This window comes from Amblyomma maculatum, chromosome 1, assembly GCF_055883805.1.
Source record: "Amblyomma maculatum isolate TAMU_Amacu chromosome 1, ASM5588380v1, whole genome shotgun sequence".
Lineage (NCBI taxonomy): Eukaryota > Metazoa > Arthropoda > Arachnida > Ixodida > Ixodidae > Amblyomma > Amblyomma maculatum.
Window position 1 is genome coordinate 489989640 of NC_139344.1, and position 72089 is coordinate 490061728.

At 46.1% G+C, this 72089-nt stretch overlaps 1 protein-coding gene and 3 long non-coding RNA genes across 6 annotated transcripts; 2 read left to right on the forward strand and 2 right to left on the reverse strand.

The window, feature by feature from the left end:
* Nucleotides 1-8243: 8243 nt before the first annotated feature.
* LOC146210169 (uncharacterized) lies at nt 8244-10711 on the forward strand. The gene is made up of 3 exons (XR_014708400.1): nt 8244-8352; nt 9741-9871; nt 10380-10711. It is a non-coding gene; the product is annotated as an uncharacterized LOC146210169 (long non-coding RNA).
* Nucleotides 10712-18220: 7509 nt separating this feature from the next.
* On the forward strand, nt 18221-58923 carry LOC146210170 (uncharacterized). Of its 3 annotated transcripts, none has more exons than XR_014708403.1 (5): nt 18221-18514; nt 31173-31303; nt 33485-33624; nt 52899-52963; nt 53875-54062. It is a non-coding gene; the product is annotated as an uncharacterized LOC146210170 (long non-coding RNA). The 3 variants fall into 3 exon arrangements; XR_014708404.1 differs by lacking the exon at nt 53875-54062 and adding an exon at nt 57663-58923 and having other exon boundaries at nt 18240-18514; XR_014708402.1 differs by lacking the exons at nt 18221-18514; nt 31173-31303; nt 33485-33624 and having other exon boundaries at nt 52465-52963.
* LOC146210171 (uncharacterized) lies at nt 20102-33458 on the reverse strand. Its single transcript, XM_084581940.1, has 3 exons — nt 33426-33458; nt 31781-32554; nt 20102-20185 (listed from the first exon to the last, which is right to left on the reverse strand). Exons 1-3 carry the CDS (start codon nt 33441-33443, stop codon nt 20102-20104), a joined length of 876 nt encoding a protein of 291 aa, XP_084438066.1. The 5' UTR covers nt 33444-33458.
* On the reverse strand, nt 50843-51564 carry LOC146210172 (uncharacterized). The gene is made up of 2 exons (XR_014703515.1): nt 51433-51564; nt 50843-50985 (listed from the first exon to the last, which is right to left on the reverse strand). It is a non-coding gene; the product is annotated as an uncharacterized LOC146210172 (long non-coding RNA).
* Nucleotides 58924-72089: the final 13166 nt, after the last annotated feature.

The following is a 72089-nucleotide window of genomic DNA, read 5'->3' on the forward strand; positions in this document are numbered from 1 at the left end:
AACGCAGACGGCGCGGTTCAAATGTTGCCATTGTGAAAAACTGCGCCGAAATAAACACACCACAAGACAGAGGACGGGACAAAGGCGCTTCCCGTCCTGTGTCTTGTGGTGCCTTTGTCCCGTCCTCTGTCTTGTGGTGTGTTTATTTCGGCGCAGTTTTTCACAATAGAAATATGAACCAACTAGCCCAAGAAACGGTATTAATTCAAATGTTTCCATCGGCGCTCGATTGCTTCCGGGGGGTCTAGCGTAAACCAGCACGAACGCTTGCTTCCTTTTTTTTTTTTTTTCTTCTTTTTTTTTTCTCCCCTCTAGCTGTGAGGTATGGGCTGCTGTGGCCGGAGCGGAAGCGTGAAGGGATGATAAAAATTCGTCTGCTTCTGTACGCGGCGCTTTAGAAACGCGCGCGTACAGTGCGACGTGCGTGATTTCAAGGTGATCACTTCATGTCTGATATACTCAGAATAAACTTCTCGAACACAGGTCGTCACTTCGCGAGAACCGAACAGCGAATACATGGGTTCAACTAGCCGAATGATTCCCATCTTGCACCGTCACATCGTTGCGGACAAAACGGTCGATCGCAGTGCAAAATTCTTGAATAACCTTTCGTCATAACCTTGAAATCGCGGTAGACTATACTGGGCTCAAATGGGCCTCGTTTATACATGTATATGTATGAAAACCTTATTGATCCACCGATTTGCACCTTAATTAAGTTGCCATCAGCGCGCGCGACAATTAAGTTATACGTGTTCACGTGTGTGCGCGTGCGCATGCACGTTACTGCAGTAACGTGTTGCAAAATTAAGTCGAGATATATATAATATCGTGTTCTTGACGGCCTGCAGCCACAGACACGCACCTCGATCGGATACCGCGCGCGCGATCACTTTTGCTGGGCGGGCGCGCGACTTTTAAATTCTATTTTGAGTAGTACGATATACACAACAGACTGCAACTATAATTGCAAGAGTATACGTGTATATATATATATATATATATATATATATATATATATATATATATATATATATATATATATATATATATATATATATATATATATATATATATATATGCTGCTGCTTCTCGGCTTTACTCCAAAGGCGATGCGTCGACAGGCTTCTGGTGTTCCCAGAAGCGAACACCGAAAGCAGCTGGGGCACTTTCGCTGGGCAGGATAGACCGCGCGCGCGCTTCGGTGCCCTTAGGCAACGCGCATGTGCGAGACAAATGTTCATACTGCATGAGAGCCATCGAGTCCTCCAGCTAGGTCCAGCTTGCCCTGTTCCTGGTTTTTTTTTTTTCTCTCTCTCTCTCTCTCTCTTGATTTTCTTTGCGCGCCTTTACGTACTAAACGAGAGTCGTGCTTGCGAGTTCACAGTCACTTCGCGAGTTTCAGCGCGCGAAGATGGCGACATCAGAAACTGAAGAGGAAGCAGTACTAAAAAAGTACGCAAAGAATCTGAGCAAAGCTGGAGAATTGTGGACAGGTTGCATAGAGAGTCAGGAAGTACTCGTGTCCATGGAGCGCGATCTCTTGACTTTGGGCGTATCGTTCAAGACTACGACTTCTAATCACTATGGACAAGAAAATCCGAAGCAAGAAGGTAAGAAATTTCCATATATCCTTTATTCCAGCGATCAAAATTAATATATAATCTTTACCGCCATATGCATATGACACATCCAATAGATATTTAGAGTACGTGTAATGAGTATCGATCGCGAGAGCTGCGCGGCCATATGTGCACTAAAATATTAATTATGTAAGGGTGCGTTGAAGCTCAGGTCGGTGTTCAGGTCGACCGTTTACCTAGCGCGTCAGTCTCTTGCGTCTTCGTCTTTTGTCTGCCGTCTTCTTTCTTTTGCACGCGCCTTTCGACGTACGCTCGTCGTCTTTGTCATCGTCGACAATCACCGAGCGTTGGTGTGACACTACATTATCCCCGGGAGAAAAAAGAGGCATCCTGCCGACTCATGGTGTGGACACAACAGGCGGGTCGTAACAGGGCTTGAGGCGGTCAACGTGCACTGTTTCACGCCCGCGGCGACGCATATCCGGTGTCGGTACAAGCGGTTCTATAACGTAGTTCACCGGAGAGGTCTGGCAAATAATCCGATATGGGCCATGATATTTGGAAGCAAGTTTGGTAGAGAGGCCGGAAGGGGTGGCAGGAACCCAAAGCCACACGAGGGAGTCTGCGGTGTATGAAGGAGCTGGACAAGACGGTGCGCGAAGGAACTGCTGGTGACCTTGGTTCTGGGTTGTAAATGAGCGGGCCAACTGGCGACATTCTTCTGCATATGCTGCTGCTTGAGAGACGGTGGTCGCTTCGGAGGTGTCAGGGCGATAAGGAAGTATCGTGTCCATAGTTGAGGTGGGTTCACGGCCGTATAGAAGAAAAAAGGGGGAGAAGCCGGTCGTGCTTTGTATGGCAGTATTATAAGCGTACGTGACGAATGGGAGAAGCCGGTCCCAGTTTGAGTGGTCGGACGCGACATACATGGCCAGCATGTCACTTAAGGTGCGGTTAAAACGTTCTGTCATGCCATTTGTCTGCGGATGGTAGGCCGAGGTAGAACGGTGGACAATGCGGCACTGCTGAAGAAGGGCTTCAATGGTCTCAGAAAGAAAAACACGGCCACGGTCACTGAGCAATTCTTTAGGTGAACCATGGCGCAGAACGAGATGATGCAGGACGAAAGACGCAACGTCTGGCGCCGACGCAGAAGGTAAGGAAGATGTTTCTGCGTAGCGGGTAAGGTGGTCAACAGCCACGATGACCCAACGGTTACCAGCTGGAGTGACTGGTAGTGGCCCGTAAAGATCAATACCAACACGATCGAATGGTCGGCTGGGGCAGGGCAAGGGCTGCATCGGAACGGTGGAGTGGTGTGGAGGGTTTTTGCGGCGTTGGCATTCCTGGCATGCGCGAACGTAATGACGCACGAAGCGGTACATACCCTGCCAGTAATAGCGGAGGCGAAGACGAGTGTAAGTTTTCAACACTCCGGCGTGGGCACACTGAGGATCGGCGTGAAAAGCGGCGCATATTTCCGAACGGAGATGCCGAGGAATGACAAGGAGCCACTTGCGTCCGTCGGAAAGGTAGTTTCGGCGGTAAAGCATGCCGTCGCGGATGGAAAAGTGACGAGCTTGGCGGTGAAGCGTTCGTGAAGCTGGGCGCAGAGAAGGTGTAGATAAAAGCGTGAGAAGAGAAGCGATCCAAGGGTCTTGCCTTTGTTCATTGGGCATGTCGGCAATTTCTAGCGAAAATGAGTCACTTATGGTGATAGCTGTCGAGTCAGAGCTACATTGAAGAGGTGACCTAGACAGGGCGTCGGCATCAGAATGCTTACGGCCTGACCGGTAGGTAACCTGAATGTCGTACTCTTGTAAGCGGAGGGCCCAACGAGCAAGACGGCCGGATGGGTCTTTAAGGGTGGACAACCAGCAGAGTGCGTGATGGTCCGTAACAACAGAAAAGGGACGACCGTAGAGATATGGGCGGAACTTCCCAATGGCCCAAATGATGGCCAAGCACTCCTTTTCGGTTACAGAATAATTCTTTTCGGCCTTTGTTAAGGTACGGCTGGCATAAGCAACAACGTACTCTGGGTTGCCGGGCTTTCGTTGTGCAAGGACAGCGCCGAGACCTACACCGCTGGCATCAGTGTGAATTTCGGTAGGCGCCGTAGGGTCAAAATGGCGGAGAATCGGAGGCGACACTAGAAGGCGCCGAAGTGTCGAAAAGGCCTCATCACAGTCGGATGTCCAAGACGAAAGAATGGCGTCACCGGCAAGGAGATCAGTCAGCGGCGAGATGATCGAAGCGAAATTGTGTACGAAGCGACGAAAATACGAGCACAGCCCGATAAAACTACGCAGCTCCTTTAGGGAAGTTGGGCGTGGAAACTCAGCTACTGCACGGAGTTTCGCAGGATCTGGTCGAACACCGTCTTTCGAAACAACGTGTCCCAATATAGGAAGCTGGCGAGCCCCGAAGCAGCACTTTTTCAAATTTAGTTGCAGGCCGGCATCAGTCAAACACTTTAGCACACGCTCGAGACGGTCCAAATGTGACGTAAAATCTTTTGAAAACACGACAACATCGTCTAGGTAACAAAGACAGTCATGCCACTTGAGTCCGCACAGGATTGTGTCCATCATGCGCTCGAAGGTGGCCGGCGCGTTGCACAATCCAAACGGCATGACGTTAAATTCATAGAGACCATCAGGTGTCACAAAGGCGGTTTTTGGTCGATCGTCAGCTGCCATGGGTACTTGCCAGTAGCCCGAGCGAAGATCCAGAGATGAAAAGAATTCGGCACCTTGAAGGCAATCCAGAGCGTCATCAATACGTGGAAGGGGGTATACGTCTTTTCGCGTTATCTTGTTCAAACGCCTGTAATCAACACAGAACCGTATAGAGCCATCCTTTTTCCTCACGAGAACAACTGGAGAAGCCCAAGGGCTGTGCGAAGGCTGGATGACGCCACGCTGAAGCATGTCATTAACGTGCTCGGTGATGACTTGACGTTCAGCAGCCGATACCCGATAAGGGCGCTGGCGTACCGGGGCGTGCGTACCGGTGTCGATGCAGTGAGTGACTACGGATGTGCGCCCCAAAGATGTCCGAGGAAGGTCGAATGAGGAACGGAAGCGCTGCAGCAAGCTGACGAGCTGGTCGCGTTGATCTGCTGAAAGGCTGGCATCCAGACAGCCAGAAAAAGCTGCAGTGGAGTCGTCGTTCGGTACATAAGCGGGCAAGTCAATAGTATCGAGTTGCAGTGGGGTTGGGTCTTCTGAGACGGCAGATGTCATAGCGTCATCAAAGGACTCGACATGACCAAGACGTTCTCCCCGAAGAAGCGTTGACGGACAAGGCGACGGGTTAGAGACGTATATGGCGCTGTAGCCACCACAGAAAGTCAGAAGGGCGAAAGGCAGGACTAAGCAATGGCGACGATTAGCTGCGTGAGTCGGAGTGAACAGAACTGTCGAATCAGAAAAGCCGGCGCAGGAAACGGGCACGAGGACGGTAGAGCAGGCGGGGATGTCAGTATCTTCGGCCACAGTTATCTTATCGATGTAGAGCGGTGTATCAGACGAGGCGGCCGGTGAAAGCGGAGACAATTCGATGCTGGCTCGGGCACAATCAATAATGGCATGATGACTAGTGAGAAAGTCGCAACCCAGAATCAGTTCGTGAGAGCAGTGAGGCAGCACAAAAAATTCGGCGACGTACAAAACACCCTGAATGACAATTCGAGCTGTGCACGCCGCAAGCGGTTGAATGCGATGTGAGCTGGCAGTTCGGAGAAAAAATTTCGAAACAGTCGTCGTAACTTTACGAAGTCGGCGGCAAAGGTTGGCACTTATAACAGACACAGCGGCGCCAGTGTCCACAAGAGCGAGAACTGCGACGCCATCAACAAACACTTCGATAACGTTGGTCGGGGAAGACGGAGGACTTTCACAAGTTGAGGAAAACGCAGTTCTTGCCTCCGGAACTGCGGCTGTTAGTTTTCCTCCGGGCCAGCAGGAGAGCGACGGCGCAGCGGCGAGAGGGAACGACGGCGGGGAGACGGCGATCGACGGGAGGAGTGGGAGGAGCGGTCAGGATAAGATGAGTCCGTAGAAGTGCCGGCAGGGACAGGGGGAGGGGAAGGTTCAAAGTTTGAACTGTAGTTGTAACTGTACAGGCGGGGGCCATTGCGGTATGACTGCGTGCGCTGGCGACAAAGCCGGGCGACGTGGCCAGGAACGCCACATGAATAACAGATTGGGCGGTTGTCGGAGGTCCGCCATGGATTGTTGACCGGACGTCGAGGAGGCAGATAAGGGCGGGGCGGAGGTGGTGGCGGTGGTAACGGCGCAGCATACGCGACAGGGCAGGGTGGTGGTCTGGCGGCGACAGCGGCGTACGTTAACGGGGCTGTCACAGGCGCAATTTGAGAACTTGGCGGTAAAACTTCTGCAACTTGCTCCTGGATGGTGCGTCGAAGTGCAGAATCTATCGATGGGGTGGTTGCGGCAGAAGCAGGGAGGAGCGATAGTTGACGAGCCACTTCCTCCCGTATAAAGGCCTTGATCTCAGGAAGGAGGGAAGGTGGTTCAGAAGTGAGACTGCATGCTGTCGGAGGTACGAATAACCGATCGTTCACGAGAGAACGCCGGGTAGAAGCTCGTTGCCTTTTGAGGACGTCGTAACTCTGACAGAGCTGAACTACCTCGACGACGGTTTGGGGGTTTCTGGCCGTCAACATGTGAAATGCATCGTCGGAGATTCCCTTCACGATTTTGGTGATCTTGTCAGCTTCGGACATGCAAGGATCAACACGTCTACAAAGATCCACAATGTCCTCTATGTAGCTGGTGAACGATTCATCGGGATTCTGGGCGCGGGCTTCGAGGCGTTGTTCGGCGCGCAGTTTGCGCACAGCGGGGCGGCCGAACACCTCGGAAAAGCTCGTTTTGAAGGCCGACCAGGTGGGTAGGTCGGGTTCGTGGTTGCGGAACCATAAATTTGCTACATCGGTCAGGTAAAAGAGGACGTTGGCTAACTTCGTGGTGTCGTCCCACTTGTTGTAGGCGCTTACGCGTTCGTAGGAGGATAGCCAGTCGTCTACATCTTGGTCGTCGGCGCCACTGAAAAAGCTGGGGTCACGCTGGCGAAGCCCACCGGAGCACAGGATGGTAGGGGAACCGGTGGGATCAGTCGAGTGTGGAGTGGCGGTCTGGCTTGTTGCCTCAGGCATAGCGGATGGCCGAGCTAGTGTGCGGCTGCGAAGCTCCAGCTTGAGAGGAGGGAACGAAGAGCAGCCTCCACCAAATGTAAGGGTGCGTTGAAGCTCAGGTCGGTGTTCAGGTCGACCGTTTACCTAGCGCGTCAGTCTCTTGCGTCTTCGTCTTTTGTCTGCCGTCTTCTTTCTTTTGCACGCGCCTTTCGACGTACGCTCGTCGTCTTTGTCATCGTCGACAATCACCGAGCGTTGGTGTGACACTACAATTATAATGAAAAGATTTGTGCCCAAAGACGTCCAACGATGCAATCATTTGTGTGCGTGAATCGAAAGCGATAGCTCCTTTTGCTGGTATTTGTTTTTGGCACTGACAAGTTAACACACACACACACCGTGGGTCTGACAAAGTAAAAAATGAGAATTAATTTTCTTCGCTGTCATATTAAGCATCAAGCAATTCTGCGGCATGCCCGACAAGCAGTCATGGCTTCAATTAACTTCTTGCACAAGTCGGCGTCAGCCTTGCATATGTCGGATGTAAATGAGGTGATGAGTCATTGGAAAGGCAGAGCGAGTTCATCGTTGAGGTCTTCAGGGCGAGCATAGAACTTTCAAACTCGTACTATTTCGCTTTAGGGCTATTTCGATTTTTTTTTTTTTAGGGCTTCGCCGCACTACTTTGTTGTACTGTGGACAAGCCATCTTTGCGCGCAGCTGCCATGATTCGGCTTTATCAATCTTTATTGCACCCTCCCTTGATCAGTATGCAAGTCTTTCGATGAGAATGTGATGAACTTAATCAGTTAATTGCCAACAGTTATCTGGGAATTATTTTACTTATGGTTATTAATTCCTCGATCCGTTTTAGAGCGTATATATAACTAAGCATGGGTTCACCACATTTAATTGTTCTTTGATCATAGGTTAAAGAAATAATTGCGCATTGTTGGTATTGTATGTAAAAGTTTCCCCGAATAGTGCAATAAGAATTTTATTTTACGTTTTTTATAGACTCACTTGCAGGGATCCCATATTATACATGTAAATATATTATGATTTTTGGTGCACCAATCACAAAGTAATAAAAGTGATATGCTTGAGCAAATGTAAATGACAGCCGTAATTCTGTGAATGAGGTGTGTGTGTGTGTGTGTGTGTGTGTGTGTGTGTGTGTGTATGTGTGTGTGTGTGTGTGTGTGTGTGTGTGTGTGTGTGTGTGTGTGTGTGTGTGTGTGTGTGTGTGTGTGTGTGTAGTATACATATATATATATATATATATATATATATATATATATATATATATTATAGGTATATAATATGTTTTAGCAGATGGTTATGTTATATATGTGGTAATTTAATTATTGTTTATAGAGAGTTGAGATTTGAGTATTGCACTTGCATGTTATCATTTGTGTATAAAGTGCATTATAGAAAACATTCATAAAACTTCATGTATTACAGCTCAACTGTTTCTCTTTGGAGCGTGGAATTCTGCCTCTGCGTCTTGACATGCCATTCGGACTGATCTCAAAGGTCCACAAAGGATGCCTTTTTGGAAAAGATCAACACAAGACACAAGAAAAAAGAGCAGCTGCAATGGTGACTAATTTATGTATTTTGAATGAAAATGTTTCCACTAGTTCATAAAGCCTTATTCGGAGTGTGCACGCCTATATGAATGCATGGCAACAGGCAACTGTCAAACCCATACAAGTTTTAGCACATTGGAGGAAGTGGCTGTGTGTGAAAGTCACCAACTGTTTAAATACTTCAATGGCAGAAGTCCCAGAAAAGCAGATATAAAGCTGTGGCTGCTGTTCAGAGTTCTTTGTGATGCTATATTTTTTTTTTTATATAAATCTACTGTAAATATTGCAAGATTCATGACATATAGTTACTTGCAGCTTGGTGACTCAAGTCACCACTTTGGGGATTGAGTAGCTTTAGATATGTAGCTGCCCAAAATCATGATTTTGGGAATATATTTTGGTTAAGCTGCACTTATTCGAACTTTTGGTGATATTATTTTATTATTGAATATAAGCAACAAAATTTACTAAATAATATAGATAAATAAGACTGCAAAATATATGAACAGTATTGTGTATGTATCATACATGTCTAGCAGCTAGCATAAAATTCCAAACTGGTTATCTAAATCATTGAAGTAATGTAGGTGAGAATAAGTGGTAGCGCACATTAATTTACCTTTTTGACAGAAGTCTTGCTCACTGAAACACATGTGTGAAACCTTTGTACACTTCACCTGGTGTCAATAAGCAAGACTACACATTATTTGTTCAGCACATATGCCACCTACAGCATTTGTGTAGGCCACTTCATGCAGCAACCAAATATTAATCAATAAAATCTCATTTCATTTAGAGAAAGCTGTATTTTATAATGCTGCATTTTATAATTTTGCCAAAACTGTATTCGTTTCCAATATTGCGAAGCAAAAGACATAACAAGAGTGGTGTCCTTTAATTATTGAATGCTTGGGGATAAGTAATGCATATTAGGCACCACAGTTAACAAGGATGCTAGCGCATATGGAGATGCAATTCTGGATTACTTTGTTTAGGACAGCTGAGAGATTGAAGTGAAACTTCCTTGAAACTGGTGAAAACAACACTGCATTATCTTCATCAATCCTTCTGCAGTGTATGGGCTTAACTGATCCTGGAGGTTATGTGGGTTTAATTCATTTTTGCTTTGTACAGAAGTAATGATTATATGATGCAAAATTATTTTACTAGTAGGAATAACACATTTCAACCTACCCTTTGAAACAATTAAATGAATATAAGTGATCGATGATGTGTGTGGGCAGTTTTCATGACTGGAGCCCTTGTCGTACATATTTTAACTAAGGATTCGAAATAAGAACACAACAGCTAGGTTATGATTGACTTCCTGCTAGTGCTATACTCTCACATATATTAGAAGAAAAAAAAAAAGACTAGGTTCTCTTGTCATTTCTGCAGAGCGAGGATTGCAAGCCGGAGTGGAGTGACAAAACCTTCAAGAAAACAAAGACCAAGTTGCAGGGCACAAAAAAAAGGGCTGTGTGGCGGTCATGCTTGTTAAGGTCATTGACACATTTCCAGAATACAAGGTAAGATGTCTGTGCTATTTCCACACTAGCAGAACAAAGTGATCATATTTTTGTGGTGTATTACTTGGCTGCAATTTTCTACAACACTGCAAGATTTAATTTGTGCAGTTATTATGTGCTAGTACTATAGAAAGATGGAGCATTAATTTTGTAGCTTAGGTGATGCATAGTAGCTGAACAAATTTAAGTAAGTTGAGCAAAGGGTGTGTGTATGTATATATATATATATATATATATATATATAATTCTCAAATCTTATGATTATGGGCATATTTCAGAGTTCTGCCATGTGTAGTTATATTGCGAGAAAGGTACACGATCAGTATATGCTCAGTATAGTAACTTTAATAATCAAAATATGTCCACGTTATGTTTCAGCTGAAAAACATTATCAGCTAAATGTTAATTTTGACAAAGTCTACAGCCTACCATAAGTACCCACTCACACTTACACATTGGCAGAATTATGCAGTGTTCTGGAATCTTAAAAAGTGTGTATATCTTACAGCTCAAAGCAAGAGAAGGAATTTCGGAACACAAGGTTCGACGCCTGAGGACAGCTCAGCTGTCGAAGCTGGCTGATGCCCTTTCTTCAGGCCAAGACGTTATAACACAAAGAATGATTTTCTTTGCAATGTCCCCAAGATCATGCCACACAGAGCATAACTTTTCAGAAATTATTAACTTTGGCCAAACAGTGGATAGTAGTATCTGTCAGCGCATTAAGGATCTGGTGTGTGAAGGCATTACTTCAGTTTCAGAGGTGAAGAAATGTGTACGGTACTATGTTAAAGATGTGCTGTTTGCGGGCAAGCAACCTACATCCCACTAACCAGGATACTGCTAACCACATTCAGGCAGCACTGCGACAAGAAAGGTGCAGTGACCTGGATCAAGAGAATGCAGTTCAACTTGTTCACGAGTTGAAAAAGCAAGACCCTGATTCTAATTTCTTTATGCGTACTTACAAAGAAAGTGAAGGTGCTTCAGTCGATGACAATGAAGATGTTGAAGAGTGGATAAAAAGACAATGTGGCAGCACATTTATTTTTTGTTATCAGTCAAAATTTATGGCTAGTCTTGCTGAAAAGTACGGAAGTTTAATTTGTCTTGATGCCACTAATAAGACCAGCGACTCTTCTTCCTCGTCGTCAAAACACCATTGTGTTACATGGTTGTGGGCACATTTGTAGTGCAGTTTGAAACAGCAGCATGCATAAAAGAAGCCCTAGATATATTTAGATTATGGAGCCCTGGGCTCAGCCCTGAATATTTTATGATTGATTGTTGCCAAGCAGAAATAAAGGCTATTAATGCCGCATTCCCAGAAAGTAAAGTAATGCTCTGCGATTTTCATCGTGAGCAAGCGTGAGAAAGGTGGGTACGAAAAAAAGAAAATGGAGTAGAAAGTAGAGAAGATGCCCTCTCACTTCTTAGGCGTATGGCATATGCTTCCTCACCTCATGAGTATGATGCAGCATATAAGTCACTGACTGAGTCAGTGCACTGGACAAATCCCCGTTTGAGGGAATACATGCATACATCGTGGCTTCCCATCTCCCACATGTGGGTAAAACACTATCGACAAGACTTTTCCATTATTGTGACTACAAATAATGGAACTGAGTCACAAAATAAACTATTAAAGGAGTTTTACCTAAAAGGGGGCCATGGCAGGAAGAGCCTGACAGCACTCATTTCTGTCCTTGTTAAGCAGTTTTTTCCTGATTGGCTGCAACACTTTCACCAAGCGAATATTCGACGGTCATCATGTTACAGAATGTACCATGAAACTGTGCCAGAGTATCTGCAGAACAGGCCACCAGCTGCTGTGAAACATATAATGAGCAGAATGGAAACTGCACAGTGTTACACAGAGGCAGATATAACTGATGGGGATGAAGTTGAGACTTTTTTTGTGAAGTCGAGTGTGCCTGAAAAACACCACATCATTAATTTTGGCATACCATCCTGCTCTTACCAAGACTTTGCACAGACAAAGTTACTTTGTAAACATTTTTGTGCAGTGCTTCTACACAAAAAAACTGTTTCCTTTAATTCTTTGCCAGAAACTTACAGATCAGGGCCACTCTTGGCTTTCGACACATGCAAATTTGACATGCCAGAACCACCCTCAAATGTGGATTCATTCAGACCGCAGGAAGATACAATACCAGCCATCCTTCCAAGAAGAAAAACAAACAGTTTTGCTAAACTTCGTGCAGAAATGAGGGAAGGTGCTGACAAGCTAAAGGCAATGGTAACATATTGCTCTGAAAGGGATAACTTAGAGCAGGCCCACTTTCACCTCCTTGAAGCCCAAAAGCATTTGGCACAGGGTACACCAACCTCAAGTGGAATTACTGTTCGTGGCTCTCCAGTGAAAGGATGTTCTGGACAGAAGAAGAGAGTAGGGCCATTTGTGTCCTTTCGCGCTGCAGCTTTAAAGAAAGCAAAGCGCATTTCTCAGGAGCACTGGAAGTCGAGGGGCAGATTTGGACAAAAGGCTGAATCCATCCGGAAAGGATACACAGCTCCTTCAATATAAGTACCTTAGACCTCCAGGCAATATTAGCACAGGTCAACTTTTTAAAGTATGATATTGTTGAATTAACATATGAATCATCTTTTTGCTGGAATACTCATCTTGTATAATTGTATCTGGATGTATTTGTCTTTACTGTGTGTTTAACATAAGCGTTTTGGTTGCCTTTTTGAGCAAACATTGTTTTGATCATAACTGCAATTTCATTTTTTTTTTATGGCTGTTATCAGACTGCCTGAAGCAAGGTTTTTATGACCTGGTGAATGCTCTCCATGAAGTGCTGCTATGCTTGCAAAACAGCAATGGCAGATGTAATCCTCACGCATAGCTGTTTTTAAATAGACTATATGTCATGCAATCCTTTTATGATATATTTTATTGAATATATTGGTCTGTACACTATATTGTATATGCATCTTGTTATATACGGATGTGCACCTCTTCACCTGCACAGATGTACAAAATGTGTCTTCTTTTTGTAACATATATGTAACCTACAAGATATATTACCATGCACAATCGTTTAGACTTAATTTTGAACATCTTGTGTTGGCAAACTGTGACAATTATTATATATGTTTACCTTATAATGCTTTTTTCATGTATTATAATTTAATTATGCCCACATATATAACCCTGCATTGTACTTAATAAACTTCTGTAGGGTATTTTGTAACTGTCTTTACTTACCCGGCCATTCCTTTACCAGAAATTATTTGCAGCCTGTGAATAAACAAGTCTATCTAATGTATGTGGCATGATTTTTATGTGTTGTCTGATCATTACTGGAGAACATTTTTTTCCCTGCATAGTTTTTCTGGTGAACATATTTACGCATATTAGACCCATGTACTACGTTTCAAATTTTATTGCTATATTTTAGCTATCCAAAAACAAATGCTGTTGAGAAGTTGGCTTTTCCTTGCAGCTCACGAGACAGTGAGTGATGTGAGTTACATTTATGCAAGTGGTTTAATTTGAGCTGCCAGATGATTTAGAAAAATAACTGATTGTACAAGCGCGATATCTAATTATGGGAGCATATGTAGAGCATATGGAGTAAACTTGCACGGCATGCACATGGATAAATATTCTAGAACATAGCTCTAATCTCTAAGAAAACGAATTAACACAAAAACACACACACACACGCACTCATGCACGCGCACCATGCATGCAGGCGCCTGAAAATCACAGTACGCGCGCGCAGTTCTAGGCGCGTGCACCAATTCGCACTGTATATTTAGACTACGATATACTCTCTTTTCCTGAAAATAACTCAGACCGTCTATAGTCACTGCATGAGATAACAATAATTTGCAGCGCCGCATATGTCGTTATATATAGTACGCTTGCATATGACACAGCAGACGCACAATCTCTGCGCGCGCTTCATGCGAAGAAGACTATATACGCTCTCCCGCTGCCGCTTTAATTTTTCATTCCAGCCACACGTCAAACCGAAGGAAGAGAATGAATCGAAGAAACAAAATGCGGGTGCATATAAACGGCGCTCTTCTTACGACGCATCGAGCCTTTTTTTGACCGAGCAGACCGCCTCTCTCAAGAAAAAAACAAACATGCATACATGCTTTGTCTTGAGTTATTCCTTTTCCCTCACTGCAGATATATTCAACATAGTAATAGTCAGTGCTCTTGAAAAGCAAACGCGATACCTGCTCACACCGGACGCCAAACCAGCGAAAGTGTGCCTTTCTCAAAAGAAAAAAAAAAAGAAAAAGAAAGAAACTTCACGAGATACGTGTTTGTGCTTCCATGGAAAAGAGGGAAACAAAAACAAAAAAAAATGACATTGTACGTAGCAGTGACGTTATCTCTACGTCACTGCTACGTTCAGAGGGAAAAAAAAAAAAAAACGTGGACAGGACACGCAGAAGTGACGTAGTAGTCCTACGTCACTTTTGTGTCACGTGACTGCGCGTTCACGGTGTGCACAAATACCCTCCCTTACAGGGGTGCCCCTTAACCTTAAGATATATGGAGAAAAATGGGCATGATAGCTACTGCTACCACCCCGTTTCAAAGGGGACGCTCCTATATTCCATCCATCCATCCGTGCCACGTTCGCCGCTCGGCGCGTAGCGGCCGCGGGATAGCGGGGGTACAGAGGAGGGGTGCGGTTCTCTTTGGAGCGATTTGCAGACGCTACGCAATTAGTGTGATAATTAATAAAGGGGCTACTTATTCCAGGTGCTTAAACTGATCCCTGCCATTCTTTTACGTCTATCTGGAGACATCGTTCACGCTTGGGTAGTCCTTCGGAGCAGCGCGCGATGTTTGAATCGCTATCTGAAACTCTCAACATTTCTTCCTGCGGACAGTTACAAATCGTCCAGATGAGCAATTTGTACTTTATGTTTGCAACGAAGCGTGGTGTTTTGCATTCGTTTTTCCCGTAAGGGAATAAAGGCTACTGCCCAGGAGCGCTATTAACACGCGGAGAAAAACAGTGTACATGCGAATCAAAGCTTGTGCTTCGTAAGGCCTCTTTAGGAACACTCATTTTTTAAAAACCCTATTTACGAACACCTGCTTACATTTCGCAGCTTGCGCTTATTAATACATAACAACGTTTATCTTAAATCGTAAGTAATCTGTAATATATCTCTTTAATCGGTGTTCTTTATGTGCCCTAATCACCGCTTATATAAATTACAAATACAATGTGAGAGCAAAACACATTTATTCCCTACCGTACTAATTTGAAGCACTGTGGTATTTACCGGCAAAAAAAAAAAAAAAAGAATAAGCAAGACGTATACGCGACTCAAGCATTTATTCTTTGTTCGTGATTAACATATACATATATCACGGACATTTGTTTGCGTGCCACTAGCCAAAGGGTGAACCAGCTGTTTAGATGAAAAAAAAAAAAAAATCAAGTACAGCTACGGCATTACTTCAAATAAAATGTGAAAAATGAAACCTGTCACATGCGTAATACGTTCATAGTGGGCACTTGAGTGCGGACGCTTTACTGGCATCAAATGGTACAGAGCAAACAAACAAAAATAAAAGCACTGATAATTGCGCGTCGAATTGGCAGGTATGATGCAGGTCATGGCGCGCACCGAGAGAAAGCGGAAAAATGCGAAAAAGATGACGAGCACCTAATACGCAAGCAAATAATATAATGCCGAAATCAAATGCGGACATAATACGTGTTTATTCTTTGAGTGTGTGGTATTAAATATGAGTAATCGACTGGATATACTTTCAACTACTGCTTACCAGACTATATATCATCTGGCTACTTGCCGCGGGTGCTCTTTGAAGTTCTAACCAGACTATAATTGTTAACAAGGTTGATATTACACGTCAAATACTTCCAAGGGAATTTAATTATTTTCCCTTTGGGAACTCTTGTCGTGATTCGCTTACTTCGCAAAGAGCGAAGCCGCAAAAACACATTAAATTTCATTGCTTCAAGTGGGAGCTTTTCTGGTGCTCCAAGTAGATAAACTTTTTGAACCTTCACATTTTACAGGAAGTTTGCAAAATCTGAAGTGCAAAGCAGTCGAAAAGGACAGTGCATCCGAGCCAAATTTTTTAGTAAATTGCGACCTAGCTTCGAACCTATAGCGCTATTTTTGTTCGTGGTGAGAAACCGTGCCGGCCTCACAACCTCTCTTTCGCAGAAGTATGATCTAGCGGAAGCGAATTAAGCGTACCCTATAGCATTTGAACTCATCTTTTCTAGCGCTTCTTTAACACACAAGGGACATTAGATGAAGGAGGAACACATAAGAACAGGACGGACGCTAGGGAACACATAAGAAAGAAGCGCTAGAAAAGATGAGTTCAAATGCTTTCCAACTCGCCCAAGTTTCCGCCTTATTAAGTATCATTTCTAGTACAATGGGCCCTGTCTTGTATCCTGTAAAGAAGCGCTAGAAAAGATGAGTTCAAATGCTTTCCAACTCGCCCAAGTTTCCGCCTTATTAAGTATCATTTCTAGTACAATGGGCCCTGTCTTGTATCCTGTAAAGAAGCGCTAGAAAAGATGAGTTCAAATGCTTTGCAACTCGCCCAAGTTTCCACCTTATTAAGTATCATTTCTAGTACAATGGGCCCTGTCTTGTATCCTGCAAAGAAGCGCTAGAAAAGATAAGTTCAAATGCTTTCCAACTCGCCCAAGTTTCCACCTTATTAAGTATCAATTCTAGTACAATGGGCCCTGTCTTGTATCCTGCAAAGAAGCGCTAGAAAAGATGAGTTCAAATGCTTTCCAACTCGCCCAAGTTTCCACCTTATTAAGTATCATTTCTAGTACAATGGGCCCTGTCTTGTATCCTGTAAAGAAGCGCTAGAAAAGATGAGTTCAAATGCTTTCCAACTCGCCCAAGTTTCCACCTTATTAAGTATCATTTCTAGTACAATGGGCCCTGTCTTGTATCCTGCAAAGAAGCGCTAGAAAAGATGAGTTCAAATGCTTTCCAACTCGCCCAAGTTTCCACCTTATTAAGTATCATTTCTAGTACAATGGGCCCTGTCTTGTATCCTGCAAAGAAGCGCTAGAAAAGATGAGTTCAAATGCTTTCCAACTCGCCCAAGTTTCCACCTTATTAAGTATCATTTCTAGTACAATGGGCCCTGTCTTGTATCCTGCAAAGAAGCGCTAGAAAAGATGAGTTCAAATGCTTTCCAACTCGCCCAAGTTTCCACCTTATTAAGTATCATTTCTAGTACAATGGGCCCTGTCTTGTATCCTGCAAAGAAGCGCTAGAAAAGATGAGTTCAAATGCTTTCCAACTCGCCCAAGTTTCCACCTTATTAAGTATCATTTCTAGTACAATGGGCCCTGTCTTGTATCCTGCAAAGAAGCGCTAGAAAAGATGAGTTCAAATGCTTTCCAACTCGCCCAAGTTTCCGCCTTATTAAGTACCCTATAGCCTCTGCGTGCTCTATTTTCCGTCGTTATTTCTTTTTCAAAGCTATTCTTTTTTTTTTTTTTGTATGTACATAAAACAGGACTAGAGCGATCTTCTGGAGGCAATGACTTGCATATTACCGGTTGCTTGCGCACCCTAGAATGGAAACATTTTCTTGAACAATTAGGTCACTATAACGCATTGAGATTAAATGTCATAAGTATAGCGCACATCTCTGGGTATTTATAAAGCGACCCGTTACAACAATGTTTCAGCTTATGGAGAGAAAAGAAAACGGTGTGTTCTTAGATTAGTGTACAGTTTCACAAATTGTTGTCTCTTAAATTTCGATGCTTATATCTTTATACGCGTTCGATTGCAGCCTGTTTGTGCACTGCTTTCCTCTTCCTGGGCCTTCATTTGGTTCTTATGCTCGGTTGGTTCCTCTTTTTTTATTGTTTTTAATATATCTCCATTTTTCTTCGTCTTTAGCTGCCTGCTTTTTCACGGCGCTGCGTGCCTTCCGCCAACCCCTTTCTCCCTCCCTGGTAGGCGACACGTTTCTTTTTATTTTTCTGTGCAACCTTTACCTCCAACTTCTTTCACCTTTCCTGACCCACTGTGTTCCGTTATTCAGTAGCCAGTTGGCGTGATGTCGTTCGTTTTTCATGTCCTTACTTTACTATATCTCTACCTCCATGCGGAGTAGTCCACATTTAATTTATTCCAACTGAATGCCGACTTCTTTTGTGGCTTCAGTGACGTACTGTAGTCGGCATAGTTGGCGTGGAAAACAACGGAATATACCATTTTGTACTGTTTTGATAATTAGGTTACTGTGACCAGTTTTAGTCAGCGCTCGAACGCACGTGCTGTATGTTTCACTTCTTCATACATCCTGCCTCCACACTGCCTTCTTTTCAAAACGAGCGCATTTCTGGACGTCAATTAGGTGCTTCAGGAATGCTAAAGCAAGCTGTGCGACATTCCGTTTCCAGCCCAGATTAGAGCAGACGCTGACGTCACCGTCGCCGTCACTCGCCGTCACGCGACGTCAGTTCCTCCCTCTTCGGTTGCCGCTGGTTGTCGTGGCAACAGATACGCTGCCTCGGCTGGAGAAATCGGGGCGCATTTAGCATCGGCGGGCCAGTAACTGATGCGCACAGTGCAAACAGCGTTCTAGAAGCGTTCAGGGAGCTTTGAAAGGTGAGAAGTCACAAAAACATGTGTTCTCAGCTCGAACCGGGTGTTTATGTGACGCTAATTATGGTGAATTGTTGAGTATGGTTGTTGATGGAAAGTGCACTGTTTTTGTGGTCCCAAAATGCATATGGCGTCACGTACAGTTCTGCATCTCGCCCATGCTGAGTGTCGCTCGTATATAATGCGGGACGGTGCTGCTTACAAACAAATCCGCAAACAAAGCATTCGCAAAATTGGCTGATATGAAGGACGTGGTTGTTTCAGCTTTCCGTACCGCGGCTATCTGCCGCGCAGGGGCTGGGCTTATGTAACGAACTCGTTCTGGTAAACTTTGGTAAATCTAATTACTCGCTTCTATTTATTTATTTATTTACCCACAGCACCAAGCGGCATTACAGTGGGGAAGGGTATGCAAAAAACATAACATAACATAAACACTGTCAGCCACGGAAACAAGTGAAAATGGCATCAAATAGCACCACAAAACTGAAATGGTTATTATAAGGCAGAAAAAAAAAAAAAAACATCATTGGACATATCACAAGCAGTGTCTGAAAGACAATTTGTTCCAATCGTGTTTTGGGAACAAAAAAGACAGTTCAAATACATTACTTTTTGAAAAAATCTCCCATACTTTGAGTATATATTTTGCTCTTTCAATGCCAACAGAACAATGATAAATCACATGAAAAACCTTGAGTCGCAACTTACGTTGATGGATTTCCAGATGCTCCCATTGCAGTTTTTCAGTCTCGGCAGAGATATTTTTTCTGTAAATCCGTGACAAAAATCGAGCAGCTAAATCCTGAACCCTGCCCAATTTGGTTTTGTTTCGCACCACTAAAGGATTCCAAATTGTGCAGGCATATTTAACGATTGACCTAACATTTAACTTGTACAGTAATTCTTTAGTAAGCAGCGGATATTGTGGCATGTCCCACAAGCTTTTAGCGGATTTTCCCACCTCAGGCCTTTGGTTAAACCTTGCAGCAAGACAGTCTACCTCTGTGATTGCTGGCTGTTAGAAGAAGTTGAGATCCCTTGCTTGTGAGGGAAGCCCTACAAATAAATATGAGCCAAACCCCACTTTTTTTTTTCGTATTCTTTTTTTTTTGCGTTGTGCCGCACTTAATTTTCTGCATACGGCGATTGAAGCAAACTTTTTAGCACATTGATTTTTGTCTTTCCAGTGAGCATTAAAAGGGGTATGAAACATTTTGTGTAGATTAATCGTTTCGGTGTCAGCAATTTAATCTTTATTGTTGCAGGCATCTGAGCAGCCTCTAGTAAGTACTACATGATTTGAAAGGGGTTAGTGTTGCATGGACTAAAATGGTCTCGCATACCTTCTCGAACTTTGTAATATGCAAACACTGTGCAGATTGGCTGCCAAGTTCTGGCACTTCAGAAATTTTGGTGCCACCAAAGTAGAATGCAACAGGGGCCATTCTCAGACATGTTGTACCTGTCTGTAGGAGGTAGTCAGGCAGCTAGCAGTTAAATCTACACTACAGTGTGGCAGGAAAGTGAGTAGGTTCCTTGACAAATAACGGACGTCATGTTCTGCCTGTTGGCAACAGGGCTAACTGGTCAGCTGGTTAAACTGGAAATGGTGTGGAAGTAGGCGCATTGGAGGAGGCTGTGCTCCAAGTTGCCATAGATGTGAGGGGGCAGCTAGGACAGGAAGGGGCAGGGGTAAACCCTGGAAAGGGGGCATAAGCAGGCTGCAGAGAGAGGAAGGATGTTGAGATGGGATTTGTTTGATGATAATTAATAATATGCATCATCTATGACAGCAGCTTCACAGAAACACAAATATTACTGAAAATCATCTTCCATTCTTGTCTAAAGTTTTGTAGAAGCTGCTGCTAATGGTCAAGTTTTGGGTACCACCAAGAGTGGCAATATTTATGCTGTACTTGTTTAGTACTATAAAGCACTGGCATACAAGATTAGAGTGAATGTAGAAACATCTTTTATTGGATGAAGGTTTTCTGGGCTTTGATGCATATTTTTTCCGGAAATTCATTTCCTTAATGAACCTTGCAAGCTGTTGCATGATCAATTATAGCAGTGGGCAAACACATTTGTATGAAAACAATAGCAGTGGAATATATACAACAGTGAATACAACAAATGTTCAACACGGTGCAAGCAGTGAAGAGCATCATAGGAAAGTTAAGAGGAACACATGCTAGCAGCATCGGAGTACTTATCCAGCAAGCATTTGAACATTTCGAACATAATCTGTCCCTCAAAATCAAGTCTTATTCATTCACATCATTGTGAGACACTGTAATGACTGAAAGAGAAGAAAAAAGAAAGCGTCACATATTTGTGGATGATCTGGCCAGTGTTCTTTGTCACATTTAAATCTTGTTTCTTCAAATGTATGTAAATTGTGTGTTGTGGCACTGGATAAAAATATTGCAGAAGTGCTGTGATGGGGACATCAGCTAGTCTGTGGATATCACTCTGAACTTCACAATTTGCTAACAATGGTGTAAATTGTGGGATTCGGGCTTGCTGCGGCTGCCCTTTGCGCGGCCGCCGCCCGCTTCCCAGTTGTTCTCCCCGTTCCCTTTCTCCCGCCTGAGGCGGCGGAGAGGGGCTCGAGCGACTTGTCACTGTCGTTCGGGCCACAGCTCCGCCCTGGCGTCCCAGTGGCTGTTCTCATTGGCGCCTTTTGGCGGGAACACGGCACCGCTTCGACAGCCGCGCTCGCGCGACTGTCCGAGCGGAGCCCAGAGAGAGACCCCTCCGAGACATCGTAAGGTGCGTACGCTACTGTTCTTGTCTGCCGGCCTTTGTCCGCGCAGACCAGTGTGTACTCGAGTTCGTCTGCTCCGGGTCGTACCTGAGAGCGCAACTCGAGCCTGTCGATCGTGATCCAACGATCCGAGACAGGCGTACCTTGCGGTGGTTGCCCACCCTCTCTCAAAGGGACCCTCTGGTCACTGCGAGAGAGCACAGCACGCCCTTGCGTGCTTGCGGCGCGCACTCCGTGTCACTTGTGCGTTTTGTATATTTTGTATGTGTGTGCGTGTGCGTGTGCGTGTGTGTGTGTGTGTGTGTGTGCCGCTGGAGGATGGCGTTTCAATAAACGTCTCCTTCGTGAACTTGGAGGTTGGTGTCCTTGCAGCGAAGTGCTCTCCTCCCGGTGGAGGTTGAATGCGCGCTGCGGTGTTTCAGTGTGCGCGTGGTAACGGCTGATCGGGGCTGCGGCTCGCGCGACGCTCGAACCCGCGGTGGTTGGTGGCTTATGTCCACGTAGGAAACCACAACTGGCGCCCGACGTGAATTGTCCCTGGCTCCATGAGTCGTTGGACAGCACATCGACCGAGCCGGTCGCCTTGACGATCAAGCTCATGCGCCATGCCTGCCGCCCCCTGCGCGGCACTCGGCAAAGGCACTGAAACACGAACATGGTTCTTCGGACCACCGTATACGGTGTGACCGTTGACCATATGCCTCCGCTGTTTCAGCTTTACGCCGTTGCGGAAGCAATGTGCGCGACGCCGCCGCTGCCGGCATCTCCGCACAACAGCACCCGTACCCCGCTTGCAGTCATTTCTGTTCGGGGAACGGCGAAGCGTCGGCCGGGATCCCTCTGGAAACCGCACCGACAGCGCGCTCAGTTGGCTGATGCGGCTCCGTGAGCTTGCGAGCCGGCTGGCGCGCCATTCTCTCTTGGTACAGCATTTCGACTTTTCGGTGCAGTATCTACAGGGGAGAACGAACGTGGTAGCTGACGCGCTATCCCGTGCCCCACTCGCCCGCGGCGGCGTCTTTACGGACGGCGGGCGAAGGGGGCGAAACAGCGGACGAGCCGCAGATCGGCACGGAGGGGACGCCCGCAGACGGGTTCCCCATTCCGCTATCCGGGTAAGCAGCGCTTCGCAAAGCAGGCGAGGGTGAAAGCTCTTTGTGAGCACATCTGAGACGCCGATGCCAGCGGAAGTTTTGCTGCGAACCTGCGGGGGGACGAAACCAGGCTCTCCTTTGAGATGACTGGGATCGTTTTCAGCCATGAAGAGCTACGACGGTCCAGCAGAATGACCCGTTTTGTCGCGATGTCAGCGACGGTCTCTGGGAGACGCAGCGCCGTTACGCTACTTGTATTGAGCGGGCGCAGGGGGGCACGAGCCAGCGTGTGTCGCGGCGTGCCCCGGGGATTCATATTTGCTGGGCCATGACGGCCGGCTCGCGCTGAAATACATAGCCACGGATGATGAGTCCATGAACCATTTGAAGTGGCTATTCCCCAATGTCTGAGCGGCGCTCCGTTGCGTTTCTCTCACGACAAACCATTGGCTGGTCATCTGAATGGCTCCAAGGTTTCAAGAAACTGAGTCAATCGGTGACTACAGTCCGGCATGAAGCGCGACATTTTCCGCTGTTGCCGTTCCTGCCATGTCTGTCAAATGGAGAAGTCGAGGGGTGGCAAGCCACCGGGCATGACGAAACCAACTGACAGTGTGCGTCCGTGGCAGATGGCCACCTGCGATTTCATGGGGCATTTCCCCAGTAACAAGCAGGGGCTCATTGCTGGAGAATCCCCCTATGGGGAAAGCCAGCCGTGCCTACATTGCAGACCTGAAGGCCTATGCGTAACGGTCTGACGAGCTTGCGCTGGTGCCCATTGTCACCACAGGCAAGTGCCAAGGCTCAACCGATGCGGTGGAACGCAGCCGTGCCCCGCACCGGTACAAGGTGAGGCGACGTTCACCTGTGTGATTGTTGCCGGACGGCGGGCCTTTTCCGCAACCGAAGGCATACCGCTTCACCGAGCGAGCTTGCTCGTTCAACCCTACCCGGAAGCAAGGTTGGTCTCCCCCTTTTCTGGCTTGCTCAGTTCCAGCCTGTGTGCTTTATTTTTTATTTTTGTATGTGCCTCTGTTCCCATTTTTCGCTTTCTTCTGTTTCCATTCTTGCTTCCGAACTTGTAAATATTGTACAGTGAGTGCCTTCTTTTGTACAGCGCGTCTTCTCTCCTCTTCTTGAAATTGCGAGGGTTGCTCATTAGGCAGCCCCGACGCGTGGCTTTTCTGGTGCGTGCGGAAAGGAAGTTGGGGCCGTTTGGGCAGTTTGGGGACAGGGAGCATGGACGATGGCCCTTTCACCCAAGGCCGCCGCGGTTGCGAAGGTGCTCGGGACAGGTTCGCCGCGGAAGGTCGGCATCACCCTTTGGTGTGTGAGTGGCTGTGCGTGTGCGTGCCTGGGCGTGGAGGCGACGACGTCGCGCCATGTGTGTTTGCCGGCGTGTGCGAAGCGCGGTGGAAAGGAAGCCCCGCGCGGTCTTCCCATGTGCGTCTTGGATCGTCACAGAGCCACGGACTTTCCACACCCGGGGCCCCTTCGGCGTGTTCGCTGTCCCTGCACCTAACCTGTACCACCACCGACCGAGATCGTTTGCAGCCAAGGGTGAACGTTGGCCACCCAGAAGTCAACGCGCGGTGAGTCACCGCAGATTCCCTAGCTGCACCGACGAACTTTGGAACTTCTGTACATAGTTGTGTTCTGTACATGATTCTGTTCTGTACATAGTCGTTGTTGCTTAGCCTCCGGAACTTTGTACATTATTCTTCATGACATCTTGTTCATTTTTTTTGTGCGCCTTGCTAATGTTTGTCTTTCTTGAGTGTCTGTCTTTTCGAGATCTTTCTTGCTGGAACTGAAGTGTAGTTGACTTGTTGCGTGAGGATAGCATTCTTTTCCTCATGCTGGGGACCTGCCGCGTGCTTTCACTGATGGGTAGGAGGGCAATTAAGGAGAGGAGGATGTGGGATTCGGGCTTGCTGTGGCTGCCCTTTGCGCGGCCGCCGCCCGCTTCCCAGTTGTTCTCCCCGTTCCCTTCCTCCCGCCTGAGGCGGCGGAGAGGGGCTCGAGCGACTTCTCACTGTCGTTCGGGCCACAGCTCCGCCCTGGCGTCCCAGTGGCTGTTCTCATTGGCGCCTTTTGGCGGGAACACGGCACCGCTTCGACAGCCGCGCTCGCGCGACTGTCCGAGCGGAGCCCCGAGAGAGACCCCTCCGAGACATCGCAAGGTGCGTACGCTACTGTTCTTGTCTGCCGGCCTTTGTCCGCGCAGACCAGTGTGTACTCGAGTTCATCTGCTCCGGGTCGTACCTGAGAGCGAAGCTCGAGCCTGTCGATCGTGATCCAACGATCCGAGACAGGCGTACCTTGCGGTGGTTGCCCACCCTCTCTCAAAGGGACCCTCTGGTCACTGCGAGAGAGCACAGCACGCCCTTGCGTGCTTGCGGCGCGCACTCCGTGTCACTTGTGCGTTTTGTATATTTTGTATGTGTGTGCGTGTGTGTGTGCGTGTGTGTGTGTGTGTGCCGCTGGAGGATGGCGTTTCAATAAACGTCTCCTTCGTGAACTTGGAGGTTGGTGTCCTTGCAGCGAAGTGCTCTCCTCCCGGTGGAGGTTGAATGCGCGCTGCGGTGTTTCAGTGTGCGCGTGGTAACGGCTGATCGGGGCTTCGGCTCGCGCGACGCTCGAACCCGCGGTGGTTGGTGGCTTATGTCCACGTAGGAAACCACAAAATAAACTGAAGCAGTTTTGATATTTCATAAGAGCACTAAGCCTAAAAGAATATCACAATATTAATGATGCACTTCTTCCCACCCCAACATTCTTGTCACAGCTGGGTGCACCGTACATTGAATAATAACAATATAGAATGGAAAAGCCTCGACTTAAATGATACACATTTGTGGCTTGGCTTACAAGAGTGCTTAGATGATCTCTCACACTCGCAGCCTCCTGGCTGCATTGAAGACTTGCTGCATGCTTGCCCCAAAATATGCTGTGTTGGATTTTATCTGTTGCAGTATAAGCCTGGCATGTTCTCTGCAGCACTGCCCAACTGCACATCTGTAACAGAGAGATACAGAAATGCGCCTCATGGGAGGCTATGCACAGGCCTGGAGTACTATCTGGATGCTCCAATAGCTGCCTTGAGTTATGCATTTTATGTGTACATGTACCAGTTGACATAGGGGACTGTGGTCTGCTGCACCAGCTGGTGAGCTTACTCTTCCAAGAACAATCGCAGGTCCAGGAAAGCAAGTCCAATGCCAGCAGAGAGAAATGGGCGGGAGCAAATTATGTAGAGTGGGCAAAGGGTCTGTGCTGCCGACAAGACAAGTAAGGAACTGGATAAATGTGATGTAGATGATGTAGATGACAAAAGAGAAGGGGAAATGACTCCCAAAGTATAGCAGAATTTCTGGTGAGAGCTAGATACGAGGAGTGGTTTCTTGCAAACATGGCGGTGGAATTAATAGTTCATGTGAGGAGAAACAACAACAATGCAAGCAGTTATTATGACGTTACCATGTAGATAACATATAATGGAATCAGCATGGCTGAACTGTTGCTTGTCATTAATGAAATCATATAGTGCATCTAAATTACGTATTCCTGCCGTGTGTGTATGAATTAGGAGGGCTCTATGGAAAGCGTGGAGCCAATCACCACATGCAATTTTTTTCGAATTCCTGAAAATATTATGAGAACTTGATGTGACATTATGCTCTACATTAACTGTAATTGTCCCAAAGTGGCATAGAGGTAACTATGATCATGAGAACATAAAACATACTACTCTGGCAAGCTTTTAAAGATCTGAAAATTGGGCATTGTGGATTATTCCTGCATGCTGTGAATAATAATGGCGTTAAATGGTGATAGCCGCATAGCTTATGTTTATGATCTCAACTTTGCGAAACATTTACTTGTATACAAGCACTGAAAAGAGTGCACAGATTTAGCCTAAGTCAACTTTCGTGGCTTCAAACAGCATTTGCAGCTCACAGAATGGGAATGATGTTGATGACGAGATTTACAGACTTGCTCAAGAGAAATAGCGCCATTTACAACAGTGACCAATCATATTTGAAGTGCTCCCATTATCCTGAACCACACTACAAGGCACGCTGCTGGTGGTTAGTCGTTAAGCTTCACTCCTGAGCTGAAAGAACTGGGTTCGTTCCAAGCTACAGCAGCTATGTTGATGTTGTGGTTTCTACGTGGTCATAGGCCACCAACCACCGCGGGTTCGAGCGTCGCGCGAGCCGAAGCCCCGATCAGCCGTCACCGTGTCAAGGGAGCGCGCGAGGAGCTAGGCTCCCCTGCGCGCACGAAGTGACACGGAGTGCGCGCCGCAAGCACGCAAGGGCGTGCTGTGATCTCTCTCTCGCAGTAACCAAAGGGTTCCTTTGAGAGAGATTGGGCAACCACCGCAAGGTACGCCTGTCGCGGATCGTTGGATCACGATCGACAGGCTCGAGCTTCGCTCTCAGGTAAGACCCGGAGCAGACGAACTCGAGTACACACTGGTCTGCGCGGACAAAGGCCGGCAGACAAGAACAGTAGCGTACGCACCTTGCGATGTCTCGGAGGAGTCTCTCTCTGGGCCCCGCTCTGACAGTCGCGCGAGCGCGGCTGTCGAAGCGGTGCCGTGTTCCCGCCAAAAGGCGCCAATGAGAACAGTCACTGGGACGCCAGGGCGGAGCTGTGGCCCGAACGACAGTGACAAGTCGCTCGAGCCCCTCTCCGCCGCCTCAGGCGGGAGGAAGGGAACGGGGAGAACAACTGGGAAGCGGGCGGCGGCCGCGCAAAGGGCAGCCGCAGCAAGCCCGAATCCCACATCCTCCTCTCCTTAATTGCCCTCCTACCCATTAGTGAAAGCACGCGGCAGGTCCCCAGCATGAGGAAAAGAATGCTATCCTCACGCAACAAGTCAACTACACTTCAGTTCCAGCCAAAAAGATCTCGAAAAGACAGACACTCAAGAAAGACAAACATTAGCAAGGCGCACAAAAAAAAAAAATGAACAAGATGACATGAAGAATAATGTACAAAGTTCCGGAGGCTAAGTAACAACGGCTATGTACAGAACAGAATCATGTACAGAACACAACTATGTACAGAACAACTATGTACAAACACAACTATGTACAGAAGTTCCAAAGTTCGTCGGTGCAGCTAGGGAATCTGCGGTGACTCACCGCGCGTTGACTTCTGGATGGCCAAAGTTCATCCTTGGCTGCAAACGATCTCGGTCGGTGGTGGTACAGGTTAGGTGCAGGGACAGCGAACACGCCGAAGGGGCCCCGGGTGTGGAAAGTCCGTGACTCCGTGGCGATCCAAGGCGCACATGGGAAGACCGCGCGGGGCTTCCTTTCCACCGCGCTTCGCACACGCCGGCAAACACACATGGCGCGACGTCGTCGCCTCCACGCCCAGGCACGCACACGCACAGCCACTCACACACCAAAGGGTGATGCCGACCTTCCGCGGCGAACCTGTCCCGAGCACCTTCGCAACCGCGGCGGCCTTGGGTGAAAGGGGCATCGTCCATGCTCCCCGTCCCCAAACGGCCCCAACTTCCTTTCCACACACACCGGAAAGGCCACGCGTCGGGACTGCTAATGAGCAACCCTCGCGATTTCAAGAAGAAAGAGGAGAGAAGACGCGCTGTACAAAAGAAGGCACTCACTGTACAATATTTACAAGATAGGAAGCAATAACAAAAACAGAAGAAAGCGAAAAATGTGAAGAGACACAAAAACAAAATAAAATACAAAGGCTGGAACTGAGCGAGCTAGAAAAGGTAGGGACCAACCTTGCTTCCGGGTAGGGTTGAACGAGCAAGCTCGCTCGGTAAAGCGGTATGCCTTCGGTTGCGGAAAAGGCCCGCCGTCCGGCATCAATCACACAGGTGAACGTCGCCTCACCTTGTACCGGTGCGGGGCACGGCTGCGTTCCACTGCATCGGGTGTGCCTTGGCACTTGCCTGTGGTGACAATGGGCACCAGCGCAAGCTCGTCAGACCGTTACGCATAGGCCTCCAGGTCTGCAACGTAGGCACGGCTGGCTTTCCCAATAGGGGGATTCTCCAGCAATGAGCCCCTGCTTGTTACTGGGGAAATGCCCCATGAAATCGCAGGTGGCCATCTGCCACGGACGCACACTGTCAGTTGGTTTCGTCATGCCCGGTGGCTTGCCACCCCTTGACTTCTCCATTTGACAGACATGGCAGGAACGGCAAAAGCGGAAAATGTCGCGCTTCATGCCGGCTGCAGTCACCGATTGACTCGGTTTCTTGAAACCTTGGAGCCACTCAGATGACCAGCCAATGGTTTGTCGTGAGAGAACGCAATAGAGCGCCGCTCAGACATTGGGGAATAGCCACTTCAAATGGTTCATGGACTCATCATCCGTGGCTATGTATTTCAGCGCGAGCCCGTCATGGCCCAGCAAATATGAATCCCCCGGGGCACGCCGCGACACACGCTGGCTCGTGCCCCCCTGCGCCCGCTCAATACAAGTAGCGTAACGGCGCTGCGCCCGCTGCAATACAAGCAGCGTAACGGCGCTTCGTCTCCCAGAGACCGTCGCTGACATCGCGACAAAACGGGCCATTCTGCTGGACCGTCGTAGCTCTTCGTGGCTGAAAACGATCCCAGTCATCCCAAAGGAGAGCCTGGTTTCGTCCCCCCGCAGGTTCGCAGCAAAACTTCCGCTGGCATCGGCGTCTCAGATGTGCTCACAAAGAGCTTTCACCCTCGCCTGCTTTGCGAAGCGCTGCTTACCCGGATAGCGGAATGGGGAACCCGTCTGCGGGCGTCCCCTCTGTGCCGCTCTGCGGCTCGTCCGCTGTTTCGCCCCCTTCTCCCGCCGTCCGTAAAGACGCCGCCGCGGGCGAGTGGGGCACGGGATAGCGCGTCAGCTACCACGTTCGTTCTCCCCTGTAGATACTGCACCGAAAAGTCGAAATGCTGTACCAAGAGAGAATGGCGCGCCAGCCGGCTCGCAAGTTCAAGGAGCCGCATCAGCCAACTGAGCGCGCTGTCGGTCCGGTTTCCAGATGGAGCCCGGCCGACGCCTCGCCGTTCCCCGAACAGAAATGACTGCAAGCGGGGTACGGGTGCTGTTGTGCGGAGATGCCGGCAGCGGCGGCGTCGCGCACATTGCTTCCGCAACGGCGTAAAGCTGAAACAGCGGAGGCATATGGTCAACGTTCGCACCGCAAGGGGGTCCGAAGAACCATGTAGCGTGTTTCAGTGCCTTTGCCGAGTGCCGCGCAGGGGGCGGCAGGCATGGCGCATGAGCTTGATCGTCAAGGCGACCGGCTCGGCCGATGTGCTGTCCAACGACTCCTGGAGCCAGGGACAATTCACGTTGGGCGCCAGTTGTGGTTTCTACGTGGTCATAGGCCACCAACCACCGCGGGTTCGAGCGTCGCGCGAGCCGAAGCCCCGATCAGCCGTCACCGTGTCAAGGGAGCGCGCGAGGAGCTAGGCTCCCCTGCGCGCACGAAGTGACACGGAGTGCGCGCCGCAAGCACGCAAGGGCGTGCTGTGATCTCTCTCTCGCAGTAACCAAAGGGTTCCTTTGAGAGAGATTGGGCAACCACCGCAAGGTACGCCTGTCGCGGATCGTTGGATCACGATCGACAGGCTCGAGCTTCGCTCTCAGGTAAGACCCGGAGCAGACGAACTCGAGTACACACTGGTCTGCGCGGACAAAGGCCGGCAGACAAGAACAGTAGCGTACGCACCTTGCGATGTCTCGGAGGAGTCTCTCTCTGGGCCCCGCTCTGACAGTCGCGCGAGCGCGGCTGTCGAAGCGGTGACGTGTTCCCGCCAAAAGGCGCCAATGAGAACAGTCACTGGGACGCCAGGGCGGAGCTGTGGCCCGAACGACAGTGACAAGTCGCTCGAGCCCCTCTCCGCCGCCTCAGGCGGGAGGAAGGGAACGGGGAGAACAACTGGGAAGCGGGCGGCGGCCGCGCAAAGGGCAGCCGCAGCAAGCCCGAATCCCACAATGTGGAGGCAAAACACAATGCACCAGTGGACTGTGTCATCAGTGTACATTATACAACCCCAAGTGGTGAAAATTATCTTGAGCTCTTCATCCATAGTGCCCCTCAGAGTAGCTTTGCAACATTTTATTTCATAAACCAAACCAACCGTCTGGCAGGATTCTAAGTATGCCACAAAATTCACTGGCCACACATTCAGTAAGGCACTGCTGCATCCAAACAGCAAAGCCTGGAGGGTAAAAATTATCAGAAAACAGTCTTGAGGGGTGTTCATTACATTACATCACAACACACTATTACGGGGTTGGCAGTCACGTTGCACTGCAGGATATGTTTTGACAAGGGGCACAAGTTACAGTATGGGACCTGCTATCACAGTATCGATGTGTGCGGCTGTGCAAGTTGCTTATTGAACATCCTGAATAAGCAGTTCGAGATGGACCACAAGAGTCAAAGGGACATACACGAGTGCTGCTTTTAAATGGAGGCGAAAAGAGCAAGTGCACAAACACAACAAATTCGAAACTAAGATCAAAACACCAAAACCCATCCTTGTGTTGCTAGGAAGAAACTGAAGGTAATGTAAGCCTTCACTGCCCTGAACAGACAGCACACTGCAAGGCTTGTGACTTTGAATGTACTCCGATTCATGAGCATTGGGTTTTGCTCTTGGCCTTTATTTTGTTTTCTTATTCCTCTTTTCATGTACATTTAATGCGCTTAAAGGGTTGCCCACGTGTTAGTGGCATTTGGCACCAGGCACGTTATCCCGGATGCTTTGACTAAGTGAGTGCCCTCGTTTGACTTTTCTTACTTGCCCAGCTGTCACTGGCCGGCCAGCAGGAATGCGCCCACGGCCCCTGTGCAAGCCAGGTCTACATCTTGGGAGGCTTGTTGGCTGGACCCCTATTTTCTTGCCGTGTCGCCTACTTGTTCCAACAACTGTCTTTAATGTGAGTAACACTTGTGATGCAGCACTGCTGGTGTTCACTGTGCTTAGTCGTGAATTCAAAGCACGCAGGAAGGCGATGGAAGAAAGTTGTCCATCGGCAAGATGGTGAATGCGGCGCATATTCCTGTTGAGGGCCTCATACTCTTCCTCGAGGGCCTGTAAGAGATTTTCATTGAAGGTGAACTTTAAAGTGCCACTTATCTTGATAGCTTCAACATCATAGTAAAGTGGTGAGGAATTATTGAATTGAGGTGAGGAATTGTGGAAGCTTCAATGTAGAAAGACTCGTTTGCCAAGCCCATATGATTGATGTTCTGGCATAATCAGTTGTGCACATCTCTTGTACCGGATAGGCGCAGTACCAAATATTATGCAGTGTTGGTGAGGAGCACGTTTCATGAAGCTGACTTGCCTAAGGTTACCTTACTTCTGCTGTTTGCACATGATGTAATCAGATAGACGTAGCATTCAAATGTACCTTGGCATCCAGAGTTGAATCGAGGACTGGTGCTGGCATTTCATCTGGATCGTCACCTAGTTCCATGTCCATTGCTTCTTGTGAGTCCATGCTGAAGGAGCAGGACGGAACTGTAGGGATCTCCTCCTGGCTTGTCCTCATGGGCTGAAAAAACCCAACTGGAGGGCACTTGTCCCCCAGTGCTAGCTTGCCAAGCTCATGACAGTCAGCTGGTGTCAATAGTGGGCTGTTGGGGAAGAGGCCACTGAAGACTTTCTGTACGATAGCCTGATGCTTGCAGAAAGCACCCTGGCAGCCTGCCCAGCAGCTGCATGTACCAATGTCAGGTCGTACCAAGTAACTTCCAGTACCGGTGGAGTTAGGTACATGATATGCTCTGTCTTCATCCTCAGGCATACTTTCTTTTGGAATTTCAGGCACTCGATGCAGGAGGTGTTCGAAGCTCACTTGGTGCGATGGTTCCCTATAGTGTGAATGCCTCAGCAATCGGTTTTTGAAATATTCTTCCCAATTTTGAATTACAAATTCGACCAGTGCTACGGCATTGTAGGCCTTTGTGCGACATAACACTATATCTTTTAGTATTCTAATCGTAGCTTCCGAATAATTGTTGGTGTTTTGTCCTCTGGTGATTAGTCCTGCTCGGTACATAAGCACCCATTCATGCTGATTCTTGATTAATGCTTCAACCCTACGCACGTAGGCAGGGTGAAGAAGAGAGAGTAGATCTTTTTTTGCTTCTTCCAGTTCCACTTCATTCTTCGCATACAGGATCTATAACACAAATGTGAATGGTAAGTGGGGTATTGATCGCTTTTGAGTGCATTACAGTAATCGCATAGCTTTACTGCCACAGCATTAAAGGCCCTATTCTCCAGAAAGTCTGATGTCAATGTTGTTGGCATTGGCACCATGAGTGTAAATTTATGAGCATGCTTCTGGCAGGTGGTAGCTAACAGGTGGTATGGCCGAGCATTGATGGACACGTCGTGCGGCATCACGGCACTATGTGACATGGCCAAGTTGGAAGGTGTTGCCAACTCAGGCTTCTGTTTTAGCATGGTTGGGTGAAAGAGGAATCAACACCTCTTAGCCACTGGATGCTGAGTCAGACATGATACTATTTAGTCATGCAATGAACCTGCAGAGGACGTGGGGAAGAGACAACACGTCAGCACTGGTATGCATGCTGCTAAAAGGGATTCGACTCCTCCCGAAACCGCGCAGCTCGCTAGTCGGACATAGAGGCGCTTTGCGTTGCATCCCTTTCGAGCAGTGCAATAAATGTCGTAGGCGTTCTCCCTCTTCCTCTCTTCTACACTCACTCTCTGCTTCCACACTCCTCTTGCGTGTCTTTTGCTTTGAGAGGCTAGTCAGATTTTAACCTCGGTGCATTTAACCCTGCAAGACTGTGCCCAGTCAGGCCAGAGCTATTGCGTGACCCTTCTATAATTTTTTGCGGGTGTGAGTTGCACGGACCCTGAAAGTCACTTTGCAGACCCCTATTAGAGAAACACTGATTTAATTAATGTCACTGCATAGGGTGAGGGCTTGTTCTCCAGTGGATGTAATCTGGATGATTGTCTTTTTTTCTACTGTGCAAGCTTCTTAAAGCAGTTACCAAAAAGTTGTAAAATTTGTATACCTTTTGGAAAGCTCTCATAAAAGAGCGGCGCTCATCCTTTGGCACCTTGTTGTCCGTAGCCATCAGCCAGCGCCACTCTGCCTGCAAGATGTGGAAGTGGCACAGCAGCTGACGTGCAGAGGGCCAGGCATCACGGAGTGCGTCTTTCTCGGCCCGCGAAGCGTCTGACATAAATGCGGCAGGGGCCTGCAATAAACAGGTATGGTCAGATAAATATGCAATTTAGTCTGCACTCAGCTAAGCCATGCCAAAATGCAGATGAGCAGCTGTGTTTAGGCATGATTTTAATAAGGTTCCTGTAACTCTTAGAAACCTGAAGGCTGTCAGCTTATCTTTTTACATGCCCTTGCTCCTCTCCTGGGGTTGAAAATGCAGTGGTGTTGAATTGTACGAACGTGAAAACTGACACGTCCCTATTACAGTAGTGCGAGACATGAGAGTGCATTGCAAAGCTGTGTTTCATGCCAGCTAACGACACGTGCCCGTCTTGTCTATCGCAGCTAGCTTGTGTCGTTACCTATACCTTATACGCGCCGTGCATGATTAAGAAACTGCATCACATTCTGCATTGAGAGTTCATGCGCTGAGGCACCCTGAGCTAAATGTCTGCGCCATTCCAAGTTAATACTGTGATGTTCATCGTCTTGCTATCATTTAGTGTTCCAACAGTGCAAATTGAGAGCCACGTCTGTCAGGGATGCAAGAAGCAGAAAGCAATAAAATGCATAATTACATGCCTTTTCTAGTGTTAAAAAATTGCCGCCTCATGAAACTCTGTATGAGGTCTCAGTGCACAGATTACTGAAGTGGCACCTGATATTGGATGCAATGTATGAATGGCTCATGGCTAGGGGCAAGAGAGCGGGTGTGTGCCGATAGATTGCAGGGAGTGCAGCTTTCCCATGCACTCCCATGTCTCGCAATATTGTGGTCTCGACAATACACAGAAGAGCATGAATATGGAGAGTAGTAAATACAGTGCAACCGTACATACGTAGCACTCAACAGGCGACAGTGCACAGGGTTGTGTGAACAAGCTGAAATACATGTACATTCAGTCAACAGTCAGCCCTGTTTGTCTCATTTTCGTCCCGTCCATTGTGTTGCTTTCTGTTCAGAATTCTTTAATCATCAACTTCTCTAGCAACGGACAGTGAAGAATTTAAAATGCATTTCAGTGCAGCCCAGCATTGCAATCAAACTTTCAGCAGAGTGAAATGTTTCGACATTGCATAATAATAATAATAATAATAATAATAATAATAATAATAATAATAATAATTGGTTAACAGGAAGGGAAAGGCGCAGTATCTGTCACACTTGTGTCTGTGGACACCTGAATTGCGCCGTAAGGGAAGGGAGGAAGGGGGGAGTTAAAGTGGAAAGAGAGAAAGAGGAGCCGTAGTGGAGAGCTACGGAGTAATTTCGACCACCTGGGGATCTTTAACGTGTGCTGACATCGCACAGCACACGGACGCCTCTTCGTTTCGCCTCCATCGAAACGCAGCCGCCGAGGTCGGGTTCGAACCCGGTAATTCCGGACAGTAGTCGGGCGTCTTACCACTGTACCAACCCGGCGGGGCTTTCGGCATTGCATGCTTAACAATTTCCGAACACACATAAACTTGTCTGCACTGCTAGGTGGCACGAATAAGCTCTTGAAATGTATTCTTTTAAACCGTTTACTCTTGTCCACAGCTGTCTGTACAGATTTTCATAAATGCATACAAATACACACAAAGTTTGAACATGCACCACTGATGCAGGCAGGAATTGGAAGCATACACTGTAATATTGGGCACCTATGTGCCCATGTGAGCACATCAGTCCAGCTACGCAAACCATTTCATTTGTCTTGTAGGACTAGTTTGACCTATTGGTACCAGCATAACTGTAGTTATCAGCTATCAGTTATTTCTTTCAGAAAAACTTGTACCTCTTTGTTCCCGAAGCACAAAGGGTACTTGAGAAGTTGAAATGCCAGCCCGTAGCCCTCCTTGCTCTGAGAGCTGTGAACAAGTGCTGCTATGGGCACAGCACCAGGCTTGGTAGATGTTAGGAGGACTGTTGCCGTGCTCCGTGTCACACGACGCTGTGGAATCGACAAAGATGACTTCTTGTGATGACTCCAGCTGTTGTGCCCGTCGCATGACCAGTACAGGCCAGAAGTCATCTCCCATGCAGAGACAGAGTTAATGTTTTGAGGCTTCAGTCGTAAACTATTCGTTTTGTTGCTCTGCCACTAGCTGCTTTCAGGATACAGCACCAGCATTAGTGGACATTTTGCAGCATGCAACGATCTCTAATGGTGCATGACTTGAATGGAAAAAGGCAGTCCACCAGTTTTTGTAAGAACAGAAATTGAAGCTTTATTGCACATTGGATGTTGGAAAATAACTTTAGTCATCAAGAGTTTTCTCTATGTTACACAATGTATTAGTCATTTTTGGCAGGGGTACTCGTTCCAAAATATTATGTAGCATATAGATAAATATTGAAATGCAAGATGGTTACTTAACAGAAGAAACTAACTCGTAGTACATCATGAACATTGTCAAATATTAATACATTTACTGAACACAGTGAAAGAACGTAAAGAAATCTAAATATTATGAATTTAAAAATAGTGTTAAATTTTTCAGCCACAGAGCATCTTCCAGTTTTCAGTACCTAGCAATTAGGCTTAGGAATAAACTTTCAGGATGAGTAATGTTTAAGATACAAAAAGAACAAAAAATGAATATCTTCTTTGGATATCTATTTTCTATATGGATATGGATATATATTTGGATATCTATTTTTTATAACGCACACACATGCAACATGCCTGGAATAGCACATGCACATCTTCTGAATGTAATAATGCAGAAATCAAATCCAAACACAATTTACTTAGCAGCCGAGATGCAGTTGTGGAAAGTAAACGGTTGCAATATAAGTGTGCAAGGAAGTGCATGTCATCTATACATGTACGACACTTTCCACGGCCGGTCTCGAGGGAGAGCGTGCTTCTTACGGCGTTTGCAGTAGGGTCTGTTTCCACCTCCCACCGCACCTCAATGGGGTCGCCACCACCTCAACCGCTCCGCGTTTGCTACCACCATTCACGCGCATAGGAAGCGCGTGCCCGCTTTCCGCCCCACTCGCGTATATTGCGACATGCAAGTCCACACATTGCAATCCTTGCAGTTCACAAAAAGACTAATCAGCGTCTAATATTTGAGATCTATGCAGTATAAAATGCAGACAAATTCTGCGCGTGGGCAGTCCCCTTGGTGCGACTGAATGGCGGTTGCATGAGGCACCAGGTATACTTTCAGTGCATTGGACAGCCGCAATTTTAGCCACAGTCTTTAAGTTGCATATGCATTACATTCAGAGCATATCATTTGGTTGGAAGAGTATGTAGTCTTGCAACTGACACAACTACTTTTGATCAAGACATTGGGCACAAATATTTACTCTACAGAAGTGAGCAGTGGCAAACAAGACAAAATCTTTCTCCTTCAAAACTGACCCCTTTTTAAAAGAAATTTAAGGAAGGAGAGAATCATAATCTGCTTTAGAAAACTGAACATTTATTTAAAGCTGTGTCCATTATTTTACCTAAGTACAATCTGTGGCAGGAGGGTGTGAAGGTGGGGGTGCTTTTGGCATCATCTAACTGTCATTATAATTGTATAGTGATTTGAAAGCAGCTCGCCTGTGGCGAGAGTCTTTACGTGGAGCACGTGACCATACTGGAGAACTTTTGACATGCTGATAGCACCTCCAAATAGGCGTAACGGATTTTATTGGATTTAAAACCTCTGAAAACACACACCCGCCACGGCAGAAACCGCCTTATTTTCCATTTCAAGTTCTAAATGAGAGAAGCGTGCCAATCTCCGAGTAACTTTATTACCTGAATTATTAATTGAAAAGAGCTTTTTTCAGATGATAACGCAACTTGCAAAAAACACAAAATTTTGGTGGCCACGAAAATTAGGGCAATTTTAACAGCAACTGCCAGCATGCATATTACAGAATATAAAATTATGATTTTCCTCTATGTCAAGAAAACTGGAATTTTGTCACAGTGGTTGTCTTAGATGTTTCTGCAGGGCGATATCTAGGAGCGCGAGCTTGAAAAGTTTGAAAGTTCATTTCTCTCGGGTTCAGTCTCAGCCACGGCAGTTATGTCCCGATGGAAGCAATATTGTCAAGACCCTGGCAGTACACTGCGCCATGCAGTGCACATTACTTAAAGAAAACCATGTGATCTAAATTTCCAGGACCTCCACACGGCGCCTCTCATAACCTGAGTTACATTGGGGCGTTAAACCTGGTAGACACGCAGCATGGCAACCCTGCATTAACAAGCTTACTTATGGTACTTGTGAGTCTAATATGGCCATTTGCTAAGAATGGATCAATACACCATCTTCTGCGTTTAAGACAGCAGTATCTGTCATGTGCTCGTCATACTTTGGAAGAAGGAGAATAATTTTTTTATGGTTATAACGGGCAGATTTTGTTATAAAGACTTCCTTCACATGTGGAATACACTGGTGACAGGCAGCTAAAGCAAGTACATTGTTCTGTTTATTTTTTATTTATTTATTATTATTTTTTTTTTTCATTTCATTGCTATGTGTATTACAAAACCAGCAGATGACAGCGCAAAACCGAGCAAAGCCCACCCATCGCCGCTGCAGCAGGCGTGGAGCAAGCAGTGAATAAGTCACGCCCCTTGCAGCAGCAGACAGCATAACTCCAGGAGAAACATTCCCATTGCTCCCGCGGCGATTGAAAAGGCCGTAAGAAAAAGCGTGCTCTCTTTAGACCAGCCATGCACTTTCTTTCTGATCATTGCACTTCAGTGTAAGGTTGCTTACTCCAAATGTGCACATAGACACACTTATTTCTATTGTCTTATACCCTTCTGCCTTAGTTGCAGGACATAGCTGAAAGCATGTGCTCCTCTTCTAGTAGTTTAGCTTTGCTGCACAACAGCTATCCAAAATGCAGGCTCTCTTCTCAGGAAAAGCACTATTATATGCTAAGGATATGACAGCAAATATTAGCCGTTCTTGATATTGCCCTCAGACGCACTCCTACTATTATCCGATTGAAGTGACTGATTCCTGGAGGCTGTGGCTAACTAAGACTCTGCCATGTTTACTATTGCACTTTGTTCACCATGCTTTTGGACCTCCATCAAAATTATGTTTATGTTAAGGACACATTTTACATTCTGAAAGAAAGATTGCAAGGTGTAACAAGCCAGCAAGTTTAGTGTAAGCTTTTATATAGGCAGCATTTATGGGTTGCGTGACCTATGCCTGAAAGGCATAGAAAAGAAACAATTCAGTACATCATCATCATCATCAGCCTGATTATACCCACTGCAGGGCGAAGGCCTCTCCCATATTTCTCCACTTAACCCGGTTCTGTGCTAGCTGCATCCACTTGACCCCTGCGAACTTCTTAATCTCATCCGCCCACCTAACTTTCTGCCGCCCCCTGCTACGCTTTCCTTCCCTTGGAATCCAGTTTGTTACCCTCAGCGACCATCGGTTATCCTCTCTTCGCACTACATGTCCTGCCCATGTCCATTTCTTCTTCTTAATTTCCACTAGAATGTCGGTAACTTGAGTTATTTCTCTGACCCACTCTGCACGCTTTCTATCTCTTAATGTTACCCCTACCATTTTTCGTTCCATAGCCCTCTGGGTTGTCCTCAACTTAAGTAGAACTCTCTTGGTTAGCCTCCAAGTTTCAGCCCCATAGGTTAGTACAGGCAAGATGCAACTGTTGTATACTTTCCTCTTGAGCGATACCGGTAAGCTGCTAGTCATAATCTGCGAGTGCTTGCCAAATGCGCTCCATCCCAATCTTATTCTTCTTGTTATTTCCCTTTCATGGTCCGGATCTGCGGTTACTACCTGTCCTAAGTAGACATATTTGCCTACTACTTCCAGTATTTCGCTACCTAATGTAAACTGCTGTTGCTTCCCGAGGCTGTTGAACATTACCTTAGTCTTCTGCATATTGATTTTCAAGCCTACCTTTCTACTTTTTCTGTCTAGGTCATCAATCATTATTTGCAGTTCATCCCCCGAGTTGCTTAGCAAGGCAATGTCATCAGCAAATCGCAGATTACTGAGGTATTCTCCATCTACCCTTATCCCTAACTGCTCCCATTCCAAGTCTCTGAATACTTCCTCTAAACAAGCTGTGAATACTACTGGGGAGATTGTGTCTCCTTGCCTAACGCCTTTCTTTATGGGAATTTTGTTACTTTCTTTATGCAGAACTATGGTTGCTGTGCAGCCACTATATATATATCTTCCAGCACTTTCACGTACGGCTCGTCTACCCCCTGATTTCGCAATGCCTGCATCACCGCCGAGGTTTCAACTGAGTCAAATGCTTTTTCGTAATCAATGAATGCTATGTATAAGGGCTGGTTATATTCCGAGCATTTTTCTATCACCTGATTGATGGTATGGATATGATCGATAGTAGAGTACCGTTTCCGAAACCCTGCTTGATCCTTTGCTTGATTGCAGTCTAAGGTTGTCCTGATTCTATTAGCGATTACCTTAGTAAATACCGTATACGTAACAGACAGTAAGCTGATTGGTCTGTAATTTTTAAGGTCCTTAGAGTCCCCTTTCTTGTGAATGAGGATAATGTTTGCGTTCTTCCATGGTTCCGGTACCGTCGATGACACCAGGCACTGCGTATACAGGGTGGCCAGTTTTTCTAGCACGATATCCCCGCCGTCCTTCAGCAAATCTGTAGTTATCTGATCCTCTCCAGCTGATTTCCCCCTTTTCATAGTTTCTAGTGCTTTCTTGACCTCGTCCTTCGTCACTGGTGGAACGTCTGACTGTTTTTCCCTACCGTCAATCTCATTACGGTCCTGACTACTTTGGCTACTGTATAGATCTGTATAGAACTCCTCGGCTACTTTGGCTATCTTGTCCATATTAGTGATGACGTTGCCCGCCTTGTCCCTTATCGCATACATCTGGTTTTTGCCTATGCCCAATTTCTTCTTTACCGCTTTAAGGCTTCCCCCGTTTTTTACAGCATGCTCAATTTTGTCCATGTTATACTTCCTTATATCGGCCACCTTGCGCTTATTGATTAGCTTTGATATCTCGGCCAATTCGATCTGGTCTGTTGGATTGGAAGCTTTCATACTCTGGCGTTTATTGATCAAATCTTTCGTCTCCTTAGACAGCTTACCGGTATCCTCTCTAACTATCCTACCGCCTACTTCTACCGCGCACTCAGTAATGATATTTCTGAAATTATTGTTCCTTGCCTCTAGGGTAATGTCGCCATCCTCAGTTAGAGCTGAATACCTATTCTGTAGCGAGATCCTGAACTCTTCTGCCCTCCCCCTCACCGCTAATTCGTTGATGGGTTTCTTTCTTACTAATCTATTGCGTTCCTTCTTCAGATTTAGTATAATTCGGGACCTCACCATCCTGTGGTCACTGCATCGCACTTTCCCGATTACCTCTACATCCTGCACAATGGCGGGGGTTGAACACATTATGAAGTCGATTTCATTTTTAGTCTCTCCGTTAGGACTTTTCCATGTCCATTTCCGGTTCTTCCGTTTGCTGAAGAAGGTATTCATGGTTCGTAGGTTATTGCCCTCTGCAAACTCAACTAGTAAATCCCCCCTGCTATTCCTAGAACCAATGCCATAGTCACCTACTGCCTTGTCTCCTGCCTGTTTTTTCCCTACCTTGGCATTGAAGTCGCCCATTAGTACAGTATACTGCGTCTCTACTTTTCGCATTGCCGATTCTACATCTTCATAGAAGCTTTCAACTGCCTGGTCATCATAACTACATGTAGGTGCATAGGCCTGTACAACCTTCAGTTTATACCGCTTATTAGGCCTAATTACGATGCCTGCAACCCTCTCATTAATACTATAGAATTCATCTATATTACCCGCTATATACTTATTGACAAGGAAACCTACTCCTAGTTGTCGCCTCTCCGGTAAACCTCGATAACACAGTACATGCCCATCCTTCAGTACAGTATATGCCTCATTCGGCCTCCTAACCTCACTAAGCCCTATGACATCCCATTTCATGCCCTCTAGTTCCTCTAACAGCACTGCTAAACTAGCTTCACTAGCTAGGGTTCTAGTATTAAACGTTGCCAGGGTCAGTTTCCAATGGCGGCCTGTCCAGCGGAGCCAGGCTTTCTTAGCACCCCCTGCTGCGTCACAGGTCTGACCGCCGCCGTGGTCAGTTGTTCCGCAGCCGCTGGTGACTGAGGGCCGTGGTTTTATGGAGCTTATCATAGGAGGTTGTTTCCAATTACTGCACCAGGGTGGCCAACTCCTGTTCTGGTGAGGGAGTGCGTTGCCGGAGGTGTTCACCGGCATCAGGTCGCACCCCAAACCTGTGTATGCAATTCCATCGACACGCGGACTTTTCTTTTTTTTTTTTATCCGGTGGAGAATTGCGCGGCACCGGGATTTGAACCCCGGTCCTCTTGCATGCGAGGCGGATGTTCTACCGCTACGCCACCGCTGCACCATAAGCTGCACCAGTACAGCTCACATTTTAAGTTCTGGCAAAATTTTTGAAAACAAACTGATAACATATGCAGCCTACAGTAGTGACATAGTACCTGAGAAATTCTACTGCTCAGTAATAGTTTGAGGGCTAGATTCCAGCCATTGTGGTGCCATTTTCTTAGCAGGAGCATGCAAAAGTGCCATTCACTGATACTTGGGCCAGAGCACCATGCAGTAAAACTAATTTGAGAGCCCACCACTTTAGAACAAGAGCAGTTTGGTGATTTCGATCTGAGGTTCAAGGTTTAGTTCTTATGGATAAGACCAGTAGTCTTAGAAACTGTTCCATGCAGGATTGAAGTCGAATTTACACCCTAGAAGCCATACTAAAACAGCACAATTTAGTAAAACCTTTATCATATAAGTAAGAGCAACTGCTGTTGGTCGTCAGTTGACATAAATGCTCAGTTAGTGTGGCAACAGCAAGAACTTGGAAAGCTGCACGGTGATGCGTTATATAACATTTGAGGTTTCAAAATGAACTAACTTACCATGCGCTGCATACTGTGGCATCTTTTTTTGCAGCTTCTCTACTGGATTTCCATGTGGCCCATACTTTTCATATGTCCATTTCTCATGCCAGTGGAAAACAGTTCTTTTGCTTGGGTTTAGCATCCTATTTGCAAGGAGCAGGGGCCCATCTTTCTTGCCACTGAGCAAGCGTTCATGGCGCTGGATGGCGTCAGACGGTGTCATTCCTTCTTCAAAATAACCATGAAATAGCGTCCTTGTCTCGGGACTTGCACGTAGCATCCGGAGGGCATCTGCTGATTCTGTGCTGTGATTGTGCTGTGCTGACAGCTTGATGACGGCTGTTAGAGGGACGTCCTTGCAAAGAAAAGGATCATTTTTTTGGTGTTTCGGTTCACCTTCTTTATTTTTATGTCTAATTTTGCTTGACATTCTGTGTTGCGCTTTGCTGATATTTTTTTTTTGACTGTGGTGCTGACACCGCCAGACTTTGTGGAAGACCATCCTGCAATGAGAAAATACCTTCAGCTTTTCACGTCAACTTGTATTCTTCACAAATGAAAACAACTCTATAAAAATACCACTCAGATGTACCAATTGCTTGCTTGACTGCAAGGCTAAGCCTGGACGTAGCTACATCTTCACATAGGTTGCCTGTAAGCTTGGAAGCAATGTACAAATTAAAAAACGCTTTTTTTTTTTTTTCTGCTCTGCTTCGAGATTCCTACAGCAAGCTTACCCACTAGGCTAGAGTGTTGCGAGGAAAAGGCAACTTCTTGACGACCTTTTGTCATTGAGGCGGCGAAGTGCGCGGGGTAGCGTGAAAGGGTAGCCACAAACATACAAAGAAGGTGGCATCAGCCAAAAGAAAACAGTAAAGAAGTTGTGCAAAGGAAAAAAGGAAGGAAAAGTAAAAGTGCGAATGGTAGTAGCATTGAGGCAAGAAGGGGCAGCAAGGGCGCCACTGCTAGAAAAGCTTCCCGCTGAGTATGTCATACTTTTCTTTTTTAGTTACCGCGATTTATAATTTTCTGCCAAAAGAATGTTCGAGGCCTTACCTATTCTATCCTGCGCATCATTTTCTACAAGCTGTTGGGTGTCGTGATGGACAGCATTTCTCAACTCTGGATAACTGAGGTAATCGTGGGCATTGATACTTCTCATACAACACATGCAATTATAGGCTTATTTGAGCGCCAGTATGATAGTTTGCGCGGAGTAAGTTTTTAATTCTTCAGGAGAAGGTGTCACACAATATATAATAACGCGCTTATCATGTTACTCGCGCAAGGAAAAAAAACAGGCAGGCGTGGCAAGAAAGAAAAAAGCATCCTTTCGCTTCCGTTTTAGCGACAATCCAGGACGTATTTGTGCTAGCTCCAAGCCGCCGCACCTATTGTTCGGCGGCTTCTCCGTCCGCCAAATTGCATCGCAGTACTTTCATATCAGATGTTGATGCTTCGGCATCCTCCACGCACTCCAGAGTGCGAGCATCCGACATTTCTTTAAGCAATGAGGACACACTGTACCCGAGAGTTGGATGGTTCGCGTCGACTGTTATAAGGCCCCACTCCATGAGGCGCCTGAGCAGACCCGAGGGCCCCGCCGGGGCGGCGCAGTGGTTACGGCGCTCGACTACTGTTCCCTAGGATGCGGGATCGAATCCCGGCCTCGGCGGCCGCTTTTCGATGGCGGCGAAAAGCAAGGCGCCCGTGTGCTGTGCGATGTCAGTGCACGTTAAAGAACCCCAGATGGTCGAAATTTCCGGAGTCCTCCACTACGGCGTCTCTCATAGCCTGAGTCGCTTTGGGACGTTAAACCCCACAAACCAACCAACCAGCAGACCCGAGCGGCGCGCTTACGCGCACGAACTTACGCTGTAGTCTATCTGCGCATGCGTGACGCGCCAGGCGCGAGCCGAGGCGCGCGCTGGCGCGAGGAGACTCGAGCCCAAGCTCAAGTTTCGCCGCGCGATGGCAGCGCCGCATTCCTGGCGTGGTGGCGAAATCTGAAACGATGGGGCTTCGCCGGAGCAGACGCTCCGCTAGATTCCTGTGCACGCGCGGCGATCGCGTTGCGTCTGGCGGTTATTTGGCGATACAAAAACGCTTCCGCTGATGCGGAACGGATGTACTAAGTAGCATTGTGTCATGGGAAGCCACAATAGTAGGCGAAGCACCAAAATTCGAGGCTCACGTGTGAAACTTTGTAGATTCCTGTGGAAGCGTGTCCGCAAGACCTGTTTTCCAACACCATGACAGCGTTCTGAGAAGTCTCGCGTTCTTTGTGGAAACGAAAAGAGCCAATTTCCCCTTTCTTCGTAAACTCAAAAATGTTGACAGTTGACGAAGACGGCTTGGAGAGCCATCAAAAAAGTATAGTGGTTAAACACCATGCATAAAAAGTGAAGAGGATGGAAGATTATCCTGCTCGTCGCTCCCCGCGTGTCTAGTTTTGCCGATTTTTTTGTGCTCTCTCCCTGCTTTGTGAGTGCTCTGAGAGCAACCAAATCAACAGATGTGACGTCCGCAATCGAGACTGATGTGTGAATGTGCCCTAAGTGTCCACAGCTGCCTTTTCATTTTTAGATTGACCAAGAAAATATCTAGGAGCGAGGCCTTTTTTTTTTCGGGGGTGGGGGCGGCGTTGGAAAACATGCCTGAGACGCTTTTACAGATTTTCGCAACTTGGCCAAAAGTGAACCAATTATTATTATTATTATTATTATTATTATTATTATTATTATTATTATTATTATTATTATTATTATTATTATTATTATTATTATTATTATTATTATTATTATTATTATTATTAACGAAGATATGTCGGAAGTGCAGTACAAAAGTGATCCTAGCTATGGCTCGACTAACACTACTCGCACGGAGCATCCCATTCGCGTCACAAGGTTCGTGAGTGCAAACCAAATATTATCATAAATGAAGCGCAACCATTTAATAAGAACTGAAATAAAACACTGTGTAGTACAAGCTTGGATTTCACCTGCCTTCCAAGCCAGCGAGCCGGTTATATCGCGTGTAGCGCACGGAGCACGCATGTGCTTATGAGATTGCTAGCGTTCTTGTCTTTGATGAAACACCTCCTTCGGACTATATAGTTATTCTACTGCGAAATTTCCTTTGCTAACGTCGTAATAATAAAAAAACAAATTCGTATATAGATCGCATGCTACAGGCCAAAACGATGGTCAACGAGCGGACCACTTTATTCCACAGTACTGATGATACTTTAGCAGTTTTTAAAGATATTATGTACGACAATATAATTACATAGCGGACTTACCTCGAGATGCATTCCCACCTTTTTGCTAACGTGGGACGCATTCACAATCAATATTTACTCATCCCCGTCTGTCGTCTGCTCTACAGTGCAGACGTGAATAAAAAGTTTCCCGCTTATATTAAAGTATCCTTCATAGAAGTACGCGTCAGGTTGCCCAATCAAGACGGAATGCGGGTTGCATGTCGCGGTGCGCCTGCGGGGGCGCGTCAATGCGCGTGCTCGTGCGAGAGAAAGCGCATGGCGCACGTCGTGAAGGCAGCGAGCGAGCCGGCGTCGTCCAGTGAGTGCCCGCGCGACAAAGCAGCGCGAGACGTCTGCACGTGCGCAGAAGCGAGCGAGCGAAAGGAGAAAACTTGCACGGGATAGGGGAGAAAACCTGGGCCAGGGGGCGCTGCGCCGCTCTGTGCGTCAGCGCCCTCCATGGAGACCCCGTCAAAATCTACGCGCAGCCCGGCCGCGTCGTCTGCTAGCCGCCGCATAGAAAAGCATGTTGTCGTCTGCTCCGCGCTGCTCTCCAGCACGTGTTTGCGCGCTCGGTTGTTTCTCTCCTCCTCCGGCCGCATTGTGGCCACCGTCGCGCTCTAACAATGAGGGGGGAAGAAGAAAGAAAGAAAAGAACTAGAAGGAAAATAATGACGGCGCACTTTTTTCGCGAAGCTTGTGTGGAAACGGTAATGGGATGGTTGTGGGCCTTTCTTTTTTTTTTTTTTGGGGGGGGGGGATATCTCGTACCGTTCGTGTGTCGTACTTCTCTAACTGGCGGTGCTGAAGCAGCCATCGTGGAACCGGGTCGGCCTCAAGAAACAGATATTCGTCATTAATGCGATCACTTTACGTCAATCATCCTATCCTCATACGCGATCCTGCTTCGGGAGCTCAAAACTGCGCGTTCGCTATAGGAGATAACTGAACTAGGAATTGCGCAGCGTAACAGTGGAATTAAGAAGACAAAGATTTCCGCGGAGAGATGTCCCCGTCTGCATGGAAAGTCGTCAGACATTTTCTCGCTGTTCGTCTCGTGGAGAGGAAACTGCCGCAAAAATGGCATGCCTCGGCTTCTGGGGAATGACCCAGGTCGTTAAGAAACCCCTCATCGTTAACGGTAGCTAGGTCATTGATTTCGGATGGCAGCGCCGCAGCAGTGAACTTCCCCTGGCCGGTGTCGGCAGGAACCAAAGGGTAAGGCGGCATGCTTTGTGCCTTTGTAGGGAACGCATCCTAAACGCGCCGAAAACAGGCCCCACGGCGCCGGCAGCACTGCCTAAAACGTTTGTCCCCAAAGAGCTGAATAGGCCCCTTTCAAGTGACCAGTTACAAAGGGAAAGGAAGGAGCACTCGAAGGCTGGACCCTTCATTCTGTGAACATGGACAGAGGCATCAAGAGGTGCCGCCTCAAGTCCTTCAAGATACCTGTCGTTTGCCTCCCGCCTCCAAGCAGCGAATTCGCGTTCTTTTTTTTTATGTATGTCTGAGCCTGCCAACAAGCGCTCTTTGAAAACAATGTCTGGCGATCAATTAATCATAATTTCTTGCTTTCAAAAGCACCGATAAAAAACATGCCTCCAGCCAGCCTCTATGTCAGCCGGGGCACAGAAAAAAGCAAAATTAAGAAATCCCACTGGCAAAGAGCGCCGGCTTTGCGCGCGAGAACGCGCCACCCACCCCCCTCGTCCTCACTCTCCTTCTCCCGCTCCGCGTGCACGCGCGGCTGAACGTAGCACGCGCTCCCGAGCGAGCGGGCTGCGCAGACTCCGCAGAAAGCCACGCGCAGCGCGGGCGCGGATGCGCGTAGGTTTTGTAGTTCCTCTCCGCTCCGCTGGAAACCGAGCGCTGGCGTCGCGGAGCAAACTCCAGCTTTGGTTCCCTATGCCTACGTGGTGCCGCCGCGTTTATCCCCAGTTTCTATTTTTCTGTCAGAGATGGCGCTCCCTGTCAGGAGCAGCAGCGCCGCTCGACGGTGCTTTGGAAGCCTATTGGCTGGCGTGCATCATTTCAGAGGATGCCTTTCGCGCCGTCTCAGCTCTCTCTCTCTCTCTTTGTTTGCTTCTTTTTTCTTTTTTTTTTTGCATCGGTGCTGCGGTACGTAGAGATGTGCGTACAGTCATGGTATACAGTTTGTCGACAAGGAAATGTTCTTCCCCGCAGCGTAGCAGGTGCCACTCGTTGTGGCTTGCTAGCCACAACCCGCCTAAAATAAACAAGTTAAAGAAGCTATGTGGGGAAAAGTGGCGTCTGAGGTGCTGCCGTGAGCACCGCGCTAGCGCATTGTTTACGGCAAGTATGAATAAGTGAAATGAGCTTAAAAATCCTCGTGCTGCAGTCGCGCAGGCAGCATCGAGCGTGTGCAAAAGCGATGGAAGTCGCTCGGGACGCGGGACTTCAGCCTACGAAGTCTTGCAACAACACAGGAGCAGCGGGGCCTTTATTTCGCGCTCGGCAAAACACGGCAAGAGAGAAGGAAAAAAGGAAAAAGGTATGAGAACCAGGCACGAAAACGAAACAAGACGCATAGCGAACCTACACTACTACAGCTGGTTAACAGGAAGAGCGGCCACTCGATAGCGATCACCATTTCCTTATCTGTGCCTCCTTGTTTCGTGAAGATCTGTGTTTCCTTGTCTTTTTTCTTTTTTTTTTTTCTTTTTTGCATACATTCCCAAGCAGCTCGACGCGACGCGAGCCGCCACACTGATGCAGAACGTCCAGGGCAGATGAGACATGTGCAAACCGAAAACCAGCAGATGTGACATGGCAGAGAAGCTGCATGGAGGGAAAAGCTGGTGCGGTGTCGAACGTAGCGCGGATGCACTTGACAAACGGGATGAACGCACCTGTGAAGCGTTAGGGGAGGGCAGCGCGATGGGAAAATTCGGCAGCCCCGATTTTTTTTTTTTTTTTCGCTCCAGGCGCGCAACGCCCGCATCCGCGCCGCGCATCCGCACCGCGCGCGCGCGCGCGCGACGTTTTTTTTTTTGTTTGTTTGTTTGTTTGTTTTTTTGCTTTGCGCAAGGTGGTTCAGCTCTTCGCTTTCTTTTTCCCCGAGTCACGAATTTTCGCCATGTGGTTTGCGATGGCTCCTTGAGTGCATGCTCGTGCAGCCAGCTTCACAGTTTACGTTGTGAATGGGACTTTAATGAAGTTTTAGCGCGAACATAGCTTGGTGTGGGCGAAAGAACACATGACGTCGAGAGCACGCGTGCCGATTGCTAAATGAGTTTATATAGCGAAGTCATGGCACTTTTGTTGCTGAGTTGCTGTTATGGTCAGTGCAAATTCCTGTCGTTACGTCTGTTCACATTTTTATCCGCGCCGCTACTTGTTCTTCCTTATTCTGCTGTTTCATTTGGGTTATTTAGAGCAGGATACGTCGCCGTTAAACTTAGCAGTCGGTTTTTTTTTTTTGTTTTTGTTGCAGAACAAGAGCACTGCGATCGAGCGGCCGCAACAAGATTATTGTACTGCCGAATTCGCGCACTTTGATCGACCTGCTGGACATTAAGCCCCTAGCGCTGTCGGTGTTCCTTTTCTTTACTTTTTGTTGCGTCAGATGCCAGACGCCCCATTTGCTTTTTAGGGGGGGGGGGGGGGGGGGGGAAAGGCGTGTAGAAGAGTGAAAGTGGGACGAGAACGAATGGAAAATTGAAATAGGTGTGTGTATGTTGGGGGGGGGGGGCGAGGAAATGAAATAAAATAAAATTATTTGCCATCAAATAGAAATGTTAGTTTAAATGAACCAATCAGGCCAAAAAGCAATATTAATAGGACATCTTTTTTTCTTATTTTATCAGTATTCCCGATTGCAGCATTTGTTTTCCTTTGTGAAACGAAAACGAAGCAAAACATTTCCGCAATTTGAACCGAGAGCATGCGCGCAGACACAGTTATGAATGGCACACAAATTAACGTGCACTACACTTCTAGGCTTGTTGTTCTCCATCGAACTCTCACTGTCGCACGTAATTTTTTCGGCGAAGTTCTGAACTTGCATAGAGCGCGCAGTTGCGCGAATGCTATAACTATATTTTACACACTTCTGCGCACATGTTGATCAGTGTCCGTGCATTTTTCGTGTGCTGCTTTCTTTCTGTGCAGCAGGGAGCTCTCACTTCTCCGTCTGTGGCACCGGTGCGTCTAACCTGTCGGGCTTCTGTTATTTGTAAGCACCTGGCCGCTCCCGTTTACTGCTGCCATACCATGGCACTAAAGAAAAATGACATGCCTCTTGATTTCGGTGCACTTAGTCATTTTGATGCGGTATATTTGTGACCTGAACTTGCAGAGAGCCGGCTCCGTGAACTGCGCATGCGCGCCCGGGACCAAAGTGGAAAGGAGGATATGTTGCTCTTCTGGACAGATGTGACGTCAAATAACTTTTAGTGCTTGATTTTTTCTAGAAGTAAGCCTCAAACCCAGATGTTCACTGAGCCGCCCAAAGTATGGCCCAAACAAGGAAGGCTGGCTGGCGCGCTTTTCAGACAACGAGCATTTGCGCTTTGCGAGCCCTAGGCACCCTAGGTTGTCTTTCATGCGTCGGTCTGCTGCAGTTTGCGGGCCATCATCCCGGTAGATGCAAACTCGGTGAAATGCGGATTCAGTTCGTGGATTATAGCCTTAAATTCAAGGGCGCAGCCCTCGGTGCAATCCTACCCTAGCAAAAAAATCCGATAGAAAACTAATAGCCTATCAGATTATTGATATTGGTTTTATAGGTCTGCCAGAGTATTGGTCTTATGGGTATCCTAGCCGATTGGTTTTACAGGTCTACTGGAGTATTGGTTTTATAGGTCAATTGTTTACTGGTCGTATAGGCTATGGTTTTATCGGTCCTATGGCATCTGATAAACTGATAGGTCTGTAATGCTAGTACACCCATAGCTGTCAATAATCTGATAGACCTACAAAACCAGTAGGCTTCCTATTAGTTTTGTAGGCCCTATGGAATATTGGTCTCATCGAGTAGCTGCGGGTGTTTTACCTCTCCGGACACCTGAAAGGAGAGGGCAGCTATGTTCCATTTTCTAGGGATGAGTTACGCAGCAGGTGCATGTATACACATTTTAATCCACAATGACAGCGGCAACGCATACTAGCACATAATCCAAACATTGACTGCATCCAGGTAGCCCTCGATTCCAAGATTGCGGATTTCGGCCCGATGATGTAGTCTCTCGAATGCTAAGGCACCTGAAAGAAATAAAAAATTGCGTTACAGCTTGAAAAATAAGCGATTTCAAGAACGCGACACCACCATGACTTCAAAAAATCGGTCCACACATATACCGGCAACCGCGATTGCGCGCGTATTCATGCGGAGGCAGTTAGGAGAGGCGCCGCCATTACTGAACGCCGAGGTAGCTGCTGAACCAACATTCCGCCTTGCGCCTCACCACAGGTTCTGCCACTTAAACACAGTGCGCACGATATTCGAAAACAGATTAACGTTAAAAAGTTTCATCAATACTTTCAAGAAATCGTGCCGACAACTTTAAAACTCGACGCTGCGTTATATCACACCGCGCGATTCAAATTCCTTTGTTGGCGTGCAGGCAACGGCATTCTGCAACGCAAAGCCACATCATACACTGACAAAGTATAAACGTCAGCCCGAAGTTGCAAGTGATGCACACGCACCTGATCAAAAGCTGAACGTGCGCTGGAACGTTGATATCCTCGAGAAGCACCCCGAAAATCGGCGAAAACTTATAAACACAGGGCACCGACCGAACTACCGCCCGATCAGCGATCGCCCCAGCGCCAATGCCTCTACGGAGCTGCGCATGCGCGCCCAGAGGAAAGGTGGAAAGGAGGATGAGAGAGGCCAGCACGGGAACGCTTGCGCGGGAGTGGGAGTGAGAGAAAGGAAATGGGAAACCTACCTCTCCGCTGCGAAGCGCCGCCGGCATCGCGCTACCGCGACGGCAGCTCGAGCCGTACTCGTCGCGTGCTCGATGTCGACTCCTCTCGCTTCGGCGGCGGTTGCAGCGTTGCAGTTGCTTGGACGCGCGCCTCTCAATCCATTTCACCGTCCTGCTCTGCACATGTAGGTGATTGTGACTGAGCTGGGCCCCGACAGAACCGTGCTATATCCGCGTGCTTTCCCATCTCCATTCAGTGATCCAGTAGCAACAGCGTCGCGCGTCTTGCGGCTCCAACCGTACGTAGTTTGTTGAGACCGCGCGCTGCGTTCTCAATTGTTATTGCGGCTAATATTGTACGTTACGGCAACACTCAATAAACGGGATGAATGCGTGAGTTTTGGGGATGTGTCCGAGATGGAAAAGGAAACAATGACAAAGACCTAAAATCTCCAACGTACTGATCCTGCATGCAAGACCCATAAACAAAGGCATACTGATGTATCAGACACATGAACCAATATGTAGTAGTCTACAAGACAAGTATGTATCAGCCTATAAGATGTATGGGCTTCTGCACTGGTCTGATACTTTTCTTATACAACCCACCGATAAACCTATGAAACCAATACTATTGCCTATAGGACAAATATGTACCAGTCAATAAGATTTATGAGTTTCTGAATAAGTCTCATAGAAATGCAGATAAAACACATAGAATACCTACAGAACCAATACCGATTCTTATAAAACCAATAACGCACCCTATTGGTCTTTTTTGCTAGGGTACTGACTGCGGTGAGTCGTACATACATGCCCGCGAACTCTAAGTAAAGTATTTGTCGTCTTTCTGCCATCGCCTTCCTTGCAGCTTCTTTAACGAGTTTTTGCACGGCAGCGCAAGCATGCGTTATCCTCAATTATTGACGTGGCGTAATCGCGCTATCGCGCGACAGTCTCCGGGCGAAGGCGTGAGGAGACGACGAGACTGCTTAATGGCGTCCACGATCTCGTTTCATTGTGCTTGGAACAACTTCCATTCCTGCTGCTGTGCACCGATCGGTCGCCGGTTGCTGTTGTCTTCCGGATGCACTGGAGTATTGGGACATATGAGGCGACTAAAAGATAACGTAAAACTATTTCTGAGTTCGCTTGTATTTGTTTGGGCAGTATAAGGCATTTTTGCGTGCGCCAGCGTGAACGCGCTGGTTTATAATCGGGGTTTTATTGCCTTCCTCGCAGCTTCAACCGATGGAGCGGCTCAGCCCATAGAAAATGTCGGGCTTCTTTCGGAAAACTGTTGGAAGGTAAGTGGCACTCATCTGTACAGACCATACGTGGTAGTGCTGCAATACATGAGTAATATCTGCGGACTGCTAAAAGGGGGGTTGCTGGCCAGCTGAGAGAGTTTAAACGTAAGTAGGCCCTGTGCGGACTGAGCCTCGAAGTGCAACAAGCCTACTGCACAGCATGAAATGGCTACAAAAGTATGGTTATATACATGACCGAATTCATGTGCTTATTTGCTCAGACCTTCCACTGTCAAGTACTCACACTTATTTCGGTGTATGCAGCAATGAAAGTGACTTCATTACTCCTCAGCCAGCATAGGTTCATGCCTGTGACAATATCTGTCCTTTTACTGCCGAAATAACTGCATTGGTGGAACTCACTGAGCTCTTTTATATAGATTTAACACTTTGGATGCATGTTGCTACTGCAGAGTTCCCTAATATATATATATATATATATATATCTTTTGCCTGCTCCAACATAAATAGTTGGCAGTGCTTGGCTTCAAGCTGCTGCCAAGGCCACTGACAGCTTATTTGAAAAGAGAGCAATAATTAATCTGAGCTGGCATGTTTTGTGGGAGAGTGAGGCACCATTGCGAGTACCTCGTAATCCTGTTAAAAAGCTTGGCAGTTGCTGCTATAAGCACTCTCCATTGCAGTTCCATGCAAGCCGCAGCATATTGGGCACTTACTGCACAAGTGATTTAACTTAGTCTCTTTGTTGCTATTTCAGTGCTTTGTAAGTGTGCTAAATATTTGTATTTGTGCTAGCATTGACAGCCAGTCTCGTTGCTACCTTTTTCCTTCTGCAGCAGGCACTCTCACTTGTTTTACTCGAACCAAATTCTATTGTGAGAGAGTTTGCTGAATTTATGCAAACTAAATGTAATTGCTGTATTACTCTCGTTTATTTACATTTGCAGAGGCAAGGAATACTCTGGGCCCACGTACGAGTTTCCTCCACCAGTTGGATTCCGCCGCTACCTCAGTGGTGCAGTGAGCTGTAACTGGTGTGACCAAATGGACACTCTCACTCCTACTGGTTTAGAGCGTGCTCCCAGTTAAGTTTAAAACACCTTGCTTGCAATGTATTTAATTTTGTTGTGTAATATTGTCACCGTTGCTGATATGCTATTAGTATTTGAAAATCATTCTGGGTGGTTTGCAACACATGATTTGCAATGGGGGGAGGTGGGAAGCACAAATGTGTGACTGCAATTTTTTGCCAGTCTAGCTTCTAGCCTTGCGAATTAAAGTAACAGATTAATACCTGAACAGGCCTGACATTTATTGGAGAGTTTGTCATATAGAAGAAAACTTGATCCGGTGTGGTGGTAACACAGCTGTGGTTCTCCGAGAAAATGTTATTCGTGTGTGATGGTGTCTAAAACATGGCATTGTCTTAGGTAACTTGGCATGGAATCAGCCACTTCTTGTACTCTCTTGACAGCATCTGTTGTACTATGTGCTAGGTGATATGCCTTCAGGGATAAGAGTAGATGGAGAATACCTCATTAATCTGCAATTTGCTGATGACATTGCCCTGAAGCAGTCGGGATGACGGGCAGTAATGTGAGCAGGTTGTACGTCATGCTGGTCATGGAGGAAGTAAAAAAGCCTTAGAAGCAATGTAAAGGGTTCCGGAAATCGGCTGGTATGGATAGGCAACTGCAGATCTTTGAAGAGTGGTAGGGAGATTGTGCTAGAAAAACTGCTTGCTTTGTGTGTGTAGTGCCTCACGACCTCAAGCGTATTAAAATCTTGGAAGGATCCTAACAGTACCATAATCTATAAGAAAGGGGCTGTCAAGCACTTGCAAACTTAAACTGATTGGGTTACTGTCCATTGCCTACAAGATAATAGAATTGGGAAAATCTTGGACTTTCTATCAACTGAAAGAGCAGCTGGCTTTCGTAAGGGCTGCCATGTTTTTTAATGTGTCTGCCCTGCGGCTGTTGTGTGCTGGGTTGTAGCCTACATCCACATCGGATAGGAGGCTGTGCAAACAAACTGCTCTTTACAGAAGGGACATAATTTGAACTGCCCATATCATACAATGCAGCAGTAGTGAAAAGTGCTCCACAAGGAGTGACTTATTGTAGAATGGTTGCTTTACTGCGGTAGCGTAAAAGGCGTCACCCTTGAGAAAAATCACAACCATGCCTTTGGCAGGTGACATGGCCATGCACTGATTGGTTGTCTGGTTCTGCGATGTCATGAGGCCACATGATATGGCCGAACTGGCTGGAGCTCATATTGTGGAAAAGCGCAAAAGAGACAAAGAATCGAGAAAAGAGAGGACGACGCTATCTGGAGCTGCTAACTCAGGCAGCTCCTTTGAGGTGAGAGGGTGAGGTGGAATAGAACCCTCAGAGACCCTTGGATCCAGTATCAGACGTGCTACTCCAAATTCATACAGCTTGGTTAAAACAGAGCTTTATACCCATGTTGGGTGGTCTTAGGCACAATGTGGTAGATTATGGTTGTATGCTGACGATTATGTGTGAGATAATACCGGCACAAATTAAGGGATTAGGGCTTATACCTTTCAGGACCGCTTAAAGCCAATCGTTCATATATGAATGATGGTTCTCACACACTGGCAGACGTAAATTTTCTTGTTTGGAACATGTAGCCCCATTTAGGCAGATAGTATGACAAAAGTAATTATAGTAACTAGTTCACAGGGATGGAAAGGCACAGAATCTGTCGCTTGTTTCTGTGGGCACCTGAACAGTGTCGTAAGGGAAGGGAGGAGGGAGTCAAAGTGGAAAGACAGAAATGGGTGCTGTAGTGGAGGTCTGTGGAGTAATTTTGACCACCTAGGGATCTTTAACGCGCGCTGACATCACATAGCACACGGGTGCCACTTCGTTTGCATCGAAAGCAGCCGCCAGCGGTTGGGTTTGGACATGGGTACTCCGGCACAGTAATCTAGCATCTTAACCACTGCACTACCGCAGTGGGGCTATTGTGACAACCATAGTTTCTGTTTGTGTGCAGCTTGTTTATTTTTTTATTTTAGTTTTTGTTCTTTCTGGCACAGTGTGACATTTAAAAAATTATTCGAAATAAAGAGGTCTTTGGCGCCATTCACACGATTCTGCTGCTTCTACTATAGTTTTATTTTTATGAGAGCAGTAGCGAAGTCTCTTGAAGACAGTTTAACTAGCTCTCAGTTCAGCTCAGATGATGAATCAGTCAAATGCCAGCCTCGAACTTCAGCTAGTGGCCAAGAAAAGCTTAGTTTCAATCTCTAATCACTCTTGGTCAGTTACACGTGCTCATTTTGTGTTCCTACTGTTCTGTTTCCATTCGCTGGGTTTCAGCAGCAATGAAAGCTTGGTACTACTTGATATGGCTTCTCCAGAACTTCAAGTGTGGAACTTCTTCAAGCAAATCGAGTGGAGTTTGAACACCGAGCTCCTATTGCAGATTTTCAAATTTGATGGCAAACTCTCCCACCTTGTGGAAAACATATCACCAAATAATCCAGTCATAAATCCTGAAAGGTTTGGAAATGCCAATGCTATAAACTGTAAAATGAGTAGAGGAAGGCCGAGCTTAAAAATGGGTGTTTTCAGCAACTTAGCTATATATCTGAGAGAACAGCACACCTTCAAAATGAACTTCAGAACGTAAATTATTACTTCCTTGGCAGTTGGGCTTCGCTGCATTTTGTTAGTGTGATGTGGAGAATAGGTACATGAGACTCTCAACAACTGCTGCAGGAAATCAAGAATGACCACTGCTTCCGAACAGCACTACGAAAAAAAGAAATCTGCCGATAGGTGCACCATACCTTTACTAGTAATAAAAGAGGCAGTGTAGCATATTTTTAGTATTCTGAATTATTTTTCTTGCTGGCTTATCTTGATATTCATGCCCCCTTTTCTTTCACTTTTTGGATTTTTTCTGCAAATTTCGGAGAAAAAGGTTTTTATGTTATGTATAAAGCCAAAACAAAAACATGGGCATTTATTTAATTGAGGATCAAAATACCTGCATTTTAGTATTATCTAATAGCAAGATTGTGTAAATATCTTATTTAATAAACAAATTACATGGTGCTGAAGGAGTTGAGGCAAAAAAAAAAAGACTTCTTCATTTTCAAGCTGTAGTTTAAGAAATGGGCATTTTTCTGCCTTTTGTATATCCTCAAGATTTTATTACAATTTCTTGTTTTTATATTCATGTTTGACAATACTTTGTGAATATTTTACCCAGTGCTGAGAATTTATCTTATGTATTATGCTTATATTCACAATATTCACGTGTTTAGAGGGCATTTAAATAGCTGTATTTTAATTGGCTCATGTGCGTCATGTACAGAAGGTGTGATCAGAAATTGTCATCGAAAAACGTCCTTCATACTGGAACTTGCGTGTGAAGAGCTCTGGCAGGTGCGTGCTCTGTTGCCGCGTTGCAGAGAGGAGGAAAGGAGGCATCCTGGCTGTGCAAACCGCCGCGGAGAGGTGACAAAGAGGCTAATGGCAACCCCATGCATACTCGGGCCACTTATGCGCTTATACACAGGACCTCGGAGGATGGGCGTGTGGTATTCGATCTGTCATTTGACGTGTGTAACTAGAAGGCTGCATTCCCTGCACCATACCTATTAGTCACATATTCTAATTCTGGTGCCGGGTTGTGTTCGCCTTAGTGATCTTAGAGCTCTTAAGCACTTCCTACATTTTTTTTTTTTTTGTAGGTTGCAGCAAAGTTCTTTAAACACTTCATTTATAAAATAGCAAGGTGCATGTATGCGATCAAGGATCCACAAGGGAAGCTGCAGACGGGAGCTGTTGACGCTACCATGCTATACTCTTAAAGACAGATCTCAAGTGTCTCCTAAATTTTTATAACAAAACGAACATCCGCACAGTGTTTGCTGGAGATGCTTACAACCCTGCTGTCCTGTCCGAAGACAGGGGTACATGCATTACTGCCCGCCATATGCAAGGCCAGCCACAATTAAACATTCGTTACCAGAGTAACATGACTGCCTGGCTTTTTTGTGTGTTCACTTCCTTAGCATACTGTAGCATAGTCATATTAGTGTGCACCTTTCCAATAAGTGGTCACGGGGTGTCACCATATTACCTGCTGGACTGCTTTGTGCATTTGGTGCTAGCACAGTGGAAGCAGAGCCGGTTTGCAGCAGTCCAGAGAGGAGGAGCGAACAATATGGTGGCACCGAGTAACTTATTGGAAAGGTGTATATATAGATTGCTTGTTCCTGCAAGATGAGAGTTAAACTGCTCTCATACGAACAGTTTCGATCCTCATTGAACTGGATCTCCATTCAACTCATTGTAGATCGAGGTTGTCACACGGCAACTGTCAAGTGCAGTTGAGCTCGAGCCTGCTTGACTCAAGGTTGCTTCCTCAATCGCTCTCGAGATTTCAAGCACACTCAAAAGCGGTCATTGACACCCTCGTCAGCAACGAGCTCTAAAACTTGAAAACGAATAAATGCAATAGAACTGCACATAATAACACATAAATGTATTAAAAGGCATGATAGAACATTCGTAGAACAGCTAATTTTATAATATTGACACCGTAGTCTACTGCCAGTGGAAGCTAAGGTGGCGTTCTCTTCGACTGCGTCAGCGTGGAAACTGTAGAGCGGAAGAGAAACTGCACTGTAGCACTTGACCGCTGGGAAGATAGGTTAGATGACCTGAGGCGCCAAAAGCGGAATGCTGCTGTGAACACTGAAATCGTGCAATAATTACCCCAATCTTAAATTTCCTTTTGAGACTCATTGCGACTGACAGCAGACGACGGACCACGTAGGAAATTTCTCAATGCTGACTGAAAACGCCCATGTAGCACCGGATGCTTCAATCCTTCTTGAAAGCCTGAATGCAGATTGAGTTCAATGAGGATCGGAAGTGTTTGTGTGACAGAGGGATTAGTGTAGTGCAGCTAAAGCTTTGTGTTAGCTGGTGTGCACAAGTTGGGTGGCCGAGTTGTGTTAAATGGTATAACAATGCATATTTAGAAAACAAAACAGGGCACCCCAACCGTTTATTCAACTTCTCAGATTATTTGGCATTACACACATTGTCTTGAAAGCAGTCCACAATTTGGCCAGCACAACTTATGTCCTTGCTTATTTCAGATTGTTCATTTAAGAGAGCTAACATATTCAAGGGCTACTGACCAGGCTGACATTTCAACCAAGCCCGATAAGGCGTTGGACATGGTCTCTGCGAAATACTGCAGCGATGCACACACTGGAAAGCAACAAAATGCAAACCAAAGCTCTCATGGTCCTTTTAAAACAGCCAAACCTCCTCATCCTTTGCGCTGGCCATCGAACTTTGTCGATGAGGTACCAACAGATACTGCATCCATTGGTTTCTCTCTGACTGATGGGCGAGGGGTGTCACTTGGTCTGCTGATGTCACGCACTTTTTTGTCTTGCATTTCGTTTTCACTCATGCATACACTCACACAAGAAAGAAGGCTTTTAGTTTCTTGCCCTTGTCTATGCATGCTTCAGCGTGTTCTGTGCACTGTGCTGTTCATACACCAACGGCTGGACTCAAGTGGCAGCGACGCGCACTTTCATACAACCTGCGCATTCGTCGCAGATATAATGGCAGCTCTTCTAGGCAAGCAGTGCTCTCGTTCCCTGTGAAGTTAGTGCAGGATTTACCCAACCCTGGCCACTCGCTTCTGTGGCGGCGCCCGGTGTGCACCTGCGTTCGCGCCTTCAAGCGTTCAAGTGTTCAGTTTACGGAGTGAGCGAAATACTTAGAGAAATTATGTAGTCTCAATTTTGTGTGCGCAAAAGCGGTGCAGTGTAGGCTCAGGCAACAGTATTATTTAGCACATTTTGATCGTAGTAATACTTACTTTGTCTTATTTCTTACAGTGCGCAACATGTGCTAATTACCATCTGAATACAACAGTGATTTGGGTTATCAGTCTGCAGTAAGGCAAGTAGCAGCATACTATTGTAAGGTCAGTCCCATTATGCTGCACAAAAGCTGATTTTTTTCTTTCTGCTGTAACTTTGTTTCCTTCATGATATGAGGGGAACTGTCAAAAATGCATTGACATGGCTACAGAAGCACAGAATTTATCACATAAACATTTTTGGGCTCTCGGGCCTGTTCTGCCAGGCCTGTTAAAATTAGTGGCCGAGCAAGGAGGAGTACCTGTTTTGCCTACATGCATTGTTTCAAATGATATGCCAGTGTGACGGCATCTTTTCGCTTTTGGGCACATTTCTGTCTGCTTCTGCACATGTACCAAAAGTTTGGGCGCCTTCACGTGTCTGCAAGTCAGGCTGGTCGTTGACCTGTTTTAAGTTGTTAGTGCAAATTAAAAAAAAAGGTAGCCTGCTCTTATTGCACTTTTTGTGCACTTTGAACAGCGCATTCACTGTAACTGCTTTTCCTGTTCTGAGGCGTGCGCAACATCACCTCGAAATAACAGGAGACATTCATCACCATCCTCATATAAGGATAGTAGGAAAGCCTTCCGACCCTTGTCTTTGCCTGCCACCTATGTTGCTAAGCTCTGCGGCTAGTTTGTAACGAAGCTAACTTCATGACAATAGTTGAGCTTCTCGGCCGCAGTGTGCTTTTAGTATTTCCTTCGGTCCGGACCCATACGTATGCTTTCTGCCACGCATTTGAACTTTATTTCCTCTGAACGACGTGCCCACGCCTGCAAGTTTGAAAAACTTGCGGTGTTTCCTTTCATCAATTTCCGAGTGATGGAGAACTCTGTTCCAATAATTTAGCTATATTTTATGCGAGTTTTTCCCTGGTTTTGGCTCTTCGGCTAGATGCTGATACACAGCCAGAGCCTGTAAGGATGGCTCACGGCCGGCACACCTATCATCTATAACTCTCAGTACAGCGGCAAAAATCACTGCAGGTCGCTCTGAACGCTCAAGTTCATGACATCTCGTTGGCAAGAATCACAACCGGGTGAAAGTGCAGGCTTGCAGCCGCAGGCTTGGCCAGCCTCCGCTTTTTTTTTTTTTCCAGCTTGTTGCACACCAAATGACGGCATCACTGAGTAGACGCGTCAATGCCACACAGTGCCACGATTTCGCAGCTGTAGCAGACAGGAAGCACCCTCCATGCATAGGTCGTAAAGAGCACCATCGCCACTCGAATCCAGCCATGGTACACCATGCATAACCATGAATACAGAAAACACAGAACATCCATACATGCATGGGCTTGGTTTCCTAAGAAAGGCCAGACGCCTCGCACCTATGCTTCGGCCACCCATTGAGCTCAGCCTCTCCCACTCCTCCTCCTTATTGGCATTGTAGCTGGATGAGCTGAAGGTCACTGGTGGTGCTTGGGTAGCAGAAAGCAAGAAAAAATAAAAGCTGCGGCGGTAGCTTTTTGATGGAAGGCAAAAAGCAAGGCACCCGTGTTTGTGCAATGTCAGTGCACCTTAAAGAAAGAACTCCAGGTGGTCGGAATTGTTGGGGACCTTCACTATGGCGTCTTTCATACCTGAGTCGTTTTTGGACGTTAAACCCCACAAACCAACCAGCAAGAAAAAAAAAATAATGCCTGTAAAAGTCGGGGCCATAATGACTGCATTTGATGCGTTCTCGTAGCTGTTTTTACCCAGCACAGGGCAGCCAGCGTTTTCATTTTGTTGACCAAACCAACATGGCAGGCATAGTTTCTCAAAGCACTAAGAGATGGCGCTCCACATTTCGCGTATTTAAAGTCCCTTGATAATTTGAAAGTAGCGACACTCTCCTCCGCGCCGCGCTTTCCTCCTCGATTCTCCTCGCGCGGCGGCGGCGAGCGCTGCGCACGACACGCTTTTTCCCCCTGACGCCCGCCGGCCGGCCGCAGCAGTGAGTGAAGCGCGAGCTTTTGGGCCAGGTCTGCGCTCCAGGAGTGCACAAAATTTTTGAAAAATTGCGAGAAAAGCATTGAGAATGCCTATAGTAAAGTTCATGAATTGATTGGTTTCTTCTTAGAACTGTTTGAATGGGGAATACTGATAAACAAAGCTTTCAGGCGAGTTCTGTGCTACAGACACTTTTTAAGTCTCATGATAAGGTTTTACTTTGTGCACTTAATCTAGTACTGCCTCTGACTTTGTGTTTGTTTTTTTTAGAGCGTGAAATCTGTCACCGCGGTACAGAAAACGATCCAGGCTGGTGCTTTGAGCTTCAAGATTAGAGAAGGTTAAAGCAGGACTTAGTCTATTTCGCTACTGCCAAGCTATCTCTCTAAGCATAGTATATGTCACGTGATCAACCATGAGATTGGATTATTGGTTAATTGTACATGTATTTCAATCAATTACTGGGCCAAATTAATTGATAGTTAGTAAATTGCAATGAAAATCTAAATTTTAGCTGCAACACCGAACCGTATACCGTTGGAAAGCTTAGGCCAAGTGTAATGGCACTGTGCTAGTTAGCGATCCGCGATAATCTGCGTTCATTAGTTAATTTTGTATAAAATCAAATTTTGAGCTGTTCCTTGCTGCTTCGAGGCAAGGAACAGGTTTGCCACGGCAGTCTTGATATGATGCTGATGGAGGAATTAAATAATTTTATGAGTACGTGGCCCCTCACTGACTTCGCGTGTGGTTAAAAGACAGCAGGGTACACTGGGAGAAGAGGTGGGCCCTATTGCCGATACACTGAAGTTCTGGGGCAAGCATGCTGTGGTCTCATGCGCTGTGTAAAAGAGCTTGATTTCATTGAACGCAACAATCAAATAAAAAAATTACAAGGTGCACATAGGTCTTCAACGTGCGGAAATGAGAAAGCATATAACTGCCAATTCATTAACTATCGCTATCCTATCTATCACTATATCTACTAATGCCAGAGACCTATCGTAACTGTCACTATCCGCAACGAACACTATCACCTCACTATCCGGGCCTATTACTATCATTTACTATTATTATCCGTAACAGTCACCATCATTACCTATCACTATTCATAACCATCACTATTTAATCTGATGCCGTCCCATGACCCATTGATATACTTCAATTTTCATTGACTTACGTTGTCAGATATATCTCTATTATCTCATAATATCTGACGAGACAACTATACATTGACTTTTAATTCTTATACTTTCTTGTTTTCTCATAAATGGAGGTGGGAAAAGAGCAAGCCACAGAAATAACTGACTACTATCAGCGCGAGGTTCATGTCTCTGTCGAGGAGGCTTCCTTTACTTCAAGACAGGTCGGTGAGAGAAAATTGATGGAACTGCGTTTGGTTTTTTTTTTTTTTCGAGTTCGTGTAATATTGGCGGCTCAAACTGGTCTTCAGTGAAATGTAGCTAGAACATAGAGCGATGAGATAATTACTCAGGCTAGGTGAAAAAAAAATCTTGCATACAATTGAAATGAGTAATATGTTACAGTGTTAAGAATTGTTGCTCGCAAAATGTTCCCCTATTTTTACATAATAACTATAATCATCATTGATTGTTTAAGTTTCGTAAATGCAGAAAATTGATGCAATGATTCCGGCTGATTTGACATCGATGGGATAACTTTTCTCGCAATAAATGAACACGCGGAATCGCGCTTTTAGAGCTCCAGCTTTCAAAGCGAAGGTAACCTGCCAACGCCTTGTAGTCATGGTCAAAGTGAAGCGTGTGTGATCATATGAACACCTCCTGCACATTGGCCGTATCCCTGATAAAACGAACGCGTATTTTTTAACCCACGCGTGCGTCGAAGCATGGCAAGACACATTCAAGAATTGAAAAAAAAAAGATGCCATACGACCTAACTAGTGCAGATTACCCGCAATACCTCGGGTTTACTTGCCAAAGAGTTTTTCAGGGCCAGCATTCAATGCTCCCGAGTAACCGACGCACACTACAAGTAAAAGCTGGAAAGGCTAGCTCCTCTACAAGCCCGAATTTTGATTTTTAGTGAAGGAGGCCAGGGATCCTAGCATAATCGCGACAAATGCAATCGAGAGACTGTAATTTTCCAGTTATTTCTGACAGCAAAAAGAAGATTATAGCGCCCTGTTTCTCACTGTACAGAAGTCGAAGCGTGTTAAATGATGGAGCCTTGGAGCCTCGCAGAATATTCAGCATGCTGCAGAGGACAACCTTATTTTTATACAATGAACATGCTGCCGCCGGAAAAATATTGAGCAGCAAGCAGGAATAAAAAACGCAGCGTCAGGTGACGCGTTATTACGGGGAGTGAGAAAGGCACTCGACGTCGCAAACAACTCTGTTGTTTCTAGGAATAAACGTCTTTCGACTAATCTTGTGAATCCATTCACTCGTGCGCAAGCCGTCACGCTTGCCTTGAGATATCATGAATACGGCATAACCATCTTCAGATCGCTTGCTGCAGTTGTACGCGCTACAGCACGGCATAGAGCTTGCACGCTGCAATAAAAGCACAGCGCGCAATATTCGCTCGCCGAAAATAGGGGAAAAATGGCGCGAAGGAAAAAGAAAACACAAGGAAAACGCCGGACGCGCGTTGGTTTCCAAGGGCAACGGCAAAGAGACCAATCGTCGCTCAGGAAATCGGGCGGAGAGCCGGCCTTCAGCGAAGGGGCGCGCAAGGGGCGAGGAGGAGGCGAGGAGGTAGCGCGGCGGCGGCAAAGTTCAATCGTTGGCGTAACTTTCAAAGTATCAAGGGGCTTTACGCGTATTTAGGGAGCCTACATGTACCAGCCCTACGCGTATTCCCTTGTGGAGGCTAGTCAACCAGGGAGGAGGGAGAGACTCTTTGGTGATGGAAGGGAAGGAGAGAAACATACCGGTTTTGATGGTTGTAGCTCTGTTATTAACGAGTCTGCTGCAAAAGTATTTTTGGCCATCGCGCATTCTGAAGGCGCTGCCTCATAGACAGCAGGTTTGAACACATTTTCGAATCTAGGGTGGTTCATAAACAAGTTCAGTTTATGGAATCGCACCTGAAAACGAAAGGAATGATTGAAGCAGGAGAAATGATAGCACCTTAAAATAGAAACAAAAGGTGGATGGGTTTTAAGATGCTTTGCAGCTGTTTTCCACTTGCCCAAAGGCAGTGCAGAGTTTTGGCCGGTGTGCAATGAGCAGTTGGGCGCATGGTTTCGCTGATGGCATGGCAGCTGCGTGCTGGTTGGTGACATTTTATACACAAGGTCTTGTAGACTTTGTGTCTAGTTGGAAAAAAAGAGGTTGTAGCAAATGGGCATTTATGCTGAAATAATTTTGTGAGTATCTTCAAAGAGCAGCCTTTTTTAAAAAATGGCTGCTTTCCATGAAAACATGGCATTAGATTTTTGCTTTTCTAGATGGGGTTTTAAATTTTGTTTTGATGGTTTCTTGCAATCTTTTGCTTGTTCTTCACGACAGATGTATTTACTTCATAGCTTGCAATAAAATGCTTCCATTGCGAATAAGCATTCCTTGTGTGTCGTGCTCTTTGGTCTCATTATTTTGAACTGTAGTAGCCATGAGAATCGGAAAACATTTGGGAGAACAGCATTGCATCATGTCTACATTATATTCCTGTAGAAAAAGAGAACGGGCATTGCAGTTGATGTCGATGAGATTGAAATCGACATTTGTTTCAGCTAAACTGTTTCCTCGATTTCGAATCTGGTTTGGGCTATTGCATGTCTAAGGCCCCAGCCAAATATTGCCCACTGCCTCAATAACAGCACATGCTCAAGGACCTAAAGAAACTACAAGATGAAAGTTTATTTTTCAACCCTTTGTGATGAGAGCAACTTTACAACAGGTAGAGGTATTGACATGGCACACAGGGATCGGAAATGCCAAAACCTAATGCGGTCTGTGAAAGACGGCAAGCATGGGAAAGAGCTAATTAATTTTGACTGCTTGGTGTCCTTTTTATATGCACTGACATTGTATAGCCCACAGGTGTCTTTACATCTTGCCTCTGCCAAAATGTAGCCATGTATTTAATCTTAAAACCTTAGGATTAGCAGTTGAATGCATAGCCACAAAGTCACTGCTGCACATAGGTAGGAAGGTTTCGGACGCAGGAAGGGAGTAATGTTTTTAAGCCAGGTAGTCACTCTGAATCTGAACCATGAGAAACATTTCCCCAAGAGCAAAAAGAGGTGAATGTAAATTTGGAAGGTGCTGTACATATAATGTAATAAAAGGCAGCTTGCTATCATGTGATCATTTGAAAGGCTGAAAAGTGGACATTAAAGCATTAGTTTAAAATACCTAAGCAAAGGACAGTGCAGCAGGTTATAGAAAGTAAAATCATTTGGAAAACCTTCACAAACACAGATGTGGATTAAAGTACAGTTTCAAGGTAATCATAACAAGGAAGTAGTAATCGGCTATTATTGAAATGAGCAGGCCCTATTTGCCCTGGGCAGGTGGCGTCCTTGGTCCAAAAAGGTGAGGGCATAAGCAGGTCCTCATCTGATGGTTTGTGTGGGTGGTACTTCTATGCTGCCGCAACACCATACCATATGACACAGAGTGCTGGGCATCTTGCAGTAGAGTACCTGCAGTTGAGATTGCAGCACATGGTGCACACCTTTGAGTATGAAGATGCAGAAAACTGAAAAGAAGCATTAGAGTGGGACATGTAATCCAGGAAATAGGGCTTTTCAACTAATCAATTAGGTTTCGAGGGAGTGAAACAAGCAAGGGATACCAGACACTGGGATGAAGAGATAATGTCGGCAAATGAGCCAAGGTTGGCGGCTGCAGCTAACGCATGAAGCAGCGATGATTGCAGACCATTAATTCCCTTCAGCATACCTAATGCAGGCAGTGATGATGAATCAAAACTCTGTTGCCAATTTATGAAATAACAATAGATATGTAACTGCACTGTGGGAAGCCACTTAGCCACTTGATTTTTCTTCCAAGTTTTTTGTTATGAATGGACAGAGTGAAAATGCGCAAAGGAAATAAATGCCAGACTAGGAGTAAGTGTAGTCCTTTATTGAATGGCTGTAGTGTCGCATTGCTGAACTGTGGTTTAAAAGTTACTTGTGGCGAGATAAATGAGTCATATAGCCTCTGGGAGGCTTGCAGAGAGAGCTGAACTGAGAAGAGAGAACTCGAGAGAACAGCAGAGACTTGTGCGAGCACCGTACAACCAGCCAGTTCAAATGGCGCGCCGTTGCAACGGTTGAGTGACAGCGCTGCAGGTGGCGAAAACGTCCAATACCAACAAAAATTAATTCAGTAAAACGAAACCTTTAGATAATTAAAATTCGCACTTGTAGTTTATGGGTCACCACCTCCTTTGTTTAACTGAAACTGTATAGTTTCATTTGCAACAATTTCAGATACGATGGTGCGTGCGCTATTATCATCATCATCGCCCCCTCCGCTAAATTATTTGAGTTGCAGCGCGTTACATGAAACGTTTAAAAAAAATTTTTTGACGCGTTGTTGACTCTTGTTATTCTCCTTCCAGTGCTTTACGGAGCCTGTGTTGCGCTTTATCTATTTGTTGCTAATGCTAACGAACCATAAAATGGCTGTGTTCTGTGTTTATACAGCACAGGCGACGCACTTCGCACGGTGAGCATGACTTTGGTAAGTCGAATAGAAAGCCAGCTGATTGCTCTTTGGAAGGAAATGAGTTACATATATATTGATTTGTGGAACATTAACGTACTCGAGTGCCATGTTGGTAAGCATGGTGCCTGCGCTAGAACCGCGATTCTTCCGCGAATCGCTGTGTGAAATTAGCTGGGAACGATTTGTTTCGGGACGTTTAACTGTGAACATTGCAGCAAGGTTACTTTCTTGCTGCACTTGGGGTTGTCTGAGAGAAGTTCTGAGCTTGCCTGCGCAGAACTAAATAAAGCGCTCCGTTGAAAGTGTTTAGGCATAATGACTACAGAGACATCGAAGGCTTACGTTTGTGTCAGAAGTGCTTTGAATTAATTTTTAGTGTCAATGTGAGGCATGTAGCTTTTCCCTAGCAGTCGTAAGATCACCGAGGCCAACGTCAGTTTTGCACTATCATCGGACGCGCCTTTTCAGCACATGCTGCATGTATGCGCCTGTTATTGCTTTTATGCATGATGACTGTGGTAATAGTTTGCAGACTAGCTGAATATAGAACTGTGTTTCAAGTGTGTTGACCGCTTCTTAATAGTGTGTAATGTTGATTTACTAGAAATTAAGCTTCGCTTTTTTTTTTTGCAAATGATAAGGGCCTGACACGCTGTCCGTTAGTCCCGAGACGAGTGGTACGCTGTACAGCAAAGTAAATGTACTGCATTACCGAACGGGGTCACGTACTGGTTAGCTATGATTTTTATTTTTATAACTGTAGTGCACAACGTAGATGTAATGTGCGATCGCTTGGTTCTTTCCTAGTGTATTCTTGTAAAACAAATAAACTGGTCAGAACAGCATAGAGATGTGGCTTTAGGGAATGCATCGAAACAGGCTTGCCAAATGGCTTGCCTCTGTTCTCATTCTTGCTCAGATCCAAAGGCAGTACATTTCATTTATCAACTTAATTTTTTTGTAAGTTCAGTGTTTGACTTTACAGTAGTTGTCTGCATGTTAGGTAATCTGCCCAAGTATAGATGACTTGCAGCACTGTCACATTCTTGGTGGACCAGAGCCATGAACGAACCCTGTTTGCCTGCCTAGCCTGCTACTAGCTACCTGCCCCATGGAAGATACCTATACCTGATTTACTATCATGGAGTATGTGCGACAGCCACCTGATAGCTCGCAGCTGCAGCCATGTTTTTATGTTCTACACCTGTGCACTGCAGTGTAACGCTCTATCACGCATTTTAAAAAGGACAGTATTTAATGGCTACATTTTCATCTACAATAATCTGTCACGGTTCCATCCACCAAGGCTGCACAACATTCATAGGTGCCCTAGTAAGGCTCAGAGGAGTTTTGAAAATTCTTGTGCAGTATTGTTGAATTATTACTTACAAAATATTGTCCAGTGAACCAGTTTTAACTGTGAATGTATTTATTTTTTCTACATTACTACCCACGCAATGTTGTTATTACGGCATTGTGAATGCACAAGATTGTTAGTCTGCTAGAGTTTCCAGTTTGTACAACCCATAGCCATTTAAACAAGAATTGCAATGGTGGCGCTGAATGGCAGCACTTATCTGCGAGATGGCTGATGCATTGTGAGGGCACCAGACATTCACCTCATCATCTGCGGCGACTGTCATCGATACTACGAAATCACAGTGGTTGCCAGTGTTCAGGTGCGAACTGCTCGGGGTCGCAGTCGTCAACAATTTCAAGCCACTACAAAAAGTGTTAATTGCATTGATTACATCTTTGCATGACAGCCGATGTAACCAGCATGAACTATGTCTTACTTCAGGTACCATATGCTGTTACTTGCTGTACTGTACGACAGCACAGAGCACATGTGTGATTAGTGGGGTAAATAAAATAAATAAATACTGTCTCCACTGGGAATCAAACCTTCATCCCTTGTATTCCTCACATACTGTACTTTGTTTATGGCAATAGAACATGAGTCAGCACAGATGCATTTTTGCAGTGGAATTATCTAGGCATAGCACTGCTAATTTTTGTTCAAATGTGGCACCTCTTATGGAGTTCACCGATTTTTTATTTTTTGCATCATTCATATAATAAACACATGAAAACCCTGCAGCACTATGAAAATTTGCCCGTAGCATTCAACTCGTGCTACAGTATGTGCAGTAAAGCTACCTTTGTCTTTGTGTGCAAAATGAAATTTTTTACGAAAGATTTACATTTTGCATGTTGATTTGATCAGAATATATTGGTTTTGAACAAGATTGGAAGAGGCTTTTCAATACCCGAGCTGTTTCATGTGCATGGTTGTTAACTACCATGCTGAACTTTGTAGTCAAGTACAATATGTGCATAGTGCCTATATGCATATAATATATGCATAGAGGCAGGTAGAGTGATTGTTTAGGTGTACTGTAATTATCAGGCTGTGCTAGTATCGTTACAGCTATGATATAAAAATTCGCATCAGGTTTGTAGAACTTGTATTGTGAACAGTGGTTATATGGTGTCTGTGTATTTTATTTTAGCATAGCAGTGATATTGGTGCAAGTTCTGTCAAGTTTGGTTTTGTTTTGATTTTAACTTTGCTTATTGCCACTTGTGGACAGCCTTATCACACAGCGCTATTCAGGTTCTACTAGTGTCGAAGATCATTGATTTCACTTTTTTTAATAGACACTGAGGGTTCACTGACACATACGCTACCAAATTTTTTTGTTTCAACTGCTTCAATTGTTTTCCTTCCCAGTGGTGTTGTACATTTTCACAAAAATTTGCTTTCAAAGTGAAGTTGTCGACTTTCTTCCAAGTTGTGTGATATGCTGTGAAAAATGGCATGCGTGTCATGAAACTTGTTCCAGATTTTTTTGATCGCATTCTGCATGTACGAGTTTTTTCAACCTTCTATGAATGCTTTGTCTCAAAAATATTAAGTATTCAGGCTAACGTAGGATTAGGTTGCATTCTGGGTTCTGTTGTGCCGGGTAGCAGCTCAGCAGTCAGATTCTTTTACTGGACTTGCCTGAGGGTACGAGTTGTGTGAAGCCTGCACACAGGCCCATATCATGCCATTTGACGCAATTTTTACGCTTGACCGCCATCAGTTTAGAAAAGGACTGTATTGGGCTACTACGACAAACATTACCCCAGCTTGTTTTAGGCGGAAAAAAAAAGTTTGTGCCATGGTCGCCATCTTGCATGTTCTCATACACTTAAATTTCAAATTTGTAAAATTTGCTGTTCTCATCGTAGTTGTTCCAACAATATCCCAAGTTTTCCAGAAGTAAAGGAACCCAAGAAAATTGTCTTGGAGATTAGAGAATATAAGCCATGCCAGAATAAAATTCTTAAATTTAGAAAATTTGCTTTTTGCAGCATTTACAGCTGTAAAATACAGAGTAAGGTGGTTCTACTGAACGTATGACCTGTATTAAGAAAAAAGTACCACTCCGTGGCATTTATTTTGGGAAGTTAAATCACAGCACTCAGTTCCTTGCTCGCATACAGCCGCCCAAACCTTCAACTAGACTGCTCAACGGCCACTTTCAACAGTGATGTTGTTTAAGCTGGAGGTTGTTTCATCTATTCTGCGCAGCTTAATGTGTTCGCAGTAATGTCACCATGACCGGATGTGACATCATCATGACGTCACATCCAGTCATGTCTAATAACCAGAACTGAGGTCACCACATGACATCATGTCCGGTCATGACCAATGACTTCACCGTGCGATTTCACGCATATATGAAGCTAACCTTGCCAGGCATCCAATCTCCCCAGTACTATTCACAGCTTGCTTAGAGGAAGTATTCAGAGACTTGGAATGGGAGCAGTGAGGGATAAGGGCAGATGGAGAATACCTCAGTAATCTGCGATTTGCTGATGACATTGCCTTGCTAAGCAACTCGGGGGATGAACTGCAAATAATGATTGATGACCTAGACAGGAAAAGTAGAAAGGTAGGCTTGAAAATCAATATGCAGAAGACTAAGGTAATGTTCAACAGCCTCAGAAAGGAACAGCAGTTTACATTAGGTAGCGAAGTACTGGAAGTAGTAGGCAAATATGTCTACTTAGGACAGGTAGTGGTGGAGTAGCCATCTACATTGAAGACAATTTGAATTACGAAACTGTACCTGATTATTGCCGTGTCACCAACGATTATGAAATTGTCACTCTTCGACATAATCTTGAGATTTTGGCTGTTGTTTATCGTCCCCCCAATGGCAGGTACGGAGTGTTTATAGAATTTTTTGACCAATTCCTAGAATACCTGCGCACGAACAACTTTCACTTGATTTGTGGCGGAGATTTCAATTTGAATATGCAGGATGACAATGCCAGTGTCCATGATTTTGAGACAAAAATTTGTGCAAATGGTTTCACAAATGTCATAACAACGCCCACCCGTCTTACAGTGTCCTCATCTTCCACCCTTGATTTACTTATCACAAACACTGAAACAGCCGTGTCCCTTGCCGGTACAATCACTGCAGATATCAGTGACCATTGCCCTGTTTTTATGTTTTATCGTTCCCCTACGAGCGCAAACAAAAGTCGTCCTGATTTCATTACAATGCAATATATTTCAAACGAAGCTCTGTTATCTTTTGAGCAAGACATTGGCACATATG

Bases quoted from the DNA above. Each gene is read 5' to 3' on its own strand.
- LOC146210171 (XM_084581940.1), bottom strand. The intron at 20,186-31,780 runs GTACATTTGAAT...TTCCTGTCCTAG, and splicing joins ATTCAACTCTGGATGCCAAG to CTGCCCCCTCACATCTATGG.